The sequence below is a fragment of the Prosopis cineraria genome, unplaced genomic scaffold, assembly GCF_029017545.1.
Source record: "Prosopis cineraria cultivar Desert tree isolate PC_DT_omini unplaced genomic scaffold, ASM2901754v1 PC12, whole genome shotgun sequence".
Lineage (NCBI taxonomy): Eukaryota > Viridiplantae > Streptophyta > Magnoliopsida > Fabales > Fabaceae > Prosopis > Prosopis cineraria.
In genome coordinates, this window is record NW_026555343.1 from 41,029,290 (window position 1) to 41,100,122 (window position 70,833).

The 70,833-nt window shown below is 30.9% G+C and overlaps 5 protein-coding genes and 2 pseudogenes across 7 annotated transcripts; all 7 read right to left on the bottom strand.

Moving 5' to 3' along the window:
- Positions 1–1,510: 1,510 nt before the first annotated feature.
- On the bottom strand, positions 1,511–3,597 carry LOC129287940 (GDSL esterase/lipase 1-like). Its single transcript, XM_054924229.1, has 5 exons — positions 3,207–3,597; positions 2,960–3,078; positions 2,525–2,740; positions 2,175–2,430; positions 1,511–1,826 (listed from the first exon to the last, which is right to left on the bottom strand). The coding sequence occupies exons 1-5, from the start codon at positions 3,460–3,462 to the stop codon at positions 1,588–1,590; spliced, it is 1,086 nt and encodes a 361-aa protein (XP_054780204.1). The 5' UTR covers positions 3,463–3,597; the 3' UTR covers positions 1,511–1,587.
- A 1,218-nt stretch (positions 3,598–4,815) lies between these two features.
- LOC129289559 (GDSL esterase/lipase 1-like) lies at positions 4,816–6,705 on the bottom strand (annotated as a pseudogene).
- Positions 6,706–8,018: 1,313 nt separating this feature from the next.
- Positions 8,019–13,384, bottom strand: LOC129287784 (GDSL esterase/lipase 5-like; annotated as a pseudogene).
- A 629-nt stretch (positions 13,385–14,013) lies between these two features.
- Positions 14,014–16,861, bottom strand: LOC129287913 (GDSL esterase/lipase 1-like). The gene is made up of 5 exons (XM_054924197.1): positions 16,144–16,861; positions 15,945–16,066; positions 15,485–15,712; positions 14,674–14,929; positions 14,014–14,440 (listed from the first exon to the last, which is right to left on the bottom strand). The coding sequence occupies exons 1-5, from the start codon at positions 16,409–16,411 to the stop codon at positions 14,208–14,210; spliced, it is 1,107 nt and encodes a 368-aa protein (XP_054780172.1). The 5' UTR covers positions 16,412–16,861; the 3' UTR covers positions 14,014–14,207.
- A 141-nt stretch (positions 16,862–17,002) lies between these two features.
- On the bottom strand, positions 17,003–18,734 carry LOC129287912 (GDSL esterase/lipase 1-like). Its single transcript, XM_054924196.1, has 5 exons — positions 18,343–18,734; positions 18,149–18,270; positions 17,826–18,056; positions 17,473–17,725; positions 17,003–17,356 (listed from the first exon to the last, which is right to left on the bottom strand). Exons 1-5 carry the CDS (start codon positions 18,608–18,610, stop codon positions 17,121–17,123), a joined length of 1,110 nt encoding a protein of 369 aa, XP_054780171.1. The 5' UTR covers positions 18,611–18,734; the 3' UTR covers positions 17,003–17,120.
- A 1,742-nt stretch (positions 18,735–20,476) lies between these two features.
- Positions 20,477–26,240, bottom strand: LOC129287807 (GDSL esterase/lipase 5). Of its 2 annotated transcripts, none has more exons than XM_054924052.1 (4): positions 25,911–26,238; positions 25,646–25,767; positions 22,276–22,777; positions 20,477–20,795 (listed from the first exon to the last, which is right to left on the bottom strand). In XM_054924052.1, exons 1-4 carry the CDS (start codon positions 26,170–26,172, stop codon positions 20,548–20,550), a joined length of 1,134 nt encoding a protein of 377 aa, XP_054780027.1. In that variant the 5' UTR covers positions 26,173–26,238; the 3' UTR covers positions 20,477–20,547. The 2 variants fall into 2 exon arrangements, with proteins under 2 accessions (XP_054780027.1, XP_054780028.1); XM_054924053.1 differs by having other exon boundaries at positions 20,653–20,910; positions 25,911–26,240.
- Positions 26,241–49,288: 23,048 nt separating this feature from the next.
- Positions 49,289–52,421, bottom strand: LOC129288514 (ethylene-responsive transcription factor RAP2-12-like). Of its 2 annotated transcripts, XM_054925130.1 has the most exons (4): positions 51,950–52,421; positions 50,564–50,796; positions 49,905–50,155; positions 49,289–49,582 (listed from the first exon to the last, which is right to left on the bottom strand). In XM_054925130.1, exons 1-3 carry the CDS (start codon positions 52,245–52,247, stop codon positions 49,949–49,951), a joined length of 738 nt encoding a protein of 245 aa, XP_054781105.1. In that variant the 5' UTR covers positions 52,248–52,421; the 3' UTR covers positions 49,289–49,582; positions 49,905–49,948. The 2 variants fall into 2 exon arrangements, with proteins under 2 accessions (XP_054781105.1, XP_054781104.1); XM_054925129.1 differs by having other exon boundaries at positions 49,905–50,796; positions 51,950–52,420.
- Positions 52,422–70,833: the final 18,412 nt, after the last annotated feature.

A 70,833-nucleotide genomic window follows, 5' to 3' on the forward strand; every position in this document is an offset into this window, starting at 1 on the left:
TTTTTAAAAAGTAACTTGTATTATTATTTGGAAAGAGTATATTTTCAATCATAAAAGGTTTATGAATTTTTATGCACACGCATACGCGCTCTCACATATAGTATCTTATCAATATATAAACCCATCAGTAATTAGTAATTCAGTACTCGTGGGGTGGACAAGATTAATTAGAACGAGATGACCCTAGTTGCAGAAAATCACGCGCGATTTGCTGAATTATATGCTAAAAAGCAACAAAAGATGTTTGATAAGTGTATATTTTATTGATATATATATATATATATATATATTATAGACTATATTTGATTATATTATTATTATTTTATATCTATTTAACCAATTTTTATAGATTTTTTTCTATACTTAATTATAAGATAAAGAGATTTTTTTTATAGAAAATTTACTCATATTTATTTATTTTTATATTTTGCAAGAAAAGGAGGATCAAAAGATATCTCGTGACCGCAATTAGTGATAAATTATTACGGGAAAATATGCAAAAAAACCTATAAAAATGATCTAAGGCTCATTCAAAAGGCATCCAACTTTATCACGTGAAAGCTAGGAGGCAAAGCATGAGAGGAGTTTATCCGAACTATGAGTTTTTCCCTCTTTTTTTTTTTCTTCTAAATTTGTCCATATTTTCTATTGGGGTGTTTTGTGTTAATTTTATGAGTTGTTGTTAAACTCTCAGTTAAAATAGATAGTATCCTGATTTGGTTATTTTATTTTTTTTGTTGGAATTAACATATTGTCTGTAAAATTTTAATATTTCTATTTATATTTATTTCTTTTGTTTTAATTGATTTTTATATGCATGGCTACTATATAGATTATCTGTAGTTAGTTTGATAAATTGAAAGGTTAAAAACCTACTTAGACCTAAAGAGATAGATGTAGATAATTAGATTATGAATAATTTAGAAATCTGTGATAGTTTATATTGTAGCTTCATGCTTTAGAAATAGTCTTCTGTGCTAAATCTTAATCTTTGATGCTCGTTTGATTGATTGGTTTATCATTTTCATTGCTTTTATTGTTTTTTTTTCATATTCACATTTTTTAAAAAGGCAAGACTTATATACTTAATATACTTATATCCAATCAAATCATAACATGTGGATCTTAATATATTAGTTCAATTAATAACAAAAATTTATTATAAAATAAATAATTTATAAAATATTTACATGTCATGATTTAATTGGATACAAACACCTTAAATATATAACGTTAAGTATATAATAAAATTAGTTTTCCTTTTTTAAAACTACCTTTTTTTGCTTTCCTAAAATAATAAAGTTTAATTACTTTCTTTTGAGTTTAATTCTTGAAATACTTTAAAATTTATTACCATGTGGATTTCGTATACTTGGGAGATTGATCAAAGTTTTTTTTTTTCTTTTATAGTAAAAAATTATTCCATCTCTGGTTGTTCAAATATATAAACGAAATTGAATTGCGTGACATGAATGGCATAACCATCACCACTAAACTAGAAAGTAGAAACTAATCACAAAAAGCCAGGAAGCTTTATTATACAAAGCATACATACATAAAGAAAAAGGCAATAGTAAGCTATATATGTTAGTGAGATTCAAATAGCTGCTTCACAGTATAAGGCCCTGTGACATGTGGAGATCCATGCCATATGAGCTCTGCTAATTTCTTGTTGGCACTGTCAGTGGTATGGCCTCCATCAAACCACACATACTCACTTGGATTGCTGCATACCTGGAACGTCTCGTTCCCACTGAATCCTCCTCCACACCCACTTCCTCTGTACGCTCCGTTCCCACAGCATGCTGATTTCCCTTCCTTAAGCCCTACAACATAATAGATGTAAATATCACCTAGGATACTGCGAATTATGAATGGGGAGCAATCACTTAGAAATAAGGGAGAATAATTCATTCTTTGTTCTGAACTTTTTCCTGTAGATTCTCAACTAAATTTTTTCATTTTCTGGAATAGGAAAAAGCTTTAACTTTATGCATGAGAAAATAAACTTAAGCTTTGTGGAAGTTCTTCTTCTCATTTATTATATATTAGTTATATATTGAATTCACCTTTATCTAAAGATCAACTCAAATCTTCTTATATTTTGACAACCTAACACAACCTTGTAACTTATACGTAGATATAACTTATCAGGATTTGGTAGGGTTACGTACCATATTTGGAAGGATTGTTGTTCATGTCTAAAAGTGCCTTGTAGTAATCGAATATGGAATACTTGAATCCAGGCAACGTGCTCTGTAACTTGTGAAGTGCTACAGACAGAGCCCTGTTGTGTCGCCTAGCCATTGCCAGTAAGAATTCAACGCAGCGACCGCTAGGATTAGTGGTTGTTGCTCTGTTAGATGGTGTACATCCCAATGGTCCTACGTTTTGAAACGCGATTTTTCTGCCTCCTAGCCTGTATACCTCCTGCAAAATCAACGACATTTAGAATTCATAATCCGATGTTGTTGAAAAGAATATAACAGGAAACCTAGGTTGAGGTAAGACGTAGAGTGACGACCTTGAGAGAGTTTGTCAAGTTGCCAATGACGTTTTGGACGTGTTGGGCTTGCTCTAAAGCTGTGAGGTTTTGGGATAGTCTGAAGTAATCATTGCCTCCTATACTGAACAAGTACACAGCACTCCCCATTATCCTATTGGCTTCTTTTTCACCGTATTTTTGTTTCAGTGAATTTACCACATCTTTCAAGTAGCTCACTTGTTTCGGGAAAGAGATCTGCTCAACAGAAAGCTCATCAACTCAATATGTCTTAACTGTGTTGAGAAAGTATACTTCATAGTTATAATAAACTAAAATGTTCACTATTTTCTCACAATCACTGCTGCCCGGTCTTTATAAAACTTGACACAGAACAAGAACATAGGGATTAATTCTAAATCGATGCCCCACTGAGTTAAAGAAATGAAAGAAAAGAAAAGAGCAATAGATACTAACTCCAAAAGGGGCTAGATTAAGAACAGCTGCTCCACCAGAAGCAAAATTGGCTCCATTAGTGTAGTCTTGAGCTCCTGGTTTCAGATATGCTTGAAATATAGGCAACTTTGCAAACAGAGCTGTTTTTTGGTGAATTAATTTAATACGAGCATGTCAGAACAGAATGTGATATCGACTTTGGAAACTAAGAGATATATTTTAAATGAACTAGGTGAAGAAGAAAAGAAGGAAGGGAAGGTAGTGAAACCTATGAAATCAGGGACGACACGGCCGTCGGAGATTCTGCCAGTGGGATGCTTGAAGTAGGTGATACCATAAGGCCAGTGAGATGGTGTATCTCTCTGGGTAGTGTTGGTGTATCGGCTATTGCCAGGATCGAAGAGAGAATCTCCGAACACAAACAGAGCCTCCTTGTGGGATGGGATAGATCCGCCATTGTTGCAGCCTACAGAGCTCAGAAGAATGATTGTGACACACAACAGAGAGAACAGGGCTCTCGCCATCTTATCTGATTCTCTTTCTTCTGCTGTATAACATTCAGCTAGCCGTGTATGCTGATGGATTTTGCGGATGAGATGGCCATTATTTATAAGGAAGTCCTCATCAGCGAAATTGGTTTACTGTCTCTTTTTCTTTTGGTGGATAACTGGAAAAAGTAAATGCACCGCAATGTAGACCGTTTCATGTATAAAAAAAAAAAAAAAAAGTAGAAAGAAGTTTGCTATGTGATGCTCAATAATTATAGATCTGAACGGAAAGAAATGCGATATCTTGTGTTTGCACCGGTGTGGGACTAGTCTGAGTTACCGAACAGTCCCGAAGGCCAAAGTCAACTAAAGTTCAGGCACCAACGTCGACACACGTCTTCTATTATCTTGATTTCCCACCTCACTTTCAACGTGTCATCTGACGTAGTGGTCCTCACGTGAGAACAAAATCTCAGTATGTGCGCAAAATAATCTACGAGTTTGGGAAGGGTGGAATTGTTCAACCTCATTAGTTGTTTTTCCTATGATCATGATTAAATTGAATTTTTAGGAATTAATTTATATTTATAACTCATACACTCACACGTCAATGCAGGGTTTGAATCTTAAATCTCACGCTGTGGCCTTATTGTAAAGGCAATTTATCATTTACCAACAAATTTGTACATTTATATAAAAAATGATGACGGTAAACAAGATTTGTATTGTATCACTATTTTTATGAATATATGATAAACATTCATTTTAATGAATGGGGGCTATTAGATTGAGATGGTGATACTGATATGATTGGATGGGCGGAGTGAATAAGAAAAGGGCAAAAAGGAAATTAGGTTTATTGCAAAGATATGCTGAGAGACGCAGTGATATCATATCATACCCCACCACACACCACTTTGTCTGTCGACTGTACCGCGTATTATTTGACCATGGAATCAATGTCTCTCTGAATATATTTTTTTGGGAGATTGGAAGCGGATAAGTTAGCACTTAATTCGACTGATTCTACTTAGTGGAAATGACCCAATCAGGCACTAAATGAACCTATGGATTAAATCCCATTTACATACACATTAAGTAGCTGATATGCTACAATTAATGCAACCCATAGACTGACAGGATCGTGCTAGCCGTTGTTCCATGCCCATCAGTAAATGATAACATTTTTGTAATATCAGAGATACATTCAACGACAACTTGATCTTGTGAGTTCTTAGATATTTTAATTCTCCAGAGCCTTTTGGTTGTCTTTTTCCTTTGGCCAAAAAAAAAAAAACAGTATTTAGTTGTCAATTTTAGGAACTTCGGAGTTTCACATTTCATTTTACAGTAGATTAAATTATGAACAAAACTAACTTGGACAACTCATTTTAGTTGCCTTTCATGCTAAACAAGATATAAGCCATGACATTTTATTTCATCAATATCACAAATAAGATCTCCATAGTCCACAGGGTAGGATCATTGTTGAAACAGTGCTTTGAGATTGTAAGGCCCAATGATAGTGTGATTTCCATTCCATATGAGCTGGGAAGAAAGCTCATTGGCTCTTTCAGTAGGATGAACAGAGTCAAAGAAGACATATTCACTTGCATTCTCACACAATTCATAATCCTTCGTTGTTCTTTTCCCTCCACAACTGGGATATCCCCTGTAAGGCCCACTTCCACAGCATGCTTCACTCCCTTGCCTGAAACCTTCATAACAAAATAACCCACAAACATTAGAATTCTATGATATTTGGATTTCAAGTGTGAAACTTGAAATTTGATTTTGGTGAGAGAATTATTGATGAGAAGGATCAAACTTAGACCACTTGGTAAAATAGATTCTGATACATGTGCCAAAAATTTTTCTAACTATGAAACTCAAAAACTTGGTACATTGTCAGAGGCTCAGGGATAGTGTAACACTTGCCATACTTTGAAGGATGACTTGTCACATCAAAACCTGAATCATAGAAATTGTAAAGTGAATATTTGAATCCTTTAAGCTGTTCCTCCAACTTCTGAAGCTCAACAGAAAGTGCACTGTTGTGCAGCTTCACTATTGCTGTAACTTCTTCTCTGCAGAGACCACTTCCATTCACTAGAATCCTAACCATTGGAGTACAACCCAGAGGTCCCAAGTTAACAAACCCAAATTTCCTCCCTCCTTGATTGTGTATTTCCTAGTAATCAATCACAGATTGGAAAAGTCAATGGAAGGCACAACACTAAGCATAGCTTAAGAGAATTCTGAACATTGAGCACTTCGGAAGTATTTTACACACTTTGATCACTGTTGTCAGATTACCAATGACCATGTCCACGTATTTTTCAGGAGAGTATGAAGCAGTGATACTGGAGTTTTCAGCCAAAGGACCAAAATAATCATTGCTCCCAATGCTTATCAAGTAGACGGCTCTAGCCAGCAAGCTTTTGGTGTCTGCATCTCCGAGTTTCTGGCTCAGAACCTTGATCACTCTCTTGAAATAACTTAGTTGCGTTCTTAGATCTATCACCTGAAAATAAAATCAATCATACTATTAAATTATCCTACTCTCTCTCTCTCTCTCTCTCTCTCTCTCACACACACACACACACACACACACAGGCAGAGACAGACAGAGACCTAGTGTGTTATAATAGAATCCACTTCTGACATGCTTACATGCCAATTTATGATTGGTTGCTTTTTACGTATGTAGTTTAAAAATTATGTCGGAATCATTTTAGCTAAAAAGCTCAGACTAAAGCATACCCTTCCTTGATTAGTTTCAACTAAGGCCCCTGCACCCGCTGATGCAAAATTGACCCCATCAATATACTCTTCATTACCAGGAAATAGATATGGTTGGGTTAATGGCAATTTGGCATACTCAGCTGCAAAAAATTTCCTCATATTGTTAATGGTAAAGAGGAGACTAATTTTATGTATTGAAGTTAAACTCACAACAACATTCAAACTTCATACCAATGAAATCTGGAATAAGACGCCCATCGGAATATCTAACTGCCAGAAGGGTACTTGAAGAAGCTTTCCCCATATGGTGGATAATTTGCCTGATCATCAGTTTTAATGTAATTGTTGTTTCCAACATCAAATAGTGAATCTCCAAATACAAACAAAGCAGTGTGCTGCCTTGGAAGGCATATTTTGGCAAGGCACCTATTTGGAATAAGTATGATATTGCTTGCACAGAAAAGTAAGAAATAGAAATGAAATCTCAGACTTGCCATCTCAGGCTCATTTCAGTTAATGGCTGCGACTTCTGTTAATAAAGACTATTGTAACATTCTTAATGATTAGTTTCAATCTTGGATATTGTGAGAGTTTGGAATATGCTTTTTAAAAGTATGCGAGTCTAACAAAATAACATGTCCGCTTACGAATGAAATGGTTTGACTTTTGAAATTCAACCTATTTGTATGTGACAGAAATGCTTTTTCAATGTTATATATATGAAGTCAAAATGATTTATTCAATCTTGAAACTTGGGCGCCAAGACAAAACTGCAGAAAATTAGTGACGATGCCTTTTAAAATAACATATTTGACAAGTGACAAAATTAGTTTATCGCAAAGCCTAGCTGAGAGACCCCACACCCCATCACACATCACTTTGTCAGTCGGCTGTACTCTGTATAATTATTTGACCATGGAATCAATATCTCTGAATTTTTTTTTTGAGAGATAGGAACAGGATTAATTAACACCTATTTCTACTGAATGAAAATAACCCAATCAGGCAGCAAAACCAACGTAAGGATTAAATTCCATGTACATACACATTAAGTATCGGACATGTTACAACTAATGGAATCCATAGGCTCACAAGATCATGCTAGCCGTTGTTCTGTTCGCATGAGTAAATGAAACCTTTTTGGTAATATCAGAGAAATATTCTATAACAGCTTGATCTTGTGACTTTTCTGAGATATTTTAATTCTTCAAGTCTTTAGTTGTCAATTTTAGGAATTTCCGGACTGTTACTTTCATTTTACAGTAGACCAAATTATGAATCAAAACCAACTTGGACAAATCATTTTATTTGCCCTTCATTCTAACAAGATATAAGCCTCTATAAGGTCTGAAGTTGTTATTTTTACCAACATTAAGCTGATAATTCAAAATTAAAATTAGTTACTTATAATTCAAGAAAAAAATCTTAAAATATTTAAAATGTTCAATAAAATTTGGTTACTTTATTCATTAGATAAAAAGTTAAATATCATAATAAAAAATATTAAACAAACTATAAAAATATTGAATCATATGCCTTCAGGCTTCAGTCACATAGAAAACTGGTTCCGGATTAAACTATAAAATATAGTTTGAGATCATATTGAAGTTTTGCATGACAAAATTTTAGGGGGCCAAGCCAAGTAATCATGGACACAATCTTTAATTTATAATCAACATGAAAAGCAGGGATACAAAAAACTGTAGGAGACTGGTTTTTGAATCAAAAGTAACATGGACCTGGACATGTCATGTCATTTGCAAAATACTAAATGAGCTATAAACCTTGACATTTCATTTCATCAATTCACGTACATTCCTTTACGTTCAGGAACATCTCCTTCACTTTTATTGTTGAAATAGTGATTTCAGATTGTGAGGCACAGCGACAGTGTGACTTCCATTTCACATGAGCTGTGAACAAATCTCATAAGGCCTTTCAGCGGGATGACTTGAGTCAAAGAAGGGATATTCACTTGCATTCTCACACAATTCATAATCCTTCGTTATTCTTTTCCATCCACAACTGTATTATCCCCTGTAGGGCCCACTTCCACCGCATGCCTCCCTCACTTCCCTGAAACCTTCACAGCAAATTAACCCACAAACATTATATTGGTGATTAAGGCATATAAAAGCCTAAAGTAACTTGAAATTAATTTGATTGTGATAACAGAATGATTGATGACAAGGATCAAACTCTAGACCACTTGGTGAAAGAGACTATGATGTATGTCAAAAACTTAAACTTGAGGCCCCGGGAATAGTATATATATAACACCTACCATAACTAGAAGGGTGGGTTATCACATCAAAACCTGAATCATAGAAACTGAAAAGTGAATATTTAAATCCTTTAAGCTGTCTCTCCCACTTCTGAAGCTCCACAGAGGGTGCACTGCTATGCAGCTTCACTATTGCTATAACTTCTTCGCTGCAGAGACCACTTCCATTCACTAGCACCCTAACCATTGGAGTACAACCCAAAGGTCCCAAGTTAAGAACCCCAAATTTTCTCCCTCCTTGATTGTGTATTTCCTAGTAATCAATCACAGACTGGAAAAGAAATTAGAAGGTACAACACTAAGTACAACATAAGAGAACACTGGACATTGAGCATTTCAGAAGTATTTTACACACTTTGATCACTGTTGTCAGATTACCAATGACCATGTCCACATATTTTTCAGGAGAGTATGAAGCAATGACACTGGAGTTTTCTGATAAAGGACCTAAGTAATCATTGCTCCCAATGCTTATCAACTAGACAGCTCTGGCCACCAAGCTTTTGGTTTCTGCCTTAGAACCTTGGTCACTCTCTTAAAATAACTTTACTTAAGTCTATCACCAGGAAATAAAATCAACCAAACTAATAAACTGTCTGACAAACTAAATTTAACCATACGATAGAATCTACTTCTAAAATGCTTACGCCAATTTATGATTGGTTTCATTCATCTGCCTATGTAGTTGAAAAAAATATGTCAGAATAAATCATTTCAAATAAGAAGCTCAGACTAATAACGTACCGCTCCTTGATAAGTTTCAACTAAGGCTCCAGCGCCCCCGATGCAAAATTGTTCCCATTGACATATTCTTGATTACCAGGAAAGAGATATGGTTGGATTAATGGCAGTTTAGCATACTCAGCTGCAATAGAAGTTCTCATGTTGTTGATAGTAGCGAGGAGACAAGTTTATGTATTGAAGTTAAACTGACAAGCATTAAAAATTCACGTAACATCCAAACTTTTAGTTTTAAAGTTTAAGTAACACTGGGATGAAATTTCTCGATAATTGGAATTTATCAGGTAATTAGTTGGGTAAAGATATTTTACTCAAAAAGGATTTAATTTTTAGAAAAATATAAAAAATAATATATGATTAGAGGAGATGAAATAAAAACATTTAAAATAGTGTTTCAATTTAACAAATTATTTAAATATTAAAAATTTGAATTGGAGCAAAATGTATAAATTCAACAGTCTTTTAAATATCTTTCTAGAGTTAAAAAAAGAAAGTAATTAAAACATAAATAAAATATTTATACGATATATATAACAGATAAGGATTAACAAAAGTCAAAGTAATAAAGAAAAAATTAATCATTTACTCTCTATAGCTTTCGCCCAATTGTAACGTGGTTCTTATAATTATAACTCAACTGTAACTCAGTTTTTGAATTTTTTCTCTTATAATTTAATCTCTATAGTTTCAACCATTTAAATATTAATCCCCATATTTTAAAAAATAAAATTATAAAGATTAAAAATATTTTAAACCTTTAATATTTATAAATATAAATATTAAAAATATTTAATAGTTTAAAATATTAGTAATGAATTTTAATCTTTATAATTTTAATACTAATATTATAAATATTAAAATTTAAAAATATTATAATTTTAATATTTAAATATTATAAATATTAAATGTTCAAAATATTTTTAATTTTTATAATTTTATTTTTTAAAATATAGGGACCAAAATTTAAGTGATTGAAAACTATAGGGACTAAATTGCAAGAGACCAAGTTTGGAGATTGAATTACAACCGAGTTAAAATTATAAAGATTGAGTTACATTAAGTTAAAGTTTGAAGATTAAGTTACAATTGAGTTAAAATTACATGAACTAAATGATTGTTTTTTTTAATAAAACTATTCATGGGCTCCAGCCCATTAGTAGTTAGGTTGTGCTTAATTTACCCTCTCATATTATATTGTCTATGTGTGTTGTGCACTCGACCAGGTTTTGATGCTCATCACAGTAATGAGCATCATATTTTGATTTAAATTTTTTAAATTTAAAGTATTATTATATATTTTTATTCAATATCTATTAAAATAAAACTTTATAAAAATTTTGACTATCCAGATGTACTGGACTATGCAAAGTATATTTAAATAGTTAATATATATTAATTATAAAATTTTTAATATTAAATTGGATATTCTAAATTAAATCTAGACCATATTAAAAATAAAAAAAATATTACAATTATATATAATAGGGGCTTTTATAGATATTGTCCATATTATAGAATTAAACTAAGCAAATAGCCTAACATTTATTATATTTTATATTATGGCTGGTTTATTATATTTGTTAATAATCGTTGTATATCAATGATAAATCTCTTATAAATTTTTCAAATTTTAATGATAAAGTCCTTATATATCAATAATAAACCTTTTATATATTAATAATAAACTCCTTGTATAAATATGAACCAACCTTACTCCTAAATTTTTAAAAATTTGATTCATGTTTTTTGTGCACAATATTTTTTAGGCCAATAGGCCAATTTATCCCTATATAATAATACTTTAAATCTAAATTATTCAAATCAAAATCTGGATGGTCCATATCTCATTATTGTGATGAGCATTGAAGCAAGGTTAGTTGTGCGCTATACACAAAGTTCTTTCATGGTGCGATGTCTAGCAGCATAATTCTTAGAGTTTGAGAGAGGCTGATTGGGTGTGAGAGAGAAACAAAGTGTGAGAGCTTCATTTGGGCACTATCTAGTTCCAAAAATCTTGTTCATCTATTTTGAGGCTTTTAAAAATTAGCTAAGTGATCTAAGTCTCCCCTTATTTTCCTTTTTGAAATTTTTAGGATCTAGTAAGGATAGAAATTTAGAGCTAGAAAGATTTTAAATTTATTAAAAGATCTATAAAGATTAGACTAAGAGTCTATATGTATTGATTTTGCCAAATAGTTGATTTTGAGGACTTCATAATAGTTTTTCATGTTCCGAGATACTTATGGTAAATGAATAATGACTTATTTATGATCTAATAGGCCATAAAATTTATCTAGAGTTTAATTTTTTTCTAAATAAACTGAATATGAATATTAAAATTGAATATATATATTTTGGGATAAACTTAAGATATAGACTTTGAGTCTTTTGGAAAAAAAATTGAATATGAGGTTTTTATTAAATTTATAGAGGTGAAAAATGGACAAAAATTTATAGAAATTAATTTAAGTTAAAGAATAAAATAGTTCAAAGATTAAACAAAGAACGTTGGAAAATATTAGGATTAATTTTTGGATAAAGTAAATTATTGAGATTCATTAAATAATTATTTTATCATTATTAATTTTGTATTCTAGCGTTTATGTTGGTGATTTTGTGAATGTTGTGAAACATATAGTTTTATCTTGAAAAAGAGGGAACAATAGTTATTTTTTTGCAATAAAAACTATTGTTTTATATTACTATATATATATACATATATAAACTACTTTGGGAATGTTGTGCCTATTGAGGGCTTGTTTTATTTATTTTTTGATTGAAAATGTATATTTTGAACTGTCTAGAATGCTTATGTGATATTTAAACTTTTATATGATATTTTTTTTTTCCTTTCAAGCATGCTAGTTTTGTTAAATGATGACATGATTTTGAAATTGACTTTTGATGTTGATTTAGTACTTTCAAGTATACCTAGTTGCTTTGGAAACTAGAAATAATATAGTTAAATCTATTCAAGCATGCCTGTATATTTTAAAAATGTTTTGAATGTGATGCACTTGTAGGGAGAATGAGGGAAGATATGATTATGGTGGATGTTACAAACTGTGTTGTTATTTTTACCATATGTTAAGCCATCACTCAAGATCTTGTGGTTAACATTTTTGTCAAAGCCCCTCTCCTAATTTGAGATTGTGGGATAGAGGGAACTTCTTTTAAGGAGGGGGAGTCTAGTTCTGTAAGCAATGTACTTTTGGTTTAGTGTATTCTCAATCTAAACTCCATCCAGTTGTATAAGGTGGACAAGATGGGTTATAAGGATGTGTCAGGGCTTGCATCACTTTTTTTTTTAGAATTTGATGGTTATAATTAAATTGATTACATTGTGAAAATGGTATTCTCATATCTGTGAACCAGATTGTGAAAATATTTGCAAAAGTACCTATATTTGTAAATATATGGTTTTGAAAAATATTCAAAAGGATTTGTTAGTGTGTTTAGAATATTCATATGTTATTGAGACGTTAGATCTCCCTTGTTATCTCATAATTTTTCAAGTGAGGATTGTGGTAGGTCACAAGGAACAGTGGAGGTTTGATCATTGTTTGACTTGGCACATGTCACTTGTGGGTTTTTTATTATTATTATTATTATGATGCCATGACCCTAGGATGACTTGACTTGTGTATTTTAGGGTGGTCATAAATCTAAGTTTTTTGATATCTTTGTATTTATTTAATAAATTTTAAACTAATATAGATAATTGATTAAGATGGACATTATTGGGCTCTTCTTATGATAATAGTTTGGGCGTTGATTGTCATTAGCCCAATGGTTGGTGAAATTTTTGAAATCCCAAATTTATTTAAATGATGGGTTATTTCAATGGGATTCAGTGTTTGGTTAGCATATTCTAATTAATATCTCTCGTTTTTCAAAAAGATAATTGAGGGGGCTACAATTCATGGCAACGAAATCTGGAACAACACGCCGATCAGAGAATCTGCCAGAAGGGTACTTGAAGAAATTTTCCTCATATGGTGGATAATTTGCCTGACCATCAGCTTTAATGTAATTGTTGCTTCCAGCATCAAATAGTGAATCTCCAAATGCAAACAAAGCACTGTGTTGTCTTGGAAGGCATATTTTGGCAAGGCACATATTTGGAACAAGGATGATATTGCTTGCACAGAAAAGTAAGAAATAGAAATGGAATCTCAGGCTTACCATCTTTGGTTCACTTCAGTGTGGCAAGGCACCTATGTTACATAAATGCCTTTTCAGTCTTTTATATTTATAGCGAAAATGATTTATATATTACTTTTTCAAACTTTAAACTTGGCCACCAAGACGTTGATGCGGTAAACTTAGTGATGAATGATGATGCATTTTAGAATAACATATCTGAAAAGTTATATTATTCAGGTTTATTGAAGCATTATCCTTGAACACTTCAGACACATTGACAAAACTTGTTTTTACGATTAATTCTCAAATGTCCCCGAAGGGACATTTTTACAATGAATTCTATCCATAAATATTTGGCAAGGAGTTCATTATTCTTGATTCAAAACTGAGTTCAGAAGCCTATCTTGTTTGCATGTGGAAAGTCAAATTTCATTATCTATTATCCAACTTCAATACAAAACTCAATTGTCCAAACTCATAAATTAAACCTGGAATTCAAACTAATGAATTGAATATACTTATAGTTAATGACAGACAACACATTTCAATTTTCTGGTTTTTAAGTTGTTATTTTGGATTTGAAAATTTTTCTTAGAGCCGATGATTTCAAGCCTTAATTTTGCTACAGCAGTTAAACTTAATTTTCCACGTATTACTTCTCCAAGGCTATATAGCTCTCCAATAATTTTGGTAGATCAAACTTTCAAAATATCCCAACAGAATAGAAGGTACAGGTAAACCATATCAGAAACTTTTGTTAAACCCAAGGTTTCATTGTCTCTTCCCGTCTAACACGTAGAATCAACTGGTAACATAAACAGCATCAATCAAGGTTTTGATAATAAGGAAGTATAGAATTGGGTGCTTAAAGTTCAAATAAGGCTTTGAGATTGTATGGACGACTGCCCTTTCCAAGCCACATTAACTTTGATAGCTTCTGGTTGACCTTTTCCGTGGGATGAGAGTAGTCAAAGAACACATAATCATTAACATTATCGCATAACTTGTAGTCTTCTATTCCTTCAATCTTCAATCCACAGTTTGGAGTTCCTCTGTAGGGACCACTGCCACAGCATGCCACTTTTCCTTCCTTAAAACCTTGTCAGAAAAAATGAAGAAATCTCTGTGGTCAAGAACAAAGATGAATACAAAACTGTAAGGTGCTGTTTACTGCATAGAAAACTTAATTCTTAAATATGACAAAACAAGATTCTCCACAAGATAAGACACTGTCAAACCTTTTTTAATGTATTTTTATTGACATGTGGTGGGAGAGGATCATTATCCCTCATAAGAATAGAAGCAGAAGTAGTGAGAAGGCAAGGACATACCATATTTGAAAGGGTTATTCACTAGTTTTGTTAGAAATGTGAAATAATCAGTGAGTCCATACTTAAACCCTTGGAGCTCATTCTCAAGCTTTACCAGCATCTTGTAAAGTTGTTTGTTGTGTAGTTTTACTATTTTTGTAGCTTCTTCAAAGCAGTCACCTGCAGCTCCACCTTTTAGTACCCTCATGGATGGTGAACAACCCAAAGGGCCCACATTACGAATCCCAAACCTTCTTCCTCCTACGTTATATATGTCCTGTACAGCACATTTAAAAACTAATATTTCATCCCTTGTTCCATCAGTTTAGTCTTGGAAAGATATTGATTATCAGATTAGTACTTCAAACCTTTTGAAAAGCACATTAATTTGATCATCATGAGTTATGTTATCTTCAAGTTAAGAGAGTTGGTTAGGTGACCAACTTTCTCTAGCCTAAAACATTAATGATTGAGATGGATGATTAACTAGGATCTAGACTCTTGTCAAACAAAACATGGTGATTTAATCACCATTTGAATTTCAGAAAAGAAAAATTAGCCATATTTCCCTATGCATTACATGAAGTTTAAAATAAGTTCATGACTTATAAATAATACGACTTGTTATAAATTTTATTATATATTTCAGTGGCAAACCTCAAGATTTGCTTCTACTATTTGTATCAACTAACTTTCTACGTAGAAGAATATCAATTTACAAGGTAAATATGAAGTTAACAGAACTCATGATCAAACTACTGACTGTGCATATTTTTCAAGGACCAAAATGATAGTAAACCCTTCATATCAATCTGAAATTTCTATTACTTACTTTGATAGCAGAAGAGAGGTTGCCAATCACCATGTTCACATAATCTTGGTGCGATTTTGACCAAAGAACAGTTGAATTTGTAATGTAAACTGCATAATCATTAACCCCAGTGCTTATCAAGTGGACAGATCTTGAGATTAATGATTGAGCTGCTTCATCTCCTAGTTCTTTCCTCAGTAGCCTGTGAATCTTCTTGTAATAGCTAACCTGAGTTTTCAGGTCCAATACCTGAAGTATTACACAAATATTACAGTTGAATTACACAAAAATTACAGTTAAACTATCTTAATGATAAGTACTAGGAGATATTAAGGCGTGCTTATTTCCATTCCAATGAAAGAAAGGGAGACCATTTGAAATCTGAAAAAATAAAAAAAGGAACAGCTGATTATGTTTAAAGTCATGTTTTGCAGTTCCAGGCTCATCTGAGATCTTCATAAAATAAATAGATGTCACATACAGATCCTTGACGAGTTTCTGAAAGAGCTCCAGCTCCTGCTGATGCTAAGTTTGCTCCATCTGTATATCTATGGTAACCAGGATGAAGATATGGTTTTATCAAAGGCAATTTTCCATACTCAGCTGCCAAAAGAGAATGAATAGATCAATTAATAGATAAGATGAAATCAAACAAAACATTATAAGTATAGTCGGCTTACCTATAAAGTCTGGAACCAAACGACCATCTGAAAATCTTCCAGATGGGAACTTGAAGAAGGTTTGTCCATAAGGCCAATGATTGGCTCCAAAAGCGGAAAAAGAACTGTTAATGTAGTTACTGTTGCCAGCATCAAACCCAGAATCTCCAAAAACATATAACGCAACATGTTTTGGTCGCAGACAGTTGTCTCCCAGGCTGATTCTGGGGAAGCAGATGGTTACAGAGATGAGTAAGAAGCAAAAGTACTTAAACCTTAGATTTGACATGTTGAATATCCTTCCCTTGTCTTGCTACGAGAGAGAACCTTGCTTGTTTTACGTGTCTGGGCATCTATGGATATGTTGAGTATGCGTATCACTTATTTAAATCGAAAAGTTATTTCCTTTGACTTCAATTAACAGAAATGGAAATGACTGATTTTTCTTTTTGTTAAGGTAAATTAGTTTTATCTAGGTCCCATGCTGATAGTATAGCAACCTCTGGGATAATTTTGGAAAGCATGTCTTCTCTTAAAAAAATCTCTTCTATATAATATAATAATATATAAAAGGAGGGGTTGAAAACTGAAATTCTTAAGCTTCTGCTTTCTCATTAGGCCATGCGGGATTCTGTTCTCCATCCATGAGCTGATACGTGTATATTAATGATATATTATTCTGCATTGCCCACGAGGGATTTTATATATTCTGGAAATATATATATCTATATATATGTTTGTATAGGAGACCTTTGAGGTATAATCCCTTCTCTGCCAGGGAGAACTTGATCTTTGCAGTGTGTGTGACTACCATTCTGAAGCATTAATCCAGCATGTCAATTATATATTTATTAAAGAAACAATTGGGATGTCACATAGATGCCGGTAAATTAAAAACCTTGACATTTTATTTCATCAATTTGCATACACTCCTTTTTCACCACTTTAATTTTCTCTTCTAATCATCATATTAAAAATAAAAACTCCACATTGTAGGATCATAGCTGAAATAGTGATTTCAGATTGTGAGGTCCGGTGATAGTTTGATTTCCATCCCATATGAATTGGGCAATAAGCTCATTAGCCCTTTCAGTAGGATGACCATAGTCAAAGAAGAAATATTCATTGGCATTCTCACACAACTCATAATCTTTCACTTCACTTTTCCCTCCACAACTGGGATATCCCCTGTAAGGCCCACTTCCACAGCATGCCTCACCCCATTCTCTGAAACCTTCACAACAAATTAATCCACAATAAACGTTAGATTAGTGATTATTGGGTAAAAGAGATTCAGATATATGTCCAAAACTACTCAATCTTGAGACCCAGGGAGAGTTAAACACCTACCATATTTTGAAGGGTCACTCATCACTTCAATACCCATATCGTACAAATTGGTAAGTGAATATTTGAATCCTTTAAGCTGTTCCTCCAACTTCTGAAGCTCAACAGAAAGTGCACTGTTATGCAGCTTCACTATTGCTGTAACTTCTTCTCTGCAGAGACCACTTCCATTCACTAGTAACCTAACCACTGGAGTGCAACCCAGAGGTCCTAAGGTAAGAAACCCAAATTTCCTCCCTCCTTGATTGTGAATTTCCTAGAAATCACATATTGCAAATTCAATTAGGAAGATACAACGTCAAACACAGCAAAAGAGAACTATGGAACATTTAGCATTTCTGAAATTTTTTACTCACTTTGACCACAGTTGTCAGATTACCAATGACCATGTTCACAAAATTTTTAGGAGAGTTTGAACCAATGATGCTGGAGTTTTCTATCAAAGAACCAAAGTAATCATTGGGTCCAATGTATATCAAGTAGATAGCTCTTGCCAGCAAGCTTTCAGTTTCTGCATCTTCTAGTTTCTGCCTCAGAACCTTGATCACTCTCTTGAAGTGACCTAGTTGAGATTTTAGGTCTATCGCCTGAAATATAAGCCAATCATACTACTACCTCCTACATATTCACATGTCAATTTATGATTGGTTTGATACAAAATGCTCAAGCTATAACATACCAGTCCCTGTTGAGTTTCAACTAAAGCTCCAGATCCGCCTGATGCAAAATTGACCCCATAGGTATATTCTTGATTACCAGGAAACAGGTATGGTTGGATTAATGGCAATTTAGCATACTCAGCTGCAATAGAAGTGCTAAGATTGTTAATGGTATATTGTCTTCAAGTTAAACTCATATACGTTGAACTATTACCAATGAAATCTGGAATGACGCGCCCATCAGAAAATCTGCCAGAAGGGTACTTGAAGAAGTTTTCCCCATATGGTGCATAATTTGCCTGATAACTGGTACTGGTGTTGATGTAATTGTTGTTTCCAACATCAAATAGTGAATCTCCAAATACAAACAAAGCATTGTGTTGTCTTGGAAGGCATACTTTGGCATAGCAGCTATTTGGAATAAGTATGATATTGGTTGCATAGAAAAGTAAGAAACAGAAATGATTTCTCAGGCTTGTCATCTCAGTTTTACTTCGCTTAATGGCATGGATTTCGAAATCCAATCTATGTGTATGGTGTTAACTAGTTAATGTGATTTATCTACTATTTTTCTGAATTCAAACTTGAGACGTGGGCACCATGACATAGCTGCAGAAATCTTAACGATGAAGCATTTTAAATTATCATCTGACAAGTGATATTATACTAGTTTATTGATTGGTCAAATTTTTTATTAATTTTATCTATAAATATTTGGTAGAGAGTTTATTGACAAGTTTTACTTTTCTTGTTTCCTAAGTTGCTATTTTGAATTGTTCTTAGTGCCAATGACTCTGCCTTCACAGAGGACAAACTTTTTCGGATCAGACTTCCAAAATAGAAAAACAGAGATTTATTGGAAACTTCTGATAAATACAAGGCTTCACTGTCTGAGATAATAACATGTACAGTTACAAATTCAATGAACGGGTTGACCTTTTGAGATTCAACCTACGGGCATGTGACAAAAAATAATTTCTCAATGTTATATATATGAAGTTAATATTGAAGTTAATATAATTTATATATTACTTTTCTGAGCTCAAACTTGAAACTCGGGAACCAAGTCGTAGCTGCAGAAATCTTAATGATGAAGCATTTGAAAATTACATGTCTGAGCAGTGATATAATTGCAAGTTCATTGCCTGATTATCTTTGAATGCTTCATATGCTTGTCGATACATTGAATACTTCACATACTTATTGGCAAGAATTATTATTTTTTCAATTAATTTTGCATATAAATATTTGGCAAAGAATTTAGGAAAATCATAACTATTTATTCTTATAGTTTTATTATATTTTATTATTAGTTCTTGTATTTTTTTCAATGTTCCAAGTCTCTCTAGTTTTTTCTATCTACAATGTTAGTTCCCCTATTTTTAAATATATCTAGAGAGACAATGATATGACGTTGATAACAATATTAAATCATCTAATGTTTAACTAACATCATTAATGAGGTTGCTAACATGTTTAAAATATAATGACTTGGCAATTTGAATTAGTATAAGGTGAAAAAAGCGATGATTGCTTTTTGACAAACATTGTTTTGGTAACAGCACTTGTCAACATTGCAAGTGATTTATCGTAATTGTGAGTCAAGCTTTTTACTCTATGCATCAAATGCTCTCATTTAATATCGTTAGCGCTGCATCATTGTCCCTCTAAGTATATTTAAAAAATAAAAAGACTAACATTACAAATGAAAAAACTATAAGAATCTAGAATATTAAAAAAAATATAGGGACAAATAACAAAACATGATAATAGAGACTAATAATTATATTATCCAAGAATTTATTATTCTCAAGTCATTTAGAAAGTCAATTTAACTTACGTTTCAAAGTCATCTTCATTTATTGAATGTGCAACTTCAATTAAAAAAATACTCAAGTAATCCAAACCTGGAAATATCCTTTTATTCAAACTAAGGAATTGAATATATTTCTAGTCAATGAGAGATGGCAGGTTTTAGCAACTTCTTTGATAGAAGGAAACATGTCGTATCATATTAGTTAGGCATATTATATTGTCCCGAGTGCAAAACATTATTCTTAGCCTCAGTGCAGAAGAAATTATTGCTCTTATTCCCAAAAGATAAAACCTGCCTAACTAATATAATATGCTCTTATTCCCAGAAGAAATTTAGTCCTCCAAATTGTAATCTTCTCAAGTTAGTTTTTGCGTGATTTTTTTTTTTTCCATTTGTTTTTGCCTGCTTGAGGAATAAAAGATTAGATCGAGAAATTGATACCTATGAATTTGATTAATAAAGGGACAAAAATTATCGGGAAAAAGATTGTTGAGAAATTAAATTAAGAGGATTATACTATAGCCACCTCACAGAAATGGAAGCTGAGTGGTTTTATTAATTTTGCTCTGTGAGAAAAATTAAAAAAGAAAAGAAAAAAAAAAGTTAGAAACGTTGAAAGAGATCCCTCAAAGTGTAAGGCATGGCTGTATTGGATTTGAAGGTATGATCACCCCAGAGTTGAGCAGCAGACTGCTTGTAAGCAAATTCTGTCAAATGGTAAGAGTCCCAAAACAAGTGGCGATTGGGTTCCTCACACAATTCAAATTGCTTCTTTCCTCTTCTTCCTCCACAACTTGCCTCTCCTCTATATGGACCCGATCCACAGCATGCTGTTTTTCCTTCCTTCAATCCTTCATTATCCACACAACTAGTTATGGTTAATTTCCATATTCATTTCTCAATCAAAAGAAGGCGCTAATACCATGTGTTGGGTTTGAGGAGCATCTTGAAGGAAGGAGAGTCCAACTGCCCCCACAACAATGAGAAGAAGCATGTAAGTGGGTTGGGCATCATATGTTACCTTTAGGTTTTATGTTAAAATGTAATATTGAAGTTTTTGATTAAAATGTGATATCAATCTCACTTATATATTTCCTCATGTCATTGTTGGGCCTGGCTGGACTATTCCCTTGTTGGGATGTTCCTTGAACCCAACACCATATTCAATCAAAACTCATTACTGAAATAATTAATTTGACCTAAATTTTAGATAGGTGGCTTAAATATGACCAACGTGAAAACAGACATAGATATGGGAAGGTGTCATCCCTCCTAATAAGAAAGATGCATATAAGTGGGTTAGGTATCATATATTAATCCAAAGCTTTAAATCTTCAGTTAAGATGTGACATTCAACTCACTTATATGCACCATCTTATTGCTATTAGGCCCAACTACACTCTACCCTTTTGGGATATCTCCTGAGCCCAACACCATCCGCGATTAGAAGTGAACTCATTAGTGAAATCATCAATTTGACCTTGAGATAGACAGGTGGGTTGCGCATGACTAAAGTGCAAAGAGAAGTTTAGATAAAAAAAAGACAATGTCACTTCTAATAATATGGGTCCCAGAAAAGAAGGCTCATGTTTTTATGTGGATCTCTTTTTAAAGTGAAGTTTCAAGGAATTTAGAAGTGCGTTTAGTTTTTAATTTAAAAAAGTTCGTTTAATAAAAATTAATTATTATAATAAAATTTAATATTTAGATATATTTTTTTAAAAATAATTTAATAAATTAAAAATTATTTAGATGATATATAATGAAAAATAATTTTAAATATGTAATTACTAAACAGAACAGTTTTTACGATACGTGATTTTTGTGATGTTAAAATTGATTTATTAAAATAACATAAATAATACAAAATTTGACATGGTGAGTCACATATATGATAAAAAAGTGTGTAAATAACATCAAATTTTATATGTTGAATAATGTATAATTAAAAAAATGTATACATAATTTTGAAATGTTGGAAAATATATGTATATAATGAGGAAGTTTTTAATAATAAAAAATTTGATATTTTTACAATATAAAAATGTATAAATAATAAAAAATTTAATATGTTGGGAAAAATATTTATAAATACTTTCATTTGCATTTTTAAAAAAAATATCTACAAGGGTGAGAAAAGAGGTGGTTAAAAAATTTTAGCTTCCACATTTGAAATTCAAAAAACAACATATATTAGTTATTTTTTTTTGGAAAAATACTTTTGGTGCTCGTATAAATGAACTTTTGGAATGTAAATTTAGAAATAAATGAAATGCTACTCAAATGGGTGAGCAAGTGTGAGTGTGAGTGTGGTGAAATGAAAGAGTTTACCGAATTTGGAGGGATGATGGATCCTGTGGGTGAGATCAGTGTGGAAATCATAGAGAGAATATTGGAAGCCGCGGAGCTGTTGGCTCAACTGTGAGAGAGCAAGAGAGAGAGCTCGATTGTGTAAAATGGCGAGCCGTGAGAGTTGATGAAAGCATTCACTCGCATTCGCAGCAGCGTTCGAGTTCAGCATCAGCAGTCTGGTTCCCGGAAGACATCCCAAGGGCAAGCAGTTTATGACTCCGAACTTCCTTCCTCCTCTCCGGTATATGTCCTCGACGACGGAGGTGAAGTTTCCGATGACCATGGAAACGTAGTGGGAAGGAGAGAAAGAGTTGAGGAAGTCAGGAGAAGTGAGGAAGGGGCTGAGGTAATCATTATTGCCAATGCTGAACAAGTAAACCGCCCTTGACATCACTTGTTTGCCTTCCCTTCTTCCTAATTCCTTCCTCAGCCTTCTCTCCACTTTCTCGAAGTACTTCGCCTGCGTCCTCAGGGATATGACCTTCATGTACGTTCAACATCACAATTAACATTCATTAATCATGTGGGGACACCATGATTGCAGCAGCGTTAATTGACATTTCATCGCATGCACCTACCTCTCACTCTCACTCTCACTCTCCGTGCACTTCAACTTTATCCAATTATCCATTCCTGGCCCCTACCATACATGTACTCCCTATTTGGCACTCCAGAATTAATTAATATGTATAGATTAATATTTTATATTTAAATCTATTAATTATATCTTGAACATTTTAATGTAAATAAAATTCTAATTGTTTTTAAAAAATTTCTTGTTTGACTCTAAATATTGTAATATTCCAAGAGATCCAATTATTGGTCAACTTTTTTTGCCAGAACTATTTGTCAATTGCGGTTCATTGTGGTATAAGAATCAAATTCAGCGGAACCACTCGGTAGCCATGAGACCTCCTTGAAGCTATCTCTGGTGGCAAAAGTGGAGTAGAGTGTTGGCAGAAGTCAAAGATATTTAATACAAGGACACGCACAAATCGAGAAAGAATCCTTATCCAGCTTTAAATTCTCTTACATCACCAAAAACTAGAGTGTCTTTATTTAAAAATATAAAATATTTTTAATTAAATTTTATTTTTTAATAAAATAATTATTTATTTTTTAATTAACTTTATTTATTTATATTTATTTTTATTAAATACTTTATAATAAATATAAAATTATTATTAATAAATATATTTTTTAAAAAATAATGATTATATTTTAAAAGGTTAAAAATACTTTATATTTTTAAACATTTAATTCTTCAAAAATATCTTACATTTTTAAACGAAGAAGTATGTTATTTTAAAGATATTAATACATTAAAAATCATTTGAAATTATTTTGAATGATTTGAAAAGAAGGACAAAAATACTAAATTATATCTTATAATTTAAATTTTTAATTTTTGACTTATTTAAAATAATTTTAATATTCATGATATTCAGCATAACATCTTTAAATTGAAGTCTTAGATTATAATTTTATTATAAAAGTTACTTGCAATTTATCCATAAAAAAACTAAATAATTGAATATCTTATGATAATGCAAAGTGATATAGTTAAAGACAAGGGAAAAAAAATATATATATATTTCATATAAAAAAATTAATTATTATGAGATCGTTAATATCTGAGATAAGATAATTTATAAACTTAATTTTTTTGTGTCAAATTTCAACATAATTCTTTCAAAAAAATATTCCTTACACAAAAATGTAAAATATAAAAGTTATAGCTGGTCATATATAGTCATATATATATAAATTGAGGTTCAAATTCAATGTAACAAGCAAGAGGCTAGCTATACTGGCAGCCTATCCATACCTGCTTTTCCCATGTTCACAGTTACTTTTCTTAAAGTGAGCTATTTAACGTTTTTCATATTCTTTTGGGCGTGAAGCATTTATCCCTTTTCACACAACCTCAATTCATCTTCGTCATTTGATCTACCTTCAATTGACTTTCTTTTAAGTTTCTTTTTTGCTTAATTATTTTTGTATACCTTATTTAAATTTTAACAAAAATATTCAGATAAATTAAGCATAGAGCAAGAGGCAAGAGTTATCTCTGACCTTAAATATTTAAAGAGAATTACATTCAAAGAGCACTCAAAAAAAATTATTTACAGGTAACAATTAATACATAATGGATTGTTGTTAAAATAAAACTTTGACTTATTTTTTCTTGACTATAATTTATTGTTACTTCTTATTTGTGAATAATTTACTTAAATAATTCTTAGATATGAGTCTTCCAATATTTACCATAGATGTTGCATATATTAAGGTGATAACTTCACATGTTATTACAACATATTATTTATAAATATCAATATTAATATTGATATCATCAGTATCAAGTAATTAATGACGGTATGAGCATATCAATTTTAACGAAAATCTTTTTAAAATGAATTAATAGTGCTTAGGGAAAAGATATCCATGCTTTTTGTGTATAAATTTTACCGAATATTTTTAATTATGATATACTTTAATATCAAAAGTATGAAACTAAATGAGTTATTACATATGTCTTAAATATTAGTCCTAAGATTTAAAAAAAGAAAAAGATGAAAAGGACATAGTTTATTCATATTCCCAGGCTCTTTATAACCGTTCTTTCACTTTATATTGCACATTCTCTCTTACTATACTGCAAATAGTATGATTTAAGGTCCAGTAGTTTTATCAGGTCAAAAGAAAAAGGCTTCGTAGTTTTATGGCGGAAAAAAGTTTAGCAGTGTTAACTAGAAAGAACATGATCAAATTAAGGTAAAATGTAACCGATGTTGCCTATAATTTTAACATATTTTGGTATTAGTTTCTGTTTTTTCCCAATATTCTTAGTTCCTCAAATTTCATCCATATAAACCAGTATTAGTATCTATATATTTAAATATAACTAAAAAAATTTAACGGTAGATACCATATATACATAAACACTATTACTTCTCATGCTAACTTGTTAAAACAATACTGAGTTGTATAAAAAATAAGTAAAAGACAAAAAGAGATAAGCATGGTATTAAATTAGAATGCTCAAAAGCATGATGGTTAAAGCTTAGAATGAAGAAAATGTGACAACTAGGACAAGCAAAAAGATGAATAATCATTTTGTTCGTATAATGTTTAACTCATCATAATATTACCATCCAAGCAGAAAATTAACATTGTCATGCACACGTTTAACTCTGTACGACAAGGACTAACATCACATATTAATGAAACTTGAATAATTAAAAGCAACCAAAAAAAAAATGAACATAGAACTAAAACCAAAACATGTTAAATATTTTTTCTTATATTAATTTTTTTTGAAAAAATTGAATGAAAGGAATTTACTTACCGAACCTTGAAAGGTTTGAACAAGAGCACCAGCACCAGCAGAAGCAAAATTGACTCCATTGTAGTAGTCCCTGTTCCCAGGTTGCAGAAACGGCGCAATCAATGGCAGATTCGCATATTCAGCTTCATCCACAACACCCACCAACAAAATTAGACCTTATTTAAACCAAATCCCACAATTCCGTACCAATCCCACAATCAAATCAATTCCTAGTCCGCTGAAAGCAGAGCAAGACACATCAAGATCTGCAAACTGATGATGTTACCTATGAAATCCGATATGAGGCGGCCGTCAGAGAACCTGCCGGTGGGGAAGTTGAAGTAGGTCTCGCCGTAAGGCCAGAAATTGGCCTGGTCCAGAGTTGTCGTGTTGATATAATTGTTGTTTCCTGCGTCCAGCAGGGAATCTCCGAAGATGAAGAAGGCGGTTCTGTGATGACTCTGCTTGCTTCCATGGCTTCCAGATGCAAACAGACCAGGCAGGAAGAACAGGACGAAGAAGACGACACGAGCTTCTAGCTTCTTCATGATGAGATTCTTGTTACGATTTATCTCAAAGCTCCATCTTTAGCTCGACCCTTTTATAAATAGAAATAATAGGAGTACTGAGTTAAATAACCCTGTTTCTGTGTGAGAGTTCAGTGAGAATAGTCAACGCCAACCGAGGACAGAGACTTTGAGTGTTTTTAAAAAATGAGTGACGATGGTTTAATGATACTATAATATAACATAAGGAACACTTCAATTATTCTCATCAACTGGATACATTTACTTGTACAACACACCAAAATTTAAGCGAATTTCATATTTTATGAACAGTTTACCTTGCAATTTTTTATTATATATTAATAATGATTTATAAAAAAATAATTTGACAGACATATTAATCCTTATTAATTGTAAAATTACATATTCTATTTTATTTATAATATTGGTAAGATAAGAGGAGGCACAGGACCTCTTTGGAAGGAATGAATGAAGGAGTCTGACCTACACCGCCAAGAAAAGATTCTTCTCAATTATTTACCATTATGTCAATTTGAGGTTGATTAATATTATACTTTTTATTAACAAAATAAGTAAATCAATTTTGTTTAAAAAAGAGAAACCAATTACTTGGTGCTAATTGTAAATATGATTCTCATGCAATATTTTATTGGATAGTGTAATAATATGAAAAAGTATAAAACTTACACTTAGCTCTCAACTTTCTTAGTGTTTTTGACCAATTGAAATTAAGGCCCTTTTAAAAAATAATGTAAATTCTGAACAGAACAAAAAAAGAAAAGAATATTAAGTTGGAAACGTTTATTTCTACAGGCATGTGTTTGGTGCTTTGGTTAAGCAAAACAGAGAAAACAGTATATTTTGACGAGTTTGATTTATTAAAAAAAAGAATATGTAGAGTTAAAAAAATTAATTAATTTTATTCGCCTTTTTATCTTATATTTTTCTTAAAAATTTTAGAATCTCATTTGTTCATTTTTAAATCAAATTTATTAAAACCTTCCCTCCAACCAAACAGGTAAAGTTACGAAGATTATTAAATTGATTAGGTCTTGATTGCGAGGATTTGTGATTTTTTTTTTTTTGTTTTCTTTGTTTTGTGAAAAGGAATTAAACAAATCATGTGGAGAAAGGCACTTGCATCTGAATTTGTTGAATTGAAGCGAAGCCTATCACGTCACGTCATTTTCGCTTACGAATGGGGTTGAGTAAAACGTGTCGCCATTTCGTTGGACTGTAACTCTTCTTTGTTCCCATCCATCATCTTCCCTCCTTTTTTTTTTTGAAATAAATTAGTTTAAAAATAATAATTCTTCATTCTTCAGCATGTGATAGCCACCTAATCGAATTTATCTACTTCACCGCATTATTCTCATCTTTTCAAAATAATATATAATTTTACCACAAAATTTAACCCAAAAAAGATTTGGATTTTGGATATAACTTTGTAATTAATAATAATAATGAAAAATGCAACTCACCCGAAAAATGGTTGGACGAGAAAACCAAATTAGATTGTACTAAGAAATAGAGGAAGAAGGAAATTGTTGAAGTTTTTAACCTTTTTTTGCCTCCACGGAACCAAAAGCATCGTCGTTCTTATTTTCCTAACTCCCATGATTCATTTTTGTTTCCTTTTTTTCTGGCCGACAACTTTCTTCTGTATTAGAAGTGATTTTTCCCCCCCAAAAAAAAAGTCCATTTTATTGCTGATAAAAAAAAATTACACACACAAATCAGAAAAGTCAAAAAAGAAGGAAAGCAATAAATTCCTGAGTACAAACTTTCTTCCGTATTCGAAGTGATTGAAAGCATGTATTTTCTGGGCAAAAATAATTAATGTTTAATCTATTTAAATTTGAATTAAATCTTTTATTTATACATATAAAAATTTATGAATTTTAATTTGATTAAAATTCATGCTTTATTATAATTTTTTTAAAATTTCAATTCTCATTATATATCGTTATTTAAAATTTCAACTATATAACCTTCTCATTTTCTCTACTTTTCACTATCAATCCGTCTTTTACTCTTAACTCTCATCTCATCTTTTGTTCTTGCCTCTCATCAATTCAATTGAAGAATAGAAACAAACTTGTCGCTCTCATTTCATCTCAACTTTCTTTCGAATCTCTCTTGTATTTAAAAAATTTTATATTATTTAAATTCATCAATTCAAACGTTGATAGGCTAGCTGGTAGGCGAAATTTTATCTGGCAATTCAATTGGATCAAACCAATCTAAAATGGATTAAGTTGGATATTAATGACCCTATTAATCCTGTTACTGAAGCAAATGTCAAAAGGGACTAATTTGCCATGAAAACGGTAATTAAATTAGAGGAGCCCATAGTTGTAATGATTGACGGGTGTATCAAACCTTAATTTAGATGTTAAGATTTTTTATATTACATCACTTGAATGTGAAAAATCTTTTAAATATGTTTAGATTAAATATGAAACGTTGTTCGAACATACTATTTTTCAAACATAATATTATTTTAATGTTTGATATTACAACTTGGTGAAAAACTACTAACAGTACTCATAAATATGTATATAACGAATATTAAAACATTGATATCAGCTGTTAATTAACAAAGTTTTTAATTATAATAACTTTGACTTGATTTTATAACGCAGCCAAAAGGTGTCGAAAAGAGTTGCAGTCTCGAGGGCTTTTTAGATATTCAAAACTATTTAATTGAGGCTGGAGATGGGGTGCGTTGTTCACCTTGGAAAATCCAACCACAACAGCAGAAAGTTTGAAACATATTTGTTCTTATTAATTATTTGCATTACATTCAACTTTTCATTTGCTTTTTTAAATTAATAATAATAATAATAATAATCAGTAATAGCAGCAATAACAGTGATACTAATAAGATTTTTTTCTTTTTGCATTTCATCACCCAGTATCATGAAAAATTAACCACCACCCATCTAGATTAATTTTAATATTTGTTATGTGGGATCATTGTTATCCATGATAGAGTTATAAATATATCTCAACTTGAACTCAATACTTTAGGATAAGATGATTCAATTTCATCAACTAATTTAAACAAAATGCCTCTTGATATAGTAATAAGAAGATTATGATCTTGACTTATTTGGTCTAATTCTAAAACTTATTACTCCCTTCATTAAAACATGTAAAACATTTTTAACCGAATCTCACTCCCAATAAAATAGTTATCTACTTTCAAACTAACATTATCTCTTCATATTTATCCTTATTAAATATCTTATAACAAATATAAAGTCACTATCAATAGGGACACTTTTGAAAGAAAAAAAAAAGGCAATGATTATATATCAAAAAATTAAAATTACCTTGTAATTTTTAACATTCAACTCATCAAAAAATGTCTTACATTTTTAAATAGAGAGAGTACTTTATCACCTAATTGGTCTGCCATTAGATTAACTAATAAGGAAGTGACTTATATAAGTGTTGGTGTGCTTATTAGCACCCCACAGGTCTATGTCTCTACTAGAGTTTCAACCCTTCCCTATTTCATGCAAGGCTCTTTCTCCTCTTTGCTTGGGAGTTTTTTGGCACAGCCTTGTAGTTTGGCCTTTGGACCTCTCTTCTTGGCTTTTTGCTAGGTGGGTGTGATTCATTGAGTAGTTGGGTTAAAGCAGGGAAGTCGATGGAAGCAATTTGCAGCAATGATGGGTTGGGGGTTTTGGTGGTTGGCAACAGTAAGACAAACGCAATTTGCCAAAAGTGAGAAGAGCAATTGATTCAAGCTAGTTTTAGCAAGATGAGATTTTGGGTTGGTGATTTTTACAATCTAGGGATGGTAAAGGATCTGACATGGGTGGATTTATCAATGAAGAGGGAAAAATTGAAGTTGGGAATTCTTGAATCCACAATAAGATTAATGGGGATTAATGATGAATTGAAAGCATTGTGGCTAATTTGTGTAGGAATTATATGGATGATGGAGGATTCTGGCTCCTTATTGTTTTCAAAACAAATGGTTGGGAACTATAGAGGCATTATATTGTGACTATAGAGATAAGTAATTTTGAATAGCCAAGGACCTAACATTGGAAGGACTATGACCTCCCTCTCTGGTATATTCTTTCCAACCCTGTTTTTTTAATTTGGTGATTTTATCTAGTTTTCTATCATAAACTTTGAGATTGATCAAGTCCACCTCTTGGTTGAGATGTCTTTAGATTTATTTGTGGGGAGTACTTTTTTGCTATGCGATCTTGTTTTTGCTTGTTCCTTTAGGCTTAAATGCTAGTAGAATCAATGATGATATGCCATGGGTGCCTCCTTGGTATGAATATTTTGATGTTTTTTATTGTGGCTAAGCTTAGTAGGATTATGGAGGACTTGTTCTCGTCTCTTATGTAAGATGATATGGTGTATGTGTATGGAGCTCTTTTAATCCTAATATTGTTGCTTTTTTTCCCTTTTGGTTGAGCTTGTCAGCTGTAAAGTATTCTGTCTTATATGAGATTATTCAACCTTTATGGATTTTATTTTAAATCTTGATAAACCATTAAACATGTGTTGTTTTTCATAGATCTCAAGGTATCTTTGCCAAACTATACTTTGGGTTGATCAAGTTGTGGCTCGAAAGAAGTGCTCGTCGAACATGGGCATCCAAGTCTCTATTCTTCTCTTAAATAAGGTCCTTGTTTTATTTAGGATTTAGCATCAGGATTTCCCTTACTTGCACCTTGCTTTTTCTTGTATCATTTTAACTATTCCTTTCCTTTTGTTTCTTTTATGTTTACTGTTGTATCAAACTGGCTCCTCCTTTGATGGTTAATGTTTATCTTTTGGTTTATGGCAAAAAAAAAAAAAAGATTTGACTTATTTCTCATGGGACATAGTTTTGAATTCTTACTAATATGAAAATGTGTGTGTGTGTAAATTGGATATGGTTAGTGTTCATCTACAGCTGAATGAACAGTGATTTCATATATATATATATATATATATATTACATACCTCTTGTAAACTAAAATCTAATGTGGGTTGTCCAACAAAAAAAATCATGTAGGACCCATAGAAAATAAGTGTGGGGCCCCAAATAAAAAATATTTGTGAATATAGAATTCATAATTACAAATAATATAAGGCATAATATTTTTGGTAAATGTAGGAACTCTACTTATTATTTGCTTATATTTTGTATATGTATACAATAATTAATTTATTATAAAATATAAATTTAAATAATAAATTATAAAATAGAATGTTTTATTGCAATGAAATTACAAACTTAATTTATATAAATTATAAAAAAATATGTATAATTTGATAGATAATTTTTATTATTTCAAATATTAACGCACATGAAATAACAAAATTCTATATAAAGTAATTTTTAATTTTATTTTAAAAATATACATGCTAATAAATTATAAAATAAAATAAACTTACAGGGGATAAATATTGGTTTTTTTAAAAAAAAATAAATTGCACATTGAAAGATTATGTATGGCTTATAGTAAAAATAATAGTTAAAAGACGTATCATAAGTTAATTGTATTTTTTATATGTATAAGATAGTATCATAATAACTCTGCAGTTTTACTCCTAATATTATCACAATTAACATGTATGATCAAAACTTTAACATGCATGATCAAACTAATTTTTAGTATGGAATAAATTATTATTTCAATTTTAATTTATATAAATTAACAAAATATGTTATTTTGAGTGCACAAAAATAAATTATTTTTCATTTTTATCTTTTAAACATTTTTATCTTTTAAATTATTAAGTTGAATGAATAGTAAAATAAAATTTAAAATAGAATAAATTTTACATAAATTTAAATTTGCATAAAGTAACATGTCACAAGTACACAAAAATATGTTATTTTAAAATTTTCATTTTTTTTAATTTTATACTTACCCTTTAAAAGATAAAAGATCCTTACAAATATTTTAAAAAAAAATCTCAAATAGATTTTTTTTATAATGCTTATAAACAAGAAGACACCGGTCAAAATCTAGTTATTTATAGCGCTTTAATCTGCAGGCTAAATCTTTGAAATTCTATCACCTAAATCTTTCTAAAATAAAATGAAATGACAACCAAATGGACTCTGTCCTTCTTTATTGAGTGTGCTTTTGTGTTGAAATGTCAACACACCACGATGTTATCAAATCTTTATGATGCGTATTTTCAGGTTTAAATAATGTCCGTGCGATTGGATGTATTAAGCATCACGCTAATTAAAATTAGTTATAAAACTTTGATTCATATTTCAAATATTTTAATAAAAGTTATTCTTAACATGATCTCAACATGTGAATAGCTTGTTTTGTCAAGACTCAACTCAGAGAGGATCTCCGGAGAATATTTTTTACTTTGATATTGCATCACCAAATTTGTCATTGAGTAAAACACCACATTACTTTATTATTTTGTTGGTACTAACAAGAATTAATCCAATGAAAAGTATTATTTTTTTTACAACATGATATATTAATATTTAAAATTTTAATTTTATTTTAAATAGGATTACTTAAAAATAGATGTGAGTAATAAAAAGAGAAAGATTTTGTCGGTTATATATTTTATTATTTTTTTAATATTGTGTTTTGTTTAAAAGATTTAGCTTGCGAATGTATACCTTTCATGACAAGCACCACTGCAGGCACCTGTTTGAATAATGGGTTTATGCCTTTCTAGTCTGTCAATTATTATTATTATTATTTCGTGTTTGTGCTGTCCTTGCTTCTGTCACTTCGTTTTTTATTTTCATTTTTAGTTATTTATTATTTATTTTATCTTTTTTCTCCCCCGGGTTGCTTCCCCTTCAGCCACTGCCTTTTGCAAAAGCCCGGGGGACTTTTGTGGTCCACGACGAAGGCTCTCTCTCATTCAAAATCATATTATCATAATCATCACATGCTATATCTAAATAATAATTTTAATTCATATATTATCATTAAGTACACTAATTTCACAAGAGATTAAACTGCAAAAAGGCCTTGATTACCGGAGATTAACAGTCCAACAAAGTTACTTAAAAATAAAAAAATCTTCATGCTAGCTGTTGCTATGCCACGTACCAATACAACATGAGAAACTTTTGAAATTTGTACTTTAAAAAAATTACTCATTGGGACAATTACGTTGAGGTCCCCACAACACAATTAAATATTATAAATTACTTATCATTTTGTTATGATAAGTTTACTTTGTGATATTTAATTATATTATGAGTAACTTATGTGTAATTCTATTTTAAATATTTCTTTATCACATGACATGTTATTATTATTATTATTATATATATAGTTATTTGATAAGGCTATATTCGAACATTGCTGAGCTAATTACAGTAGCTCTCCAAAACAAATATTTTTTACATTCATACATTCTTGCACCTGTGATCTTATATTTAAGTGATCTTAACGCTTTCTACTAGGATTAATGCCTATTACATACGTTTTTTTTTTATCCCAATACATACTCCTTTTGCACTTTTGGGCTCGGCCCATTTACATTTTGCTGCAAACAATATCATATTTACAGTATAGCAAAATATATTATATTTAAAAATTATATTAAATTAATTTGTGATGCGAAGGCATATGGATGCCATCCCAAATTATTATTATTATTAGCTCATTCCAAAATGTCAAAAATAGAGCGCGTGTAAGCAGCCAAAGTCACATGTGTCTGGGACTGCTTAAGTTTTTAGCCTTTTTCTTCTTCTTTTCTGGCTTTTAAAGTACATATATATCATCATATACATTTTTCGAGCATTAGTCTTGTAATCTAGTAGTATATAAACTCTTATATAAATGAAATGTTTGTGAGTTTCATCTCGCATGCAATATCAAGTTGTTAATATCTGCCCTTTAATTAAAAAAAAAGTCATCCAAATTTTAGAGTTGCTAGCAAGTAACAAATTAAATCAGACTTGTTTGTTAAATATGAATATCGTGCCATATTATATGATTCCATTTTTTTTTCGTTTTATCTGTTTTGATGAAATATTATAAATATCAACAACATGTTATATCAAGTAAGATCCTCATCAGAAACTACTCATCTATGTGTAATGGGGAGGCTTGTTTGGATTTTGTTTCAGATTCGATTTATCTCAATTTTGTTAAGAATTAAAAAAAAAAGGAGATTCATGCTAAAATAGGAAATCGAAATAGATTAATTTAATGATCATCTATCTTTAAGCACCTACTTAAAAAATTATGGGGTAGCTTCACAATGCACCATTTGCCTCTTCAGATATAATTTGAAAAATGAAAATGATGAGGCAGGTTGACAAAATAGGGAGCATGTTTTTAACAGTCAAATAATTATGCAGGGGGAAAATTATAAGGATTATTATTTTAAAAATGGAGGAAAATTATTATTAAGCATTTGATGATTTGCAGACTGAAAAAGAATATATTGTACTCAATACAAGGAAAAAAAAAGTGTTTAACACCCATGATTTTACGTTAAATTTTTGAAAATATTTCATAGGTTTTCATTGGCTTAAAAAAATGTGAGAAATAAACAAGGGTTAAAGGAAAAAATATTTCAAAATATTTTCTTGATACCCTAATTTTTTTAAAAACAATATCACCTCACCGTTAACGTAGATTAACGTTAATAGTTAAATCTTTGTTTTGACCAATAAATTTATACGTGTCCTTCTCTCTCTCTGAACAGTTTTTCCTCAATTGAATTTTCATCTCATTTAATCTTCATCAAACCATCGTCATTTCATAAAAGCAGTGGAAGACATGTCTAAATTTATTAGTCAAAGCAAAAAATTTAACGGTCAACATTACTTTAAATTAAGGATAAGGCAATATTATATTTTTCAAAAAATTTTAGAATAATATTATTCTAAAAAAATTTTAAAAAGTCAAGCATCATTTACAAAAAAAAAATTAAAATACTTTTATCCTTTAATCCAAGGAAAAATGATGCTCGTGGATCAAAGCATAGTAAGAGAAGGCAATGCATGAGCGGTAATAACTGGAAAGAGGTTTGAAATGAAACCATGTCAGCCTTGGAGGCTACCAAGGGGCAAGGGAATCTCAGGAATCGATGATGTCATGTTATGTCATGTCATGTCATGCAACATTATGTGCCCTTTTACGTGCAACTTGAGCCCTCGTCCACGTGACGCTCACCGCTCACCGACCCCTCAATCCCATTCTTCAGTATTTCTTGAATCATCGATATGTGTGTGCAATGTCATTTCATTTTTTAATATTCCTCAATGGTCATATATAAAATATTTTTAAAAAATTTATTATCTTTAAATATAAGAAGTCACGATAATACTTTTAAGTACTTAAATAATTTTATTTTTTTAAAAAATAAAATAGATAATTAATTTTATAATTTTTCTTATCATTTTTATGATATTAATCATGATATTATTAGAAATAAAATTAAAAAATTATTATATTTTTATTTAAGTTTAATTAAATAATAAATATTTATTAACATGCGAAATTCGATTAAAAACATCTTACGTGTAAGGATAGAAAGAGTGTTTCTATTATTACTTGATCCTTGTCTAGTAGCTTACTATCTTACTCTATTTTACTACCCTCCCTTGTCGTAGGAAGAGGTTTTTTTTTCTTTTTTTCCCTCTACTTTTCCGATTTTTACTTTTCATTAATTTTATAATTAAAAATTATTTATTAAAATGATATAAATGATAAAGATGGATAGAGTGAAAAAAAAAGAAGGGGGAAAAAAAGGAAAGAGTCCTCTCCCCACTTGCCCCTTCTGTAATTCCCCTCTTACAATCAATTGTATTTCATCCATTTCTAAATGTAAGAAAAAATAATAAATTTATATAATTTAACAAATATTTGAATATAATAATTTTGTCAAAAATTTAAAAATTTAAACTAAAGTATTTCTATAATTAATAAAATAAATTTATTGGATAAAAATAAATATTAATTTTATGAGAGATAATTTAAGAAAAATATGAAATGTTGTTTAAAATTTATAATTTTACTTATAAATAAAAATAAAAAATGCATGGTAGCTTATCTCATATTTGAAAATGAAAGATGTAGCCTTTTTGTAGATTTTCACACTAAAAAATTAATAATTTTATTCATATAATTTTGATTCAGTTATAACTAAACTGTAACTCATTGTAAGTCAGTTTTTATAATTTTGACTCAATTGTAACTCAATTTCTAAATTTTAATATACTATAACTCAGTTCTTATAGTTTTAATCATTTAAAATGTTGGTCCTTATATCTTGAAAATAAAATTCTAAAAATTAAAATTGTGTTGACATTTAGGGACTAATTTAAAATTACTAAAAATTTTAATTTATTAAAGATTTATAGATTTAATCTTTCTAATTTTATTTTTAAAAATATAAGGAATAATATTTTAAATGGTTAAAATTTTAGGGACTGAGTTGTATCAAATCAAAATTCAGAGACTGATTTATAATTGAGTCAAAACTTTAAAAACTAAATTATAACAAGTTAAAATTTAGGGAATGAGTTATAATTAAGTCAAACTATATAGACCAAATAATTAATTTTTTCTGTTCACACTCTTTAGTACTCCCAAGTCTTATCAAATATAGATTCATTTTTTTAATTATTATGAAGGGGAAAGGTTTGCCTGAAACTTATATTTCGGTGTAAAACAAGCATAATTCATTAATTTATTGATTAACACAGTGACTATAACTGTGCATGAATATCCAATGGATAAAGTTAAACACAAATGCAATTACGTATACAACGTATTTTGAGCACATTAAAAGAAATTATATGGTAAAGTTCTCATTACACCCTATGCATAAGAGTCTAAGTTCTCCCTACACTTAATGTTATGAGAGCTTAGTTGTTTTAAGAGAGATAAAGAGGTGGTTAGGGGATGTCTGAGCTTGGTGTTGAAGGATCGGATGGCGATGACAGAGAAATCTATTGCAGAGCAGGAAGCGATTATCAATGAACCTTTAGTCTAGAAAGAAGAAGAGATAAAGAAAGTATTTATTGGAAAACTAATTACTGATAAAGAAATTGGTGGAAATGTGTTGGAGACAATTATTTGAAAGACTTGGAACTTATAATCAAGTCTCACCGTGAACAAAATTACTAGAAATGCTTTTCTATTTAAGTTTATAGAGGAGGATGAATATAATAGGATTCTCGAAGTTAGACCTTAGTCAATAGATGGCCAACTCTTGAATCTACAGGAATGGAAGAAGTATAAAGCATTTGATGAATTTGATTGTAGTTGAAATCTAATTTGGATCCAATTGCACAATATGCTCTTAGAAGTGATGAACATTGAAAATGCTATTCAGATTGGTGGACATGTTGGTGAGGTGATGATAGCAGAGAATCCTTTATGTAATGATAGAATATTAAGATGCTTTTTGCATGTTTGAGTATTGTTAGATTTAAGGAAGGCACTCATGTCTGGATTCTAGATTCCATAGCTTGATGGAAGTTTGGGCTGGGTAACTATCAAATATGAAAAGCTACAAAACTTCTATTATTATTGCGGATGAATTGGATTTCATGCAAGAATATATGGATTAGTAAGGCTAATGTCTATTGTTAATTTATATGAGCCGAGATATGGAGCATGGTTAACTACCAAGCATATATGGGAGGATGTTAAGATAGTAGTCAATGATGGTTGGCTAGAGGTAAATCACTCATGGTGGAAAAGAGAGGAAGAAGAAAAAAGAAAAAAGAGATAGACGATTATAATTCTAACTATGGTCATAATTGCTGTGATTTGAATATAGTTGACTTATTTTCAATTAAACTTGATAATCAACTGTTATGTGGGACCATTATCATCCATGATAGACTTATAGGTATATCTTGACTTAAACTCAATACTTTAGGATAAGATGATTCAATTTGCTCGACTAGTTTGAACTAAATACATCTCAAGGTAGTACAGGAGAGAGGGATTTAAAAGGCAATCAACTCACCTCCTTATCAACTATGCGGCATAGTGTAAGGGGTTGAGCTATGCTTAGGCAGTTGGAGGAGTAAGATAGACTTCTCCATAGTTCTCATAGATAACTTCAAGGTTGTACTAGGATTAAAGCTCTTCAGGCAAGTAAATACTTACGCTATGCATTACTAGACCTATCCTCTTAGCCTCTTTAAGAGTGATAAATTATATATAGCTCTAGTGTCACACATAATAGTGATTATGTGATCCATTTAACTTTCTATCCACATACATCAAACCCTCACCTTTAGGATTCTTTGGCAAGGGCTTGGCCTTCAAAGCACTGAGGAGTCTTAAAGACCCCATATATGTATTAGGCTTGTCTTCTTTAGCTTTCTCCATAATAGCTACCAACGTACCCTTTAGATATTCTTTCATTCAATATGGGCTTTTACACGTAAAACATTTCATTTGATCATTGAAGGTCTTCTTCTGCCCTTCAGGTAGTTTCTTCTGTTGAAACTTGATGTCACTCCATTTATATGTCCCCTTGCCCTTGTTTCCCCTACCTTTACCAAGATTAGGTTTAGAAGACTTGGGTTTAAATGACTTACCTTTTTCCTTATGATATTCTATAAGACTTTCAGTTATCACAATTGCCTCATCGATAGTCTTCACATCACAATGTTATAATTCATGCTTAGCCTAGTTCTAAATACTATCAATACAATAGAAGAGGGCCTCTTCGCTACTCAGATTGGGAGTCTGAAGAGTTAAAGACGTAAAGTCTAGTATAAAGTCAAACATGGCGTTATCCATAAGGAAGTAAACAATGATACATACCTTAGTTTGGTCATCATTCATCCCCAAGGTGTTAGCATATCGTTCCATATGTCATAAGAAGTTCTCAACCTTTATGAAGTCTTGTACGCCCTTAAATTTCTTAAATTTGGGAAGATCCAATTTCACTTCCCTTGCTCCCCTATTTTAATCTAATAGTGGATTCCTTTCTTTTCTCTCCAAGGAAATCTTAAGTGTCGAGTTGTTATTGCATGGTGAACATGGAATCTATCACCTTTAACTATAAGGATCTCATGGCATCCTCATGTTGATTCTTAGAGTTTTGTAAAGTATCCATACTAATCTTTAACCCTTCAAGTTCTTTGAGAATGTGGCCTTCTAACATACTCATGTCACCCTCAATATTCTCTACTCTACCAACCATCTCTTCTGTGGTTTTTTTTAAGGCAATTTTGATTGATAGTATAGCAAGGTCCTTAAAGCATACCTTACTAGTTCCTATTGCCTTCTTGCCACTTTCGTGTGGAGATTTGGATTCCATTCTTCTCTCTTCTACAAGAGCAAGAATTTCCTCTGTTATTCCAAGCATCCTTGCCTACAAATATGAATCCAAATTGTGGCTCCCTTAAACTATGCTTTAATACCACATTGCCATGGCCTTGGAACTTCCTTTTTCTTGAAATTTTTCAACCTTAGCTTGACTAACCTCTTAATCTTAGCTAAGTCAGTTGAAATCTCCAAATGTAGGCACAGAGACTTGACAAATCTCCAAATTTCTAGAATGTATAAGAGAAAGATATACCTAGAATAATTTAGATACTTCAAGCACTCTCCATACTTTTCTAGAGATATTTGAGTCTTTTGGGATCATACCAGTGTATTCTAAAAATCTTGATGCCTTTTTGATTTTTTTGGATCTCTCTAGTAGAGTTAGTAATTCAGACCAAACCTGAACCGGCACGAAAAAAGTTAAGGTTGGGCTTGACTCTATGAGCTTTTTTAAGAGAGTAGGATACTTTAAGCATGATCTGAATAAGCCCGATCCTTAAAATTTTTGGCTCTATGTGTATGCAGAGTAAACAATTTTAGCCAAGCCCAACGGACAAGCCCAAACCTGCTCGAAAAAAGTTAAGGCCAAACTTGGTTATATGAGCTTGTTTAAGAAGGTAGGATACTTTAAATCATATCTAAATAAACTCGACCCGCCTGAGTTACCAACTCTACTCTTTAGTCTCCTTTGGATCATTTTGAAAGCTTCTACAATATTTTAACCTCATAAAAATTTCTAACTTTGTCACAATGTGCTCTAAAAAAATAATATACTTAATATAGAAGCATTTCTACTTGTTGATTCAAATAAAAAAAATTTTGCTTGTTGATTGGTTTTTATTTTCAAATTTTTTCTAATTTATATCAAGTATATATTATTGTTTTCTTAAGGGATCTTTTGTTGTTTTGACTTCTCCTTTCTATTTTGAAAAAAAGATATATTTTAGGGAACATAGCAATGAAGGATTGTTAAAGAAAATTTATGTTACTTAAAGATTAGTTGTTATCAAAATTTAAAAAAAAAAACCTGAATGGACTGTTGTTAATTTAGAATAAGTTCTTGTTAAAACTTGAATAGATATTTGTTAATAAAAGACTAGCTTGAATCAATAAGTATCCGTTCTAGTTTTAACAATAAAAAAATCCTTGATTGATATAAATTTTCTTTAATGGTATATTTTCCCTATATTTCACTCCAATCATCATAATCAATGATTAAAAAAAAATAAAACTAGATGGTTGGATCATCGATCGATTAGGCTAACAGGTCAATCAAGCCAAAAAAACCATTTGGAAGGTGGGTCGGATTAGGCCGCTTTGGACTAGTAATCGAATTAGGAACTGGGCCATGTTTTTAAAAATTAGACTATTCAAACAAATACTCTTTTTCTTTTTTTATCAAAATTTATAAAAAATGACCAATTTTTTTAATTGTTTGATGTTATGTTGCATCATGTGGTTTATTAAATCATGATAAAATTAAAATATTTAATTTTATTTTTAAGTTTAGTAACAATTCCATATTTATTTCTTATATTTAAATTATTATATATATATATATATAATTTTTTTAATTTAATTATTACATGACTAGTTCGACCATTAGTTCTACCTAGTTGGACCATACAAACCATAAATCGCTAGCCTTTCTAGTTTAATATTCGATTTGATTTTGAAAACATTGATTATAATATAAAAATAAGATATAGGCTATATATTCATGCTATGTGTGTCTTTATACGAATTATGTAATTCTATAAACCCATGTAGAGCTCTGTTCTAAGTGTCATATTTTTATCGACAATGCAAGTGGAAAAGCATGTAAATGAGAAATCAATCCTTAAACTACAAGTTGAAAAGTGTTTGAAATCCTAAACTCATCTTTTGTCCAATGTTTCTCTTTAGTTTTTGAAAATGATGCATTTAAACCTTATCATCAACAAAAGTTAATTTTGACCATTTGTTGATTAAAAATGAACTTTTATTAACGACAGGAGTTAGATTGTACAATTTTCAAAAGTTAAAAGGGAACAATGCATAAAAGATGAGTTAGGTTCTCAAGCACTTTTAAACTTATAGTTTAAGAGTCAATTTACTTATTCACACAATGGAAAATAAAAAGTAAAAAAAAAACACCACTAATCAATAGAGCATCCATCACGCTTTAACTAAGATATACCTGGCTAGTTCTAAAGTTGAGAGTAGGGCATTGGTTTGAGAAAAATTGGCATCTTTTACTGAGAGTTAGCCACAATATCTCCCCCATATCTATATGTCGAACAAAGACACTATTTATAGCAAGAAGCTTCTATTACATTTAATATCTCAATTCTTATATGATCTAATAAGATAGAATAAAGAAACATGTGCGTACTTAAAGAATTCATTAATCGCTTGAGAAAACTCGATTACATCAAGTATAGACAGACGCACAACCCACTGGTCCCCAAAGTTTTCAGAGAATATAGAGATAATGGAGCAGAAGAAAATGTATCGTGTGTTTGTGGTTATCGACTGATCGACTTATAAGGATCAGATCAATAACTGCTTTATTAAATAATTAAATAATTATATTCCATTATCTCTGACTCAGTCAGTTAAGAGATAGAAAATAACTGATGGCTACTAGGTTATGAGTTGGGCCTCTGCCTATTGGGCTCACCTGTGTGTCTACATATCATGATCCATATAAGATCATAAAAATCAATCTGTTTAGGCCTGTTAATTAATATAAATCCATATAAATATTCCAACAATCTCCCACTTGGATTGCATTAATTAAGTAAGTTGTATAAACAAGCCACAAACAAAATTTAGAAAAATGAAACTTTACAAATCACTGGATCCTACGGAGAAACAAGTGATATAATGTCTCATAATCTGAATAAAATATGAAATTTTATTTCAACACAACTCAGTAAAATAACAGCATAAATCACTGATTCTTATAGGAAAACAAGTGACATGTAAAGCATACCACAACAGAATCATCGAATCTTATAGGGATATGAATGATATAAATGCATCTAACTAAATTGAACATGACTCACAAAAGAAAATAACGCTTAAAGAGAAATTGCAACATAAAAAAAAGTCCCAAACTCCTACTAAACTAGGGCATCAAAGGAATTCGTAATACCCATTCAAGTTACATGATTTTGAAAAAATTTTACAGTAAGCCCTTGGTCAGCAAATCTGTAAGCATTTGCGTGCCAGGAATGTGTACCACACAGGTCTGAGACTCAGCAATTTTCTCTTTCACAAACATAAGTTTGATGTCAAAATGCTTTATACAATTGGAATTTATGTGGTATTAGCATAGTATACTGCAGATTTGTTATCACAGTAAATGGTTAAAGGACATGATATTGACTCAACCAGGCACATGCCAGATATCAACTTTCTTAGCCATATAGCGTGACGTGTAGTCTTAAAAACAAGCAATATACTCGGCTTTCATAAATAAAACTGCTATAAGTGTCTATTTCATACTTTTTCAAGAAACAGCTCCTCCAGACAACATGAAAATATAGCCGATCGTAGATTTATGATCATCCAGACAAGAGGCAAAATCTGAATCTGAAAAGCTAACAATTTTAAGATCTTCTGATTCCTTAAAGTCATAATCAAAATACCCAACAACCTTAAAAGAAATTAACCTTCTACAGGTCAACATATAATTCTTTGCATCTTGAAGATACCTTATAACTTTCTTAGCAGCCTTTCAATGATTTAGACCTAGATCATTTAAGTATCGACCTAGCACTCCAATAGCAAAGGCTATATCTAGCCAAGTACATACTTGAACATACATAAGGCTACCAACAGCGAAAGCATATGGTATCTTTCTCATTTCAGCCCTCTTCTTATCATCCTCAAGATACTGTAACTCTAACAATAGTTCACCTTTCTAAACAGGCAGGTGAGGGAGAACAAATCCATTCTGAATTTCTTAAGTACCCATTCAATATAGGTGGTCTGTGATAAACTAAGAGTACCACGAGATCTGTCATTATGAATCTGTATCCCAAGAACGAAAGAGGCTTCACCCATGTCCTTTATGTCAAAATGGCTAGACTATAGGTGTTTTATCTCATTGAAAAAATTTATTGAATTGCTAGCTAACAAGATATCATCAACATAAGAAAAAGAATGGCAAAATTGTTCCTATCAAACTTCTGATAGATACACTGATATGAGACATTCTCAATAAAATCAAGCGAGGTGATAACTTTATCAACTTTAAATACCACTGCTTAGAGGCCTGTTTTAGCCCTTAGATGGATCTCTTCAATCTGCACACTAGATGTTCTTTACTAGATTCAACAAAACCATTAGGCTGTGTCATGTAGACTTCTTTATATAAATCGCCATTCAAGATGCATTCTTGACATTCATCTAGTGAAGATCAAGATCAAATTATGCAACTAAAGCCATTACCACTTTAAAAGCATCTTTTGTGGATACTGGAGGAAAGGTCTCTATGTAATCAATACCTTCTTTCTGGTTGTAGCCCTTAGCTACAAGTCTAGCTTTGTATCTATCAATTTCACCTATAGCTCCTTGTTTTGTTTTAAAGACTCACTTGCAACCTACTGACTTAAAACCCTTTGGTAGCTCTAAAAGCTCTCATATGTGATTGCGGTACATAGAGGTAATTTCTTCACTCATAGCCTCTAACCATTCAGAAGAATGTGAGCTAGAAATAGCCTCTTGGTAAGATATCGAGTCTAAACTATCAATAGCATCTAAATCAAATTCTTGTAAATACACCATGTAATCATCTAGAATAGCAGACCTGTGAACCCTTTGGAACCATTTTGGTTCAATAACCAAATCCTCATCACCTTTTAAAGGTAGTTCAACTTTAGCTTCATCCTAGTCCACGACATTATTTCTATCAATATAAAGGGTTGTCACGATAGGCATAGGCAAAATACAGCTTTCGTCATGTAAAGTGATATGCCTAAGCACCGAGCTCCCACCGTCTAAGGCATCTTCAAAATGGCTAGACTATAGGTCTTTGACGTTTATGCCCAATAGCAATATTGATATGAAGATTAGAACATTCAAGTGACCAATTATTCAATCGATATAAACTATATGTCAAGGAAACACAACCAACATTAATGGAATCAAAACAAATATTAATTTTTCTATTTCCTTGGAACAATGAATAGCCACAAATATCCAATACAGAAGTTGAAATTAAATTCATCTTCGCAAAAGGTACATAAACAACGTTGTTCAAATTTAAAACATGACTATAATTTAAATACAAAAAAATACTTCCAATGCATTCAACTAATGCCTTACTCCCTGTTATGCCAAAGACTGACCTCTGTGCCTTACTTGGAATCTTTTAGTTTTTTAGCCCCTATAAGGAATTCAAAACACATACAGTGGCACAAGAATCCAGCCACCATAAGTCAAAGGAAGTTTTAATGGTATTAGATTCAAAACAAACTAGAGCTATAGGGGCAATTTAAAGAATTATACCTTTACTTTCTTGTTTATTCTTCAATTTGAAGCAATTAGCTTTAATGTGACCCGATTTCTTACAATAATTACATAACCCCTTAAAAGGTTTCTTCCTCAGCTTCTCACTCTTATCACCATCTTTCTTAAAAGTTGAATTATTAGGCTTTAGGGCCTTATGCTTCTTCCCCTTTTTCTTATACGACCCTCCAGATTTGCTACTAGAGCTATGAGAAACATAGTTTACTGAGTGAGAAAAATTCTTTTTTATAACTTCCTCTTCTTGAGTGACTATTGATATCATCTGGTCAATAGATCATTCAGCTTCTTGTAAGTTGTATGAAGTCCTCAAAAATGCGTATTCTGATGGCAATAATTGAAGAACACGATAAACTAAGGTACTTTCACCCAAGTTCCATATGATTTAAGCTTGTTATAGTAATGAACAAGTTTTAGAATGTGCTCCCTAACACCAGAAACTCCATCATATCAAGTATTATCAAGAAGTGACAAATAGTAGTTCTTTTGAATCTTGTCAAGCTTCTTGTATTTGTTACCAACAGCTGTCAAGTATTCTACTACAGTATCCTTTTCAGGAATGATATTCGTAATTCCCTTTTCAATTGTGTACTTGATGATCGCTAGACAAATTCGGTTGGACTCACTCTATTATTTATAGAAGGCCATTTCAGAAGCATTAGACTCTAAAGAGAGATCCGCAGGCTTAGGTTCTCTCAGAGCTAAATCTTTCTAAGAAATAGTCAGATACATATTTAGGGACTATTTCTAATCATCATAGTTAATCTCATTGAGAGCTTTCACAAAGGATAGTTACGCAAAAGCAGAAACTGAAATCGTAAAACAGAAAATGGGAAATATTAATTATGCGTACACAACATAATTATAAAACAGAATTTCCCAACAAGCAATTATCAATTATGCAACTATAATCATGCACCAAGAAGGCTCACATACCATAAAAATTTAGCTCATACAAAAGTCTATATAAAATAATGCATTAAACATTTTCATACCTATAGGGTACAACAAATATCTAACACATTTAAAAAAAAAGTGCTATTAGCCTATCCTCAAAAACCAACCATCAAAATTACATTAATAATGTCACACCTATGGGGTATGTCCATTACCGATACTGCAAGATCTTAAGCATCACTAATAATTCACAAAGTTATAAATTTTATGACCTTAGGACAAAACAAAATAATTTCAAAAGTCCTTAGGACCTTTTGAGAATTAGAGAACAAATTTGAGACTTAAGAGGAATTTTAAAATGTGTCCAGGGGTAAATTAATAATTTTGAAAGAGATTTGGGTCCAAAACATAATTCTGAAAGTTAGGGGACTCAAATATAATTTTTAAAATTTTTTTGGGTCACATCGTGAATAAAAGAAATAATGGGCCAAGGAGGTAATTTAAATTAGGGCCAAAACATAATTTATGGATTTTTTTTTACACTGATCTGCCCTAATATGTTTTGGGCCTAGAACGAATATTTTTTTTTTTACAAATCTGAGCCCAAATGAAATTTAGGCCCAAAACTATGAAACCGAATCCCTAGGATCCAATTTGTAACCTTATTATTGCATCTTCCAATTGCCGTGAGCTACAGAAGCCATGGGAGGGTAGCACAATGATGGCACATTGAACCAGTCGACGACCACAACACCGACAACTATGCAACGACCTGCCACTATGCCGGCAATTGCTCCGGCAGCGTGAAACTAACCATTATTGCATCTCTGTGGTCTCCGCTGAACCAGAACAATGGAAACGATGCCAGCTAAAGAATCTCCGTCGACGGTGAAGGCAAGACAACGTTAATAGCCAAGGCGCAGCGGCAACGACAAAAGCTCTTTTGCATACCAGCGGCCATGTCAAAAAAAAATCCTGAACTCTCTCTCTCTCAAGCGACAACAAAACCTCTCAAAGTTAAGAGGGAAGATCTCCAACAAGTAAGCAACGGCAACGTAGACGGCACCAACAAAATAAAAAAAATAATACGAGAGATCAAGATTATAGCAACAACAGGCATCAAGATTATTTATAAAGAATAATCAGATCTCTGATGAATTTAATTTTCATTATCATATTCAATAAGAATGGAAAATGAGAACTAAACATACATGAATATGATAAACAAATCAAGGAATTTCTATCCAATTTATCATGATCTCCATAAGCATATTGAATTGAGATATATAAATTAATATTCATAATCAGGCTTTGATGCCACGTGTTACATTTAATATCTCAATTCTTATATGATCTAATAAGATAGAATAAAGAAACATGTGCATACCTGAAGAATTCATTGATCACTTGAAAAAGCTCGATTACCTTGAGTGTAGATATACCCACAACCCACTGGTCCTAGAGTCTTCAAAAAGTGCAGAGATAATGGAGCAAAAGAAAATGTATCATGTGTTTGCAGTTATCGACTAATCGACTTATAAGAATCAGAACAGTAACCGCTTTATTAAATAATTATATTTCATTATCTCTGACTCAATCAATTAAAAAATAGAAAATAATTGACGACTACTGGATTGTGGGTTGGGCCTTTGCTCATTGGGCTCACTTGTGTGGTTCACCTACCTCGATCCATATGAGATTATAAAGATCAATCTATTTGGGCCTATTAATCAAATGTAAATCCATATAAATATTCCAATAGCTTCCAGTCAAAGGAGCATGGATTTAACAGCAGCAACACCGAACATCATCCTAGGATACCCTCTTCTTCCTGAACCAAATATTTCATTATTCTCGAATCTCAAGAATAAACTCTTCTGCTCTCTTTGAATTGCCTATGCATAGAATATGGCCTTCAACTCCAAAATGAGACTAGTGAGAACATCAACCTAACCAAAGGAAAGGAAGGGAAATAATCTCCCACGCTGAAGGCCATAAGGTTAATCATCACCTTCCTCGCTAGCTCTCCAATCCTTGTACCATTCTAACACATATCATTGAATGTAGCAATCAGTAACTCGCTCAGATTCATAGAATCTGCACCACTCGTGTACATATTACATCTTATTCACAAAATCGCCAGATGATTCTTCTCTTACACTATGTTTGGATGAGATGAAATGTGGGAGAAAAGAAAATAAGGGAGAAAGCAACTTTTTCTCTTGTTTGGATGAGGAAAAAAAAAGTGAGAGCTAGGAAAATGTTAGGGAAAAAATAAAATGTAAAACCCACCATATTCTCTCCAGATATAAAGAGATTTTGGGAGGAAAATATTCATTTCATGTCTACCTCCTTCCCTCTTGCTTCTTTGTATTTGCATATTATTTGACACGAGCTAGCTTTTGCTTGATCATCTCCGACCCTCCATGCTTTGCATCATACCCTCAGCCCTCACGTAGCTCTATCTCAAGGCTATGCATATTTTCATCTTTTTTACAAATTGCATATTTTTATAACTATGTGTCTTTCATATTTTTATGATATTATGCATTTATAATTTATTTTTTATGTTCTAGTTGGATATGCTCGCTGCCAAGTCAAACTCATGATTATAGGTGAAAGCAAAGTGCTCTCACCAGCAAGGCAGTAGCTGAACTGTAATTTACTTTTTATGTAATTGTATTTAATTTTTAAAATTTATCCACTTTTAATCCTTTAAATTAAAAATAACATATTTTATTAAATTATTTGATTTTAAAATATAGTAACATGAAAATAATTTCTACCAACAAATTTGATTTTAAACTATTTTAATGATGTTAATTTTTATATAATTTTTAATTTTAACATATTTTTATAAAGATCATTACATTAAACATAAATATTTTGATATAAGAGTGTTGTAATCATTGGGATATTGGTTCATTTTTCTTCATTCCTATTATCTATTGTCCATCCAAATACAAGTTTCTTTCCATTTTTTTTTCTCTCATTTTCTTTCTTCTCAACTTTTCGTTCAATTCAAACAGGGGGTTATTGAACCCTTCTTAGGCTAAGAAGTTCGTTGACGCAGATTTTCCTCCTGTCTTCAATTTTCACTGCCATAGCTCCCAAAAGCCAACGTCAGTGCATCCATAGAGCAAGATCATAGGACAAATACCTTGAGGTCGATCTGCGTTGGTAAGGTCATAGTTTTCTTAACGCAGGCCAATTCTGCAGAAGAAACCACCACAGCAGGAGCCTGACCCCTCTTCAAGAACACCAAAGGCCCGTACTTTTCAAGAGGGTTCGAGCACTAATTCCCCCTGGACTACGTTTTCGCACAGTTTAGTATTAATATGAGCTAGCTTTCCATTCAAAAAAATAAAAACAAAGGAGTGGCGAAGAAACAAGACCTCCGGGACTCAAATTGGTGGAGGTAATTACTAACTATAAGAGACCTGCAAGCACTACTCTGAACAAAACCAGATAAATTATTCAAAAATGGGTTAATTGATGCATCCACTTGATTGGCCATAATCGAAAACAACCAAGTTAACATTTTACTGCATCACACACTTGACAGAATCATCCTCATGAATGAATGGCAAACTCAAAATCTCTAAGAGTTAAGGTGTTTGACATGTACACCTACATATCCATAGTCCCGCGCTTACTTTCTTACCAGCGTTCAGAGAATAACCATCCAGGCATGCTTCAGAGGGTCCGCTTTGTCTTGACTCAATCTCCAACAAAGATGAACACCATTCCTGAAATCAATCAATTGGACAAAACATTGTATTTTATTTCAGAAACCAATGATACTTCGTTATGAAGAATATTACATTTTGGTCCCTGAAAATATCACTTGGGTTTTCTCTGGAAAGAAAAATAATCTATCGTACAGACCTTGACTTATTTTAGTTCGATTCAATCCAATCTTTTGATTGACTCACAATGGACCAGTTATCCCCAAAATCAAGAAATCAAGGACTCAATTATCCGTTTCGGTTTTTCAAGGAGAAACCCAAATTAGTTAGTCCGTGAGTGAATACAATTATAGGACCAAAAGGGGAATAAGAAAATACGTACTTGTAACTATATTCTCAAGAATGAGAAGATAATGAGAAAGTTGCTCAGAAAATTCCCCCAGCATCAAAGCTCCAAAAGTCCATTGCGTTTTCACCATCCTGAGCTGTGTTTTCACCAAGCAAGGTTTCTAATGAAGCATCATCCCAAGTCCCTTCAGGGTAAGGCGTCTGAAAGAACCGCAACTGGGATTCAATATCTGCAAGTTCCTCAGACAGTGTCTTTGCAGAATCATTTTCCAGAGACAGCACACCCTGGCAGTCAAGAATGTTATTATTCTGGTTGGCATCACTAACAGCTTGAAATTCATCTTCTATAGAAGCAGAAAGCATTGACGAGATGTCAGGTGTCTTTAGGCCCTGTTCACCCCACCCGATACCAGAATAATCATACGAATTACTTGCTTGATCTGAACTGAAACAAACAGGAACATTAACATCATCCAATGGTGTGAAAGACGTGAGCCCATCTCCACAGCTGGGTAAGCCTCCCATGTTAGCATACTGATTAACCAGTGGTTTCTGGTCCATCAGACCCATGGGACAGATGTAGTCCTTTGCGTTGTTCCCAACATTGAATTTCTGGTTCATAATGGGCTGAACAGAGTGTTTTACATCATATTGTTTTGGGGGAGAGCCTAAAGCCTCATCAGGAAAGTTCACCTTGGCTTTCTTACCGCGAATCCTACGTGCTTCAGCATCATAGGCTCTAGCTGCTTCTTCAGCAGTGTTGAAGGTTCCAAGCCAGACACGGACACCTTTCCTTGGGTCACGGATCTCAGCTGCCCATTTTCCCCATGGGCGCTGACGGATTCCCCTATACAGATTCTTCCTCTTTCTTTTCTCAGACTTGTTAGCTTTTCCCTTGAATTTCACAGATTTTATGGGACCGGATCCTTCAATGTAACAAGAAAAGAAAAAACTATAATATGGGCAAAGCAAGGATAATAGATTTGCAGTACAAGTAAAAAGAGTAATATCAAGAAAAAACAGCTCAAGCATCTAAATAAACACACATGCACATACAGGTTACAGAATAAGGGATGATTGCAGTAAATAACACATGAAATGACAAAAAAGACTGATCTGTAAGGAAGTTGCAGTAAGATGAAGGGGTATCTAGAATCAAGCACAGCTTGTAATCCGAGATTTTTTGGGTCTTGACAACTGATTCTTTGGAAAGTATTAGTTATTTAAGTAACAAGACAGAAGCAAAAGAACCAGCAATATTCAATGCAATATCGCATCTAAAACACCATTAAAGCTCAATTACTGAACAGCCAATAAAAAATTATATCTTGATCCGCAAATGTCAAAGTTTGAAACAAATAACACAGATTTTCACGGCAAAAAGGAATCGCATCTACCTCTCTAATATAGATTTTGTAATCTGATAGGGATATATAGTGTGGTCGTCAAAAGCAACTCCCATTAGGCTAACAGGCTAACCACACTCCTGCTTTTACATATGTGCACAGAGGAGCAAAAACGAAATCAAGCAGCATGAGATCAGTTTCAAGAAGATTTTATGAACATTTCAGAACTCCGCAATCCGTGTTCTGAAGTATTATCCAAGCAAATAAAACCGTTCCAAAGAGGATCCACGTGATCATATTTATGCTGTAATCACTTGCAAGTGATTCATGGAGCGGATGCGCAAGGCATAAAGGAGGACTATGTTTCATTAACCAGTAAAGGAAAAACGTATTAATGAACATTAATCGAAGTAATAAAGCTAAGCTTATCGCAAGGTCACAAATCTAAAAATATGAAGTAAAAAGAGCTTAGAGGAACATAAACCAGCCAAAAAATATTTTGAAAACCGAATTCCATGTGAAAAATCAAAACTAGTAATTTTCCCGATAATACCTGATAAAAAGATTCAAAGGCTGCAATTGTTTTAAAAAATAATAATCTATGCTGTAAGTGAACATTAACACAACTATTTAAGTTAAATCAAAAGCTGGATATAACAACCAAATGACCCGTGATTTAAACCCCCCAAAAATATATATGTACATATATATATATATATATATATATATATACCACGAGAGAGGGATCCGGAAGGCTTGAGGGGTTTGACAGCGGAGAAACCTAAGGTCTTGAAATCGAACAGCAAATCATCATCCACATCCAACTCATCGATATCAGAGTCGTCCTTGAATTCTCTAAAATCAGCTTCGAAATCACCATCCGAATCCCCGAATCCAGACCTAGTGGGCTTCGAGAATCGCTTCCCCGAACTGGGTTTCTTCAAATCCGGCCAGAGGATATCGGCTGTAAGCCGGCGAGACCTGGCCTCCGGCGTCTGAATGAAGTCGGAGATAATAGCACCTCCGCACATCTCGCTTTCTCCAGCACCGATAAAAGATTATACCTTTTTTATTCTTTGATAAACAAAGCTCAGAAAAACTACGAGCAAGAGGCTGAGAATTTCTTTCGGTTGACGAAGAATGACGAAAAAGAACAAAAGTACAAAACTGAAGGCTTCCTGAACTGAATAGAAGAGAAATGGGAGCTTTTCAATGACTTCAAGCATAAATAAAAGGAAGGAAGAAGCAATGAGAGCTAGTAGGGAAGGTGGTTTTACCACTATGCCCTTGGCTTACGTGTTATTTACTACTTCCGTGGTTAGCGTGCTGCTGCTGGCTGCTTAGGAAGGTTTTGCTGTGAATTAGTTTAATGTTGCCCATGCAAAGAAGGGGAAATGAAACTAATATTTATTTAATATTTCCTCTATTTAATTTTATAAAATATTTAATTAAATTATATGTAAAAACAGACCCAGGAGCTAATTAAAAGGGGCCAACTTAAAAATAAAATGTAAAGTAGTGAGGCCAAAATCCATTTTATATTTTTTATGAGAAAAATTTTATTTTTTATTTTTTCAAGAGATGATTGAAGTGCAGGGGCAACCATTCCCTCCTCCTTTACCTCCATTCTTGATGGCAATCTAATAAGTTAATTAATTATTTTTAAAATTAAATATTTTTTATATTTATTTTTATTTAATAAAATATGTTAATTAAAAAAATATTATTAATGACACTCCTATTGATAGCATTTTTGAAAAATCTCATTTTTTATGAACAAAAAACCTTATTAATTACATTTTGAAAGGTAAAAAAATCTTTATATTGTTTGACATCTCAATTATAAAAATATCTTATATTTTTTAATAAAGGGAGTAAAAGATATCATTAATATTTTTTTGCATAATTTATATATCTTCATATAACATAAAATTTATTAAAAATCACACATTATAAATCATAAATAATGTAATAGCATGGTATCCATGTGCTAGTTTTGAAATGATTTCACTACTTATTTTGGCAAAAATTTTGATAAATATTGTATTGTATAAGTCGCCAAGCTCTAATAAAATGAGCCCTTGGTCAAAGAAACACAAATAACTAATAAAACTTAACTTTAAATCCTTACATTTATAACATTATTTATAAAGAGATTTAAAACATTAAAAAGAAAAAATATAGAGATCTAGAATGTCAAAAAAAATGTGAAGGGACTTATAGTAAAATTTAAATAAAATGTAGGAATTTAAAATTATATTTTTCTCAAATAATATTAAGTAAATATGTATTTTTATCTTTAAAGTATTTTTTAAAAAACACTTAGCACCATAAATTATTGGTTAGAACAATTTCACTCTTAAAGTATTTAAAATAAGGCACTTTCGCCTTTGCTGCCATCAAATTCTCAAGTTTAACCATTATAAATATTAATCAGGACTCCAATGTTAACTGTTAAGAAATTTAACGAAAAAGGTAAAAATATTCTATTTTAATTACTCCCTCTGTTTTAAAATATAAAGCATTTTTAATTGAATCTTACCTCTCAAAGTAGTTATCTACTTTCAAACTAACTCTATCTTCTTATATTTACCTCTACTAAGCACACTACAATAAATATAAAGTTATTATCAATAAAGACACTTTCGAAAAAAAAGACAATAATTACACCTTAAAAGACTAAAAATGTCTTACATTTTTTTAACATCCAACTCCTCAAAAAATGTCTTACATTTTTTAATGAATGAAATACTTTAAAAGTCAAAATTGTTCCAACTAATATTTTAATATGCTAGCTGGGTGCTCCTTGAAAAATGCATCTTTACTCAATAATATTTTACCAATAATGCAATATAAATAATTACGATGTTAGGGTCATGATTTTTAAAAATATGAAAGACACATTAATATATCATATTATAATATCCATTAAATGTTAAAAAGAGTTAATCGTTCGAATAATTTATTTGTTTAGAAAGCAATAGAACTTGAGTGGCTTAATGTCCAAAATGAGGATGTATGGGTAATTAGATGCATTGTCGAAGTTGTTAATTTCACTTTCTGTCGCATTTTCTAAAGAACATACGAATAATATTTTTCCACTAAAGAAACATATTGATAGGATATTTTTCCGTTGATGAAATGAAGACATTTTTATTGATAATACAAAATTTTAAAAGACTTTGAGGATTCTTCAAAATTGGAACAGGACTTGAAACTCAAAAAAATTATAATAAAAAGATGTATAATTTATTCATTAACAATATCTTTACATTAACAATAAGTTTTTTTTTAATTATAGGTTTTTAGGACATTTTTGCCCTCTACCTCAAGCACATGAATATTTGATATTCTAGTTTTCAAAAAAAAAAACAATGTCATCCTTCTACATTTGTTAAGTCGCTTAAATTAAAAATAAATTTTAAAAAACTACTAATATTGTTTACCTATATAACAGTCTAAAATTTAATTAGTCACTTTGACTAATTATCAAGGTATTATTGGATTATCTTAATAATGATGATGATGAGGAGGATGATAAAAATTATTAAATATTAAAATGTTAATGTATTAATATGATATTATTGAAACAAATATATGAATTAATTATCAGTATTGTTGCCAGCAATGATAATCAAATAATCATCCCATAGCTTATTAGAGTGGTTTGTCAAAATAGCGTTTTGATTTCTTACTTACTGAGAAATAACATTGGTCTTTTACTATTTACTCATCCAATCTTATTTACAAAATAAAAATAGTATTTGTTTTAGTTTTATTTATAAGACATGTTCTATTTATGAGTAATAATGTTTTCTCCTATTAAGAGTTATGAATGTTATTAAACGTGAAAGTATTTTATTTTTAAAATATGTAATATATATTTAATAAAGATAAAATTAAAAATTTGTTTAATTTTTAAACAAAATTAATAAAATTTAAAATTTTTTTTGATTCTGATAAAAATGCAAGAAGTGATTCATAAATATGATCGGAGGAAGTATTTATAATTTAGGTGAATTAATCAGTATTAAATTTCTTATACGATACTTGTTTACATTTTTTTCATTTTTTATAATTTTATGTCTTTTTATATAATTTTTTAAGTTAACTAATAATTAAAATTAATATATATTAATAATGAAGGCAAGCTTACACTTTTTAAATTATTGCAAGGAAACATTGCAGTATAAAAAATTTTAAAATAGTTAGAGGATAAAAATATCATTTAATCCTAAAATATAAGGAACTACACTAATTCATTTGACCTTTCACGCATTGGAATGTACTTTCCTATATTTGACCTGGAAAGACAAAAACTGTGTGTTGAACGACCTAACTTTTGAAGAATTCACGAGTTCCACATGGCTTCCTCTCATCCCAACGCTGGTTCTGTTCTTTTTTCCATAACGAAAAAAAAAAAAAACACATTGTTTAAATGTAAGTTAAATTTATTTTTTGGGCGCATGAAATATCAAATGCATTTAATAATTATATACTTGCTGGCGATAGCCACTGGCCAATAGAATGAAATTATTAAGATGTCGACATGATTGGCATATTTAGTCATCATAATTGTTTGTTGTTCTAAAACTAACTTGGGTTTTAATCGACAAAGAAAAGTATAATTAAAGTCAATTAATTAGTTAGCGTGATTAATCAAATTGACAAACACCCCGTAAAGAACAAGAATGGTCGGCTAGCCTTGAAGCTGTTCTATTATCTATTATATGCTTCCAAAACGCCACCTCAACACATCGTCTTGGTTTTAGCTAGCTTTTTAAATTAATAAATATGCATATTAAGTCTTAATGCATCCATTTTTTATGCCTTAATTTCCGCTAAAATATATTGATTTTAACTTTTTAAGTCTTGATTGCTTGATTTTATATGAGTGTGTGTTTGGACGAGTTTCAGGGTGGTCTATTCAGTGCATTTTTTTTCATTAAAAAAAAAGGTGAAAATGTTTCATCCACGTACGTTGCACGGCCGATTTTTCTCTTATCAATAAATATGAAGTTAAGTGATCACATGAATCATTCAGCTAATGGAAAAAGCTTGTATGAAAAAAAAAAACAAAACTAATAGAAAAATGTTTCTGGAGACTTGGTAGAATTAGGAAATGGTCTTTAATAAAAATAATAATGAAATCCTAAGACCTTTGGACCTAGCAGCACAAAATCCTCCTTCAGACCTTCACAAGTCATAAATTCAAACATAAACTAATTAATGTATGTGTTTGTGTGTTTGAATACATACATGTGTGTGTTTAGATTTGCCCCTGTTTTTGAACCCAAAAAAAAAAGAAAGAAATGGTCTTTAATTAAGTCTGTTGGTAAATAAAAAGAGCTGCCAAAAAGAGAGAGATTTTTAAGCTAAGAATACACATGGAACGTGGATGTAGTCTAATTCAACAGAGATTTTTTGAATTTTATGTGCTTGACTATTGAATTTGAACTCTTTTATTATATGAAATAATTTTAACTCTTTTTAGATTTATTTTTTTCTCTGTGGTCAATGCTTGATTATAGAAATTAGGCGAACAACTAAGAGGTGAGACATAATTTTAGCTATAGAAACATAAACATGATTTAGCTTATCTAAATATAGGCCTAGAGTCACATCTCAATTAAGTTCGAAGAATAACAATTGATTAGGCGCTGCACATTAAATTTGAAAATTGAAAATATTAATAAAATATATTCATGATTATTGTCATAATAGTTGTGAGAATTAACTACTGAAATGTAAATTAGCCTCCTCTAAATAGGTGAATATCAGTCTCTTATTGTTGTCCTCATAGATCTCATCATTCATCCTAGTTCAATGTAATTTATTTAAATATTTATTCATTTTCAAATTATTTTATAAGAATTTTCTCAGCCTAAAATCAATAACAATAATGGCTAATTAGTTATAATATCCTAAGAGTTGAGCTTGTCGGCCAATAGTTGAACCTGCGAGGCAAAGGGGAAAGGAGAATGCACAATTCATGTTTTTTCTTTTAGTAGAAAAGAGGGCGAAGGGGAAAGTGTGTATTAATTAAAGTTGATAATTTAAGCTCGAACTTATTCAAGTTAGGCTCAATTCAGACAGCTTATTTGAATTAGGTTTAGAGTATTATATCCTCTTAAAAAATTCATATAACCAAACTTGAACTTAATTTTTTTTAGCCGGGTTCAAGTTGGCCTGTCGAGTGTAGCCAAAATTTTCACCTTTACATATATACAAAGCCAAAATTTCAGTATTCAAGCTTATTTGGATCGAATTTAAAGAATCATATTTTCTTAAAAAAATTCATATAGAAAAATCTAACCCTAACTTTGTCAGGCGGGTTTGGGTTTAATTTGAATTACTGATTTTAATATTAATCAACACAGTCCATGTTCATAAAACTCATTAGGATCCATAACATGGTTTTTTTTTCAAAGTCCATCAAACATCCAATTGGGCTGGTACCAGAAAGCCCAATGACTGTTTTGTATTTTCTTTCTTTCTTTTTTTTTGGTCCAACGTAGGGCAGTCATTAATCAAGTCATTGGCCAAGATACTCACAATTTTCATGACAAATTTTTTGGCAAAAAATAAAGACAATAATTGATACATACATATATAAGGATAAATTGGTATATTGGTAAAAAAAAATCTTGTAACTAAAATATACAGATTAAATTTTTAAAAATTTAGGAACATAGTTAGTCCACAACAATATATCATTGACAAATATAATAAATTAATCATAATTTAAAATATGATAAATGATTTGTTTGGTTTGGTTCTATAATATATGTTATATCTATAAAAGTTTCCATATATACAATGTAGAATTTATACATTATAAAATACCAAGTAGAAGACCGTTTTTGGGTGATTCTGCACTCGCCGCCAAATTTGCTTGGGTCGCCTTGCAGAAGACCGTTATGTGCTGATTGAATTTTGTCCTGCTAGCAGTTAGTAGTTTGTTTTCATTTGTTAAAAAAAAAGTATAAATTAATTGGATGAGGATCAATTTATTATTAACTTATAAATACATGCTTCTTTAAAATGCAAAGAGTTTTTTTTTTTTTTTTTGCTTGAGAAACATGAAGATGCAAACATATATAAATCATGTATATAATCAACAAATTAACACTACAAAAAAATATATTTGACAATTATTTTACCCTATATATAATGATTATTAACTATCATATATAGAGCCATCATTTATAAAGATACCCTTTAATTGACGATTATTTAAACATTAAATAAGCATAAGCTTATTTGATGGTTAGTTGAAATAACCATCAAATATGCATTGCCTGCTTATATGATGGTTATTTGAAATAACTATCAAATATCAGCATTTGAAAATTTAACAAGATTTTCTATATTATGTGGTTATAATTTATTAATTGTCTATCAATTTTAGTTTTAATATACACTTTCATGCATTTTAATCATATAAAATAAAAAATATTACATTCATGAGATTAAAAAATCAAATATATTATACATAAACCTCATACAATTGAAAAGATATCAATCACTTGAGAATTCACCATACAAAAAATATTATCCTTTAAATTCTTTAAATTCTAAAAGAGAATCTATTAATAAAAAGTTTTTAAATAATAATCCTTGAGAAAATTTAAGAGATCTTCAATTTCTTGAAGAGGCAACATAGTTCAAGTCACTCTCCCTGCCATATTGTATGCATATTGATCGAGAAGATAAGCCTGCCGTAACAATAAAAAAAAAAAAAAATAGAATCAATACAGAGAGAAAATGGGCAAATAGACAAACAGGATGTTGAATGTTCAAGCTTGACTAACGAGGATGTGACAAAAGGATCAGGAGAACAAGTGACCACAGTCCATCTGTAACGTTTAATAGAAACTTATCATGATCAGGACAAAGAGAGCTCAAAAAGTAGCTCAAAAATAATCAAACTAAATTAAATAAGGCTAGTTTTGGTAAATAAATAAATAAATAAATAAGGCTAGTAAAGAGTGGGAGTTAGTGCAAATGCACCCCTCACTTTGAAAAAAAAAATTATAAGTAGGGCATATAAAATTTATAACTTTACACCTTCTATTCTTGATATTTTACACCTTCTAAATTAAATGCAAAATATTTAGACTCAAAAAATTTTTAAATATATAATATTTTTAATGGTCATGATAAGATATGGAGAATATATTTATAATAAAAGATCATATTAATCTGTTCAATATAAATTTTTTAAATTAAAAAATGATAATAAAACTATTTATATTTTTATAATTTTAGTTTAGCAGAATAATTATTTTTTTAAAAAAAATTAATTTTGTATTAAATTATTTTGCTCTTCCTGACTTAGTGTCCTGGGTCTGCCACTCCAGATTTCAAGCAGAGCCAAATAAGAAAAAGATACGGAAAAAATTAAGGAGAGATAACTAAACATGCCTTACTTGCCATGAGCTCAACAAAGATAGCAAGCAAAATATATATATATGTATACACACACACCCATCACTACTCAGCTACATACTATTTAACGCCAACAGTGATGGGCACGTCAAATATCATATATAAACACTCCCACTAGTGAGGACTGGACATATTAATTTATTGAAAGATTAGCCTTCAGAATTTTTTTATTCGACTCGTTCAGAAGAGCATTAACCCTTTCAACGCGTTTAACTCTCATAATTAAAATTTAAAGGCAGGATATGGTAAAGAATGAAGTTAAAGCCATATCCTCCATCGAAAGTCTTTGGTAGCCAAGAAACTACAAAAGGACTCTCAAACTTTTTCTATTATCTAACCCTGAAATTTTCTTTATTTACTTCATACTGAATCTTACATGTTAAGAAGGTATACATTTGGGACTAAAATTATCCTGATTCACCTAATGAAAAACAGGGCCAATTAAATACAACCTAACATCCCATCCTCTTAAACACCAACTAAAAAGAATATTTGACTGTTATGTGGGTTGGCCTAAATAATCGATTATAAAGGTTGGGTTAGGTTGAAAAAAATTGACTCAAATAAAAATAATTTTTTTTTAGCCCAAGCCATATAGATTAAACATGATGGGTTAAAGTTGACCCATTTAACCCTTTTTAAAAAAAATAAAAAAAGGGTGAAATTTTGGAAATATAAATTATATTAGGCATGACTTACTTAGTTAAATTAATTTATATATTTTGCATAAATATTATAAATTAATATTTTGATATATTTAAAATGAATAACAAAGGAACATCAAATTACAACTTATTATTTAGTTGTATTTAAAAAATATAAAAGAATAAATTAAAAAAAATAAATAAATGAGTTTATGACTAATGAGTTAGCCCAAGGTTGAGATCTTTTCAGCACATATAAAAATGGGTTAAACCTAATCTAATTCACATGAGTTGAGTTGGCCCATATTCTCATCTCTATCCGCATCAACTTAAAATGATACTTTTTCAAATAATTGTCATTTTTTAGGTGTCATATATTTTCTTTTTCACAGTAGAGTAACATGTAAAAAATAAATAATTTAAATAATCATGTTAGCACCCAAGTTTACTTGTGTTACTTCTGTTTAGAACAGTATGATTAATAGACAACATCAACTTCTATTCTTGTAAAGTTATTTATGATATTGAAAATTTAAATAAATAATCATTTTTGGATCATGGATCTACAGAAATTAATTCAGAATATAAATCCCAATACACATATGGAATTAAATTTGAATTTTCAAAGTCATAAATTATTGATATAATACATTGGAAAATAAAAAACGAGCAAATGTAAAAGAAATAAATTTCACACGCCTTTTTACTCTGATATTTTTTCAATTCATAACAGCAAATGAATCTTATCTTTGTCCCTCTCTTTAATTTAGCTTTGAGGAGGCTAAGTGGATAAATGATTGTTGTTAATGTTAACTACAGTCTTTAAGCGAGATGCTACACTAACTATGTAGTGTGACTGTGTGTGTGTGTAACTTTGTGGGCAAGTAATCATATGGTCAAGAAACTTGAAATTCCTGTTAGAGTCAAAATTAAATCAAAACTAAATCTTATTAATTTCAAATAATCAAAGATGAGCATCAAGTATGTGAAAGAAAAAAGGAAACTTCTGACCGGATTGATTAGTATCCTATGAAGTTTTGTTATCCCTCTCGAGTTTCTAATTTCGTGTGTAAATTTTTATAAATAAAAAATCATTAATAATTTGTCAACAAAAGTAAAAATAAATGTATCCTCCGCTCGCTTTGGAGTTCGGAGCCCTCAACTTATTTATACAACTCGAACTTCAATTCCTCTGTCCTCGTTTCCTTCTTCCTCCTTCAGCTATTCTCTCTCCGTCGCTCTGTTGGGTCGCAATGGCTTCATCTTCTTCACCGAAAACAACCAGAAAGACTGGAAAAGGAAGGCGCAAGATCGAGATCAAGAAAGTGGAACAAACCAGTAAGCGTTTTGTCACATTCTCGAAACGCAAATTAGGCCTCTTCCGCAAAGCCGCCGAACTATCCCTCCTCTGTGACTCCCAAATCGCCGTCGTCGTCTTCTCTCAATTCGGCAAGGTCTACACCTCCGGCTACCCCGACCCTGATGCCGTCATCCGCCGCTACCTCTCCGGTACCTCCTCCTTATCCTCAGACCCTACGTCGGTTCAAGGTCCGGAAAGAGAATCGGCGATGTCGCCGCTGAGGCGGGAATACGAGGAGGCCATGAAGGTGTTTGAGGAGGAGAAGAAATCTCTGAATTCTGAGATTCTCGGGTCGGGCTTCGGATCCGAGTTCTGGTGGAATCGTTCGGTTGGGGAGATGGGTTTGGAGGAAGTAGTGCAGTTCAAGGAGCGCGTTGAACAGTTGAGGCAGAATGTGATGGCCGCGGCGGAGAAGGAGAAGAAGAAAACTCAGCTGATCGATTTACCATCGCCGCCGGTGACGACGGCGGAGTCTCTGTATCACTCTGTGTTGATGAGCGACGACACGTTTGGGATTGACCAGGCATGGGAATGGGATACTTTGAATGCAAGCATCAGTGGTGATAGTTCTTCCATGGTTCCGATCAGCAGCGATGTGGGGCATTATTAATTGTTTTGAAAAGCCAGGAATTAACTTTAATTGGGTTTAACTTCTTAATTAATGTTGTTGAGGCAGGAATTTAGGAGATGGTGGATGCTGGTATTTTGAGTGAGTTTGTTTATTTGCTGTTTCAGTATATATGGCTTTCATTCTTTAATTTTATGTTGCCAGATTAATTTCTTTCTCTCGTTCCGGGCTATCATGAATGAATATAGATTAGGGATCACGTATGTTTGAGACTTTGAGTTTGAGGTGTGTGTGATTTTGGAATCTGATTTTCAAGGCAGAATTTCATGTGATCATTATATATCAGGGGTGTTTGTACTTTTTGGAGGAACCATGCAAATGCAACGTGCAAGGAATCTAGTGTGGCAATTCTCCTGTGAAGAGATATTGAATGTTCTAATTTAAAATTTTTAATTTATATTTTATATGAAAATTATTTTTTAGAGAGTATCAACTATCAATTAGGGAATTATCTTCTGACCAAAAAAAATTAGGGAATTATCTTTGTTTTTATTTTATATTTATTAAAATAGAAATTATAAAATTTTTTAATGAATAATATGAACAATACAATCCAAATTAAATAATGAAAATATTTATAAATTAAATGTCCATATTTATTTTGGATGGTTAAGATTTAATATTAAAAAGTTTATAATTTCTATAAATTTTTGTTTTCATAAATATAATATAAAAATAAAGCTAATATTTTAATTGACACTGCCCAAAAATGATTTTTCTAAAAAAACAAAAAATAAGTTATGAAGTTTAAATCTAGACACCCAAATAAAGCTAAACGGTCCAAATCTCATCAAAAATAAGCTTACGAGAACCATAACTTGTTCAAAGATTTCATGCCATGGCTTTCCTTTTAATATATACTCTATTCGTTTAAAAATATAAAATATTTTTAATCAAATTTCACTTCAATAAAGTAATTATTTATTTTTAAATTAATCTTATTTTTTTATATTTATTCATATTTAATAGAGTGTTTTATGATGAAATAAATATAAAATAATTTATTAAGTAGGGATATTTAAAAAAAAACAGCGATTATATTTTGAAAAATAAAAAATACTTTATATTTTTAAAAATTTAATCTTTTAAAAAATATTTTATATTTTTAAATAAACAGAGTATGTATAATTAAAGCTGATAGGAAAGAAAGTTGAATAATACGTGGCTGATCACACACACACAAGTCAGGAGATGAGCGATTAACAGGGAGAAAGGGGCAGAATGGGAGGGTAAGAAAAGAGTATTAGTCCCACATCATCGTCAATGCCATAATACAAGTGGGAAGGACGTAAAAAGGGCCAGAGGGGGCGCATTTCACACACTGGGTTGCTTTTCCTGCAGCATTGGTTCCATTGAAAGAGACTTTCCCCTGGGGAAAAGAAATAGTTTTGTCTGGTTTTACCGATTCTTAATATATTGATTCTCTTTTAGTTCAGTTTTTAGAGGCTTGCCCCAAAAAAAATCTTAATATCTTCGTATTGAATTACTTAGTTTGAGAAATCATGTACGTCCTCCGTCTCAAATTATTAAATTCTTTTAAATAAAATCTCATATATTAATAAACATTATTAAATACACTTAATAATCTTATTTTTTTAAAAAATAAAAATATAAACTTTTAAAAATATTCTTTATTTAATAACCTTAAATCTACACTTAATTATTATTAAATAGATAGAGTAAGGGTAATGTTGAAATAAGTATCTTTAATGAAATATTAATTTTTTTAAAGTGTCTTATATTTTTGGATGATAAATCTCTTTTAAAATATCTTATAATTTAAAATGATGGGAATATAAGTGATAAATTAATATTTTGTCACATGTGAATGTAGTGAAAGAGCCTGTGACTATTTAAACATGATGTCTCACGTTTTCGTTTGTGTAAATGTAAAAAACACATGTGAGAGAATTACACTACAACAAAATTAGTCATAGAGAATGGTTATTTTTACCAAACAACCATCCTCTATCCAAGCGTCCTTTATTGAAGAAACAAATATATAAAATTTTAGATTGAACCAAATATAGAACCTTTAAGTAGAGGTGGGAATCAAGGTCGAACCTGGTCTTAAAGGACTCAAACTCTAAAGCCTGATTATTCAAAATTTGACCTATTTTTAAGGCTCGATCCTTATTTATAGGACTCAGGACCAGGCCCTTAAGCCCTCTTTTTCTAAAAAAAATATAATATTTTAATTTAAACAGAATATTTTAAAACTCAATAGAAAATAAATTAAAATCTCATATAAAATTCAACATAAAATTTGATAAAGATTTACAATTTAAAATTTAAGATGAAGATTAAAATCTTTATCAATGTAAATTGAAATCTTCGTCGTCATCATTTAAAAATAAAATATTAGATCCCTTCGATATAGGTTCAATTGTTGAAGATATAGATGTAAATTTAATGTCAATTATCTCTACAACTTCTTTTTCATCACCTATAATAAGTATTAACCAAATTACGTCATTATCAGTCAAATATATATATGTATATGTATATATATAAGATAACCTGACTTGAAGGGCTGCTTGGATCTAAGTCATTTTTTACAGGGCTTATTAGAGTCAAGCTCTCAAACCAGATTACTTTGAAAAAAATTAATTTCTAACTTTAAAACCCTTATTTAAATGGGACCTTCAAGCCCGACTCTTATTCCCGACTTTATTTCTAAAGTCATATAAGACGGTTATAACAATAACTGTCATATATGGCTAGTTTTTTAAAAAAGTTAGGGGGGTTACTTTTTAGCAACCCCTTGCAATACAAACACAAATATCTATATACCAGGTTAACAAGTAAACATGTGGTAGAGAACTCAATACCTTTGCCTTTTAGTTGGAATAATATTGCCCAGAAGTGTTAAAAAGGGTGAAATATTATCTTATTGCAATTGATCGTTTGTTGACCGTTTATTACATTTTGTTCGCCACATGGCATTTAAAATAAAATTAAAAAAAGACAAAAAGAACTCTTCTCCTGCATCCAAAGCTATGAGAAGCGGCAATACTAATATGGGTTTTGAAACCAAATTATAAGCCAAAAATTGATTCATCTCTACATAATTCGTTGACCAAGAAGAATAAAAAATGCAAAGAAGGCTTCTTCTGCTGGTTATGGTGGGTTTGGCTTTGATGAAGAGTGTCATTTTGAGATGGTTTTTTCATGTCTTCATCAACATTCTCCTTTGTCAACTCCGATGAATTCTTCTCCAATCCCTCCCTTGAGCTCTCAAAAACGCACAACGTTTCTCTCCAAAATTGGTCTTCTTAAAACACAACTAAAAAAACACCTATAATCATAATCTTCTTCCTCCCATTTTCCTTCCTCACTAGAGGAAATTTTCCAAAAAATAAGAAAAATAAATAAATCTAAAGTAAATTAGCCAGATTTAGAGCACAGCGATCCAAAACAAGTTAGGGCTTGAAAATTAGCTACATTTAGAGAACAAGACAATTATATCCACCATGCAAAGACAAAAAAAAAAAAAAACAAACCTCCCACTGAAATCAAAGATGAAAACACGAACGAAACTCACCAAATTCATAGATGTGAGGGTCCTTGGGATAGAAAATTCATGGATGTAAGGGTCCCATCATCCTGTAGGATTTGAAAAGGATGAAGCAGAGGCGAGGTTGAACTCGACAAAGATTGGGATTAGATTATTGGGTTTTGCTGGGGACCCTGATGAAGCTAAAGCCTCCATTGTGCAGCTACTTGAGCTTATCAGCAAGTCTCAAAGGAGTGGGGAGCAAGGCCGGAGTTGGAGAAAGAGGAAGAGGAAGAGGAAGAAAAATCAGAGGAGGAGTTTTGGAGTGAAATGGTGCAGTGGAATTGGAGAAAGAGAGAGGTAGAGCACGCAGAGGAGAGAGGGGAAGACAAGAAGGTTACACGTTAGCATTTTTGGTCAAAAAGCAATATTTAACAGTTAAAGGTTAGTAAAAATTAATAAAGGAAAAAAATTGCTCCATTTTTAACACTTTTGGGACAACATTGCTCTAATTAAAAGGTAAAGATATCCAGTATTTTTTTTTTTAAAAAACTTTTAGAACATTTTTTCCTTTAGCCCTATATATAAGAATAATTCAAAATTAGAAATACACTACTCACGGTTCAAAACTACATCATTCATGATGTAAAATTGTCAAAAACTATTCTACTGACAAATTAATTATTATTTACAATTTAAAATTAATCATTTTAAACCCTTCATAATTGAACTAAACTAATGATTCTTAAAAAAAATCTAAACTATTGACAATTGAACTAAACTATTTTTAAACTACCTTACTAAATAGTATAGTCCTGTGTTGCTCGTCACCCACGTGTCATATGTAAATCTGCTCCACTTTTCAAAGGCTTCACTAATGTGCAAATCCTTAAAAATTCATTATAATTAAAACTTATATTGAATGATACACAACATGGGAGGGGATTGCAGCTTGCTCGTGAATGATGATATTTTTAGCATATCTTATCACACAGTAGCCACAATAATGGCAGCGATCGAGTTATCGGGGGCATTACGTGAAGAAAACGATATATATACACATATGTTGTTGGTATAAAAAATAAAAAATAATTGAGCAATTGGTGATAAATATACATGTAATACATTCCATTCAATTGTATCTTTGTATTATTTGAACTTCCTCCCATAGAAAAGATTGGTTCTAATATAAGGAAGATAAAAATGTTTAATAAGCCACAATTTTCATTTAAAAGTACCAACTAGTTGTTATACTCTTAAACAAAAATTTGGTAGTATAACTATTTAAAATTGGGATACTTAAATTCATCCTTGTATATTATAATTTCAACCCAACTCAATCACCACTACCAACAACAACAATAACATCCATACTCTAAAAAAAAGAGAAAAAGATCAAAGAGGAAGCCACGGAAACAAAAGAAATGCACTAGGGTTTCATAATTAATTTTGCATTTTAGGGCACATTTTGATGGCTCTAATCACTAAATTATAAGCTTCTAGCTAAAATATAATTGGAGTGTCCAAAACATTTAATTGCATAGCAAGAAGTTCTGTGATTGCAATAAAAAATTAAATAACCTCATAAATACTAGTTTAAATAAAAGAAAATATAACAACTCATTTTACCTAAAAATAAGATAATATTATTCAAGCAAGCATCAAAATAAGCTAATCGATGCACTTTTTGGAGCAACAATTCAAGCAACTTTTAATCTATACAACTCAACCAAGCATTAAAATAAGTACGCATTTTATCATTATATAAATTAGAGTCACAATTTAACTATAAAACTACAAGAAATTTTCTATTTCCTTATCCCTCTTTCTTTTTTAGACATTTTATCAAACATCTCATATGCATAATGTTCAAACAATAAATCTAAACTCTATTTCTTCTAAATCTCATCCCAACACTTAATTTGAACTCACAATGGCATAGAGAATGTACAAAGACAAATAAAAACAAACAAACAAACAAGAGACAAAGAAAGAGCTTACAATTGATTTGAAGTTGGAGTGCCTAAACTACTGTCTATTGAAGTTGAAGACACTTTTGCCGAATGCAACACAATCTGGTTTTAAGTTTTAGGTTTTTGTCAAGTAAAATGGTTTGGCTAGGGGAGTTGAGGTTCTAAGCTTGTAGAAAGGAAGAAGATGTTGCATGCAAGAGGAGAATATAATTCTGTTTGAAAATTGAAAGGGGCTAGGGATTTTAGTTTTAAAGAGTTATATAGGACGGTTTTATAAGCTAATCATCCTATAAGTGAAGCGCATCAAGGGCGGTTCGCAAAAACAACTGTCATCTATGTTTTTATATTTTAAAAAAAGTAATTTTTTTTTTAAATTCCAAAACGTGCATAGGACAGTTGCACAGTAAACCGTCTTATATTATTTACATATAGGACAGATCCTATTGCAATTGTCCTGTAGATGTTCTTATGTTCCTCACACGCCTTTCTCTGCCTTTTAACATAAGACAGTTGTTAATATAACCATCCTATATGAGATGTCCTATGTTAATAATTTAAAAAAATTAATATTTTAATTCTTTAACTTTTAACTCACATATAATTTAGTCTTTTAATTATGATTTACAGTGATTTAGTCTCTCAACCATAATTTATTGTCATCCAATCTCTCAACTTTTAACTTACTTATAACTAAGTCCTTATTTTTTAATTTTTTTTTTAAAAATTGTCCTTATCAACTAATATGGATGAAAGAAATACCCATATATTGCTCTAAAGTATAATCATCTTATTATTTGATGTGAGATTTAAACTAATATAAAAAAAAATTGACAAAAGTTAAAAGATTGAGTTATAAGTGAGTCAAAAGTTAGAGGAATTAAGTTATATTTAAAGGATTGAATCACAGTAACTTATAGTTGAAGGAATAAATCAAAAGCGAGTTAAAAGTTAAAAAATTAAAGAATTAATTTTTTTTAATAATTCTGTAGTAGTGCTGTATCAAGTCAGATACTTACATCAAAACTAATTATTTTGTCATATACATGTTTCCGGCTGAACATTCTAAAAAGTATAACATTTCACATGGTGAGCTGCTTACCATATAGAAAGACAGCAAGAAGATAGACGTCAAAAAGGAGTTTCGGACGGGAAGCCATAAAAGAACAAGGATCGTAAGTGCCGTGGACCTGAGCTCATTCTAGGTTGTATAAACCGACAAATCAGACAGGGTTATCTATCCAACTTATCATCTCAGTCATAAATCTGAATGCCAACACAGATAAATTAAAAATAACTAAAAATACTCATATAATCTGAAAAATAATAAAGAGCTCTTAAAAAAATTAATTAATTTAAATTAAATTTTAAGTGTTAAATTTTAAAAATTTACAAATTTATCTCTTAATTGTGCAATTGCATTATAATGAATTTATAACTTATTTTTTAAATTTTAACACGATTGAAGAACAAAATTATTTTCTCATTAAAATTTAAAATATAAGTTATAAATTCATTATAATATAGTTAAAAAAATTAATAAATTGAATTGTAAATTTATAATCTTTAACACTTGAAACTCAATTTAAATTAATTAATTTTTTAAGATCTCTTTGTCATTCTTCTCGTATAATTTTGTCCTATCCATTCTCATCCATCTCTACATATCTTACTTTACACGCTTCAATTTATTAGGGACCATCCCAATTCTCAGATATGCATTTTCACAATTCAACACAATGGACATTACTTATAATGAATAAATATCTTCACTATTAATTACTCTCCCCTTGCAAATTGCCTATTGTCGTATTGCATATTACATAATAATGGTATATCTGATCTTTTTCTTTTTTTTAATGCAGGCATATTTGATCCTTTATTTGGGAAGATAACATTCATCGAACTTCCGAGGACTGGAATTCGATAACACTGATAATTAAAAATTTCCAATCAAATCAAGATATATGAAATGTTTTATATTATTTATTTTATAAAATATTTTTATAATTAATATTATTAATACTTTAAAATTTCTGCTCTTATTTAATTGAATAAAAATATATTAAGTATATAAATCAATTATTAAATCCTCCCCTGACATTTTTTCTACACAATAAGAAAGCATGTATAATTATATTTTTGTTGAAGGGGAAATATCTTGATAGTAATATTTTTATACAACTATATGCTATATATCCGTATATACTACCAAATGAGATTCAATGATAGTGTTACTTAATTAGCTGCAATTTAGGATGTTCTTCCAAGATGATTTTTCACATTCCTAAAGTCCAATTCAATATTCTTCATTTGTTTAAGAAAACCCAAGACCGAACTGACCATTTCTGGTATTAAAAAAAGGGAAAAATAAACTATTTGGTTCTTATATTTTTGACTCAATTGTAACTTAATCCTTAAATATTAACGTGCTGTAACTCGATCTTTATAATTTTGACTTGGTTGTAATCTAATTCCTGAACTTTAACTCATTACAACTTAATCCCTATAGTTTTAACTATTTAAAATATTGATCATTATATGTTCAAAATGAAATTTTAAAAATTAAAATTATGTTGACATTTAGGAACAAATTTTAAATTACCAAAAATTTTAATTTGATAAAGATTATAAAGATTTAATCTTTCTAATTTTATTTTTTAATATATAGATATTAATATTTTACACGGTAAAAACTATAGGAATTAAATTACATTTAGTTAAAGTTTAACGATTGAGTTATAATTAAATTAAAACTTTAAGAACTGTGTTATAATAAGTTAAAATTTAAAAATTAAGTTACAATTGAATTAAAATTATAAAAATTAAATGACTAATTTTCTCAAAAAGGAAAAAGATAATAGTATTAATGCTTCCAAGAATAATTTGAACTCTTAGAATTATATTTTTCAACATGTAAGCATCTTGAATTTGTAAAAGCTTATATTACTTAATTTAAAAAGTGAATCTCAATGTACCGTAGCAACATAAATTTGATAACGTTGGCTTCTTTAATGTACCTTTTTCTCCTTTATTTCTTTTTCATTGTGATCATTTACTGTATGTTA

What these genes read in the sequence shown, in the direction of transcription:
- LOC129288514 (XM_054925129.1), bottom strand. Translation starts at nt 52,247, where the DNA reads ATGTGCGGAGGTGCTATTATCTCCGACTTCATTCAGACGCCGGAGGCC. An exon ending in TTCCGGATCCCTCTCTCGTG is followed by an intron (nt 50,797 to 51,949) that starts GTATATATATAT and finishes GTTACATTGAAG; the next exon opens with GATCCGGTCCCATAAAATCT.
- LOC129287913 (XM_054924197.1), bottom strand. Translation starts at nt 16,411, where the DNA reads ATGTCAAATCTAAGGTTTAAGTACTTTTGCTTCTTACTCATCTCTGTA. An exon ending in CAGAAACTCGTCAAGGATCT is followed by an intron (nt 15,713 to 15,944) that starts GTATGTGACATC and finishes GTAATACTTCAG; the next exon opens with GTATTGGACCTGAAAACTCA. An exon ending in GAATAACCCTTTCAAATATG is followed by an intron (nt 14,441 to 14,673) that starts GTATGTCCTTGC and finishes TTTTCTGACAAG; the next exon opens with GTTTTAAGGAAGGAAAAGTG.
- LOC129287807 (XM_054924052.1), bottom strand. Translation starts at nt 26,172, where the DNA reads ATGAAGAAGCTAGAAGCTCGTGTCGTCTTCTTCGTCCTGTTCTTCCTG. An exon ending in CCTCATATCGGATTTCATAG is followed by an intron (nt 25,768 to 25,910) that starts GTAACATCATCA and finishes TTGTGGATGAAG; the next exon opens with CTGAATATGCGAATCTGCCA. An exon ending in TTCAAACCTTTCAAGGTTCG is followed by an intron (nt 22,778 to 25,645) that starts GTAAGTAAATTC and finishes ACGTACATGAAG; the next exon opens with GTCATATCCCTGAGGACGCA.
- LOC129287912 (XM_054924196.1), bottom strand. Translation starts at nt 18,610, where the DNA reads ATGACAAGCCTGAGAAATCATTTCTGTTTCTTACTTTTCTATGCAACC. An exon ending in CGTCATTCCAGATTTCATTG is followed by an intron (nt 18,271 to 18,342) that starts GTAATAGTTCAA and finishes CTTCTATTGCAG; the next exon opens with CTGAGTATGCTAAATTGCCA. An exon ending in TTGAAACTCAACAGGGACTG is followed by an intron (nt 18,057 to 18,148) that starts GTATGTTATAGC and finishes CTTATATTTCAG; the next exon opens with GCGATAGACCTAAAATCTCA.
- LOC129287940 (XM_054924229.1), bottom strand. Translation starts at nt 3,462, where the DNA reads ATGGCGAGAGCCCTGTTCTCTCTGTTGTGTGTCACAATCATTCTTCTG. An exon ending in TTAATCTAGCCCCTTTTGGA is followed by an intron (nt 2,741 to 2,959) that starts GTTAGTATCTAT and finishes TCTGTTGAGCAG; the next exon opens with ATCTCTTTCCCGAAACAAGT. An exon ending in ACTTGACAAACTCTCTCAAG is followed by an intron (nt 2,431 to 2,524) that starts GTCGTCACTCTA and finishes TTGATTTTGCAG; the next exon opens with GAGGTATACAGGCTAGGAGG.